Source organism: Salmo salar, chromosome ssa26 (assembly GCF_905237065.1).
Source record: "Salmo salar chromosome ssa26, Ssal_v3.1, whole genome shotgun sequence".
Lineage (NCBI taxonomy): Eukaryota > Metazoa > Chordata > Actinopteri > Salmoniformes > Salmonidae > Salmo > Salmo salar.
Window position 1 is genome coordinate 62,416 of NC_059467.1, and position 72,089 is coordinate 134,504.

Consider the following 72,089-nt stretch of genomic DNA (forward strand, 5'->3'; position numbering starts at 1 on the left):
GTAAGTACCATTTTGCTGTACTGTTTATACTCGATGAAAGGAACATTGTTGACACTTTTCAGCAAGTTGCAATCATGAAATACAGAAATACTCCGTTTTTCATAAACAAGGTCTAAATCATGTGTGATGCACTCTGTTAGTACCATTTTGCTGTACTGCTTAATCAGGATGATAGGAACACTGTTGACACTTTTCAGCAAGTTGCAATCATGAAATACAGAAATAAACAGTTTTTCAAAACAAGGTCTAAATCATGTTTGAGTCACTCTGTTAGTACCATTTTGCTGTTCTGCTCATAATCAGGATCATAGGAACACTGTTGACACAGTCTAAATCATGTTTGATGCACTCTGTAAGTACCATTTGGCTATACTGCTTAATCAGGATGATAGGAACACTGTTGACACTTTTCAGCAAGTTGCAATCATGTAATACAGAAATACTCAGTTTTTCAAAAACAAGGTCTAAGTCATTTTTGAGTCACTCTGTAAGTACCATTTTGCTCTACTGTTTAAACTCGATGAAAGGAACATTGTTGACAGTTTTCAGCAAGTTGCAATCATGAAATACAGAAATAAACAGTTTTTCACAAACAAGGTCTAAATCATGTTTGATTAACTCTGTAAGTACCATTTTGGCTGTACTGTTTAAACTCGATGAACGGAACATTGTTGACACTTTTCAGCAAGTTGCAATCATGATATACAGAAATTAACAGTTTTTCACAAACAAGGTCTAAGTCATGTGTGAGTCACTCTGTTAGTACCGTTTTGCTGTACTGCTTAATAAGGATGATAGGAACACTATTGACACTTTTCAGCAAGTTGCAATCATGAAATACAGAAATAAACAGTTTTTCACAAACAAGGTCTAAGTCATGTTTGAGTTACTCTGTAAGTACCATTTTGCTGTACTGTTTATACTCGATGAAAGGAACATTGTTGACACTTTTCAGCAAGTTGCAATCATGAAATACAGAAATACTCCGTTTTTCATAAACAAGGTCTAAATCATGTGTGATGCACTCTGTTAGTACCATTTTGCTGTACTGCTTAATCAGGATGATAGGAACACTGTTGACACTTTTCAGCAAGTTGCAATCATGAAATACAGAAATAAACAGTTTTTCAAAACAAGGTCTAAATCATGTTTGAGTCACTCTGTTAGTACCATTTTGCTGTTCTGCTCATAATCAGGATCATAGGAACACTGTTGACACAGTCTAAATCATGTTTGATGCACTCTGTAAGTACCATTTGGCTATACTGCTTAATCAGGATGATAGGAACACTGTTGACACTTTTCAGCAAGTTGCAATCATGTAATACAGAAATACTCAGTTTTTCAAAAACAAGGTCTAAGTCATTTTTGAGTCACTCTGTAAGTACCATTTTGCTCTACTGTTTAAACTCGATGAAAGGAACATTGTTGACAGTTTTCAGCAAGTTGCAATCATGAAATACAGAAATAAACAGTTTTTCACAAACAAGGTCTAAATCATGTTTGATTAACTCTGTAAGTACCATTTTGGCTGTACTGTTTAAACTCGATGAACGGAACATTGTTGACACTTTTCAGCAAGTTGCAATCATGATATACAGAAATTAACAGTTTTTCACAAACAAGGTCTAAGTCATGTTTGAGTCACTCTGTTAGTACCGTTTTGCTGTACTGCTTAATAAGGATGATAGGAACACTATTGACACTTTTCAGCAAGTTGCAATCATGAAATACAGAAATAAACAGTTTTTCACAAACAAGGTCTAAGTCATGTTTGAGTTACTCTGTAAGTACCATTTTGCTGTACTGTTTATACTCGATGAAAGGAACATTGTTGACACTTTTCAGCAAGTTGCAATCATGAAATACAGAAATACTCCGTTTTTTATAAACAAGGTCTAAATCATGTGTGATGCACTCTGTAGGTACCATTTTTGCTGTACTGCTTAATCAGGATGATAGGAACACTGTTGACACTTTCAGCAAGTTGCAATCATGAAATACAGAAATAAACAGTTTTTCAAAACAAGGTCTAAGTCATGTTTGAGTCACTCTGTTAGTACCATTTTGCTGTTCTGCTCATAATCAGGATCATAGGAACACTGTTGACACAGTCTAAATCATGTTTGATGCACTCTGTAAGTACCATTTGGCTATACTGCTTAATCAGGATGATAGGAACACTGTTGACACTTTTCAGCAAGTTGCAATCATGAAATACAGAAATAAACAGTTTTTCAAAACAAGGTCTAAGTCATGTTTGAGTCACTCTGTTAGTACCATTTTGCTGTTCTGCTCATAATCAGGATCATAGGAACACTGTTGACACAGTCTAAATCATGTTTGATGCACTCTGTAAGTACCATTTGGCTATACTGCTTAATCAGGATGATAGGAACACTGTTGACACTTTTCAGCAAGTTGCAATCATGTAATACAGAAATACTCAGTTTTTCAAAAACAAGGTCTAAGTCATTTTTGAGTCACTCTGTAAGTACCATTTTGCTCTACTGTTTAAACTCGATGAAAGGAACAATGTTGACACTTTTCAGCAAGTTGCAATCATGATATACAGAAATACTCAGTTTTTTATAAACAAGGTCTAAATCATGTGTGATGCAATCTGTAGGTACCATTTTGCTGTACTGCTTAATCAGGATGATAGGAACACTGTTGACACTTTTCACAAGTCCCAGTCATGAAATACAGAAATAAACAGTTTTTCAAAACAAGGTCTAAATCATGTTTGATGCACACTGTAAGTACCATTTTGGCTGTACTGCTTAATCAGGATGATAGGAACACTGTTGACACGGTCTAAATCATGTTTGATGCACTCTGTAAGGGAAACCCCCCCTAATTTGGACAAAATAATATGGGAACATATTGGCATAGCACGAATCATACACACGATTATAAATACCACCGAAAGCGGTCCATCTCCGGGCCAATCATATGGCAATTTTCCGATGGCAATTGCCAATTGTAACACCCCAAATTTCCAATAGATGGCGAGCGCGCTACACCGTGGATTTTCATACAGCAAATGATACCCAAGTCTACACCCAAGGGTCAGATTTTGATAATATGATATTTTTTTGGAAAACTTATCAACCCTTAAAAAAGTGGTTTCTGGACCGTTTTTCGAATTTTTTTGGATTGTTATTTCAATTACACATGTATAAGAGATGTATGAACATGCATTTGACATATTTTATTGACATACTTTTTTGGGTTGTTTTTGCTTGTGCACAAGGCATATGATTTGTGCATTTTGAATATGATTTCATCCGAAGTCAAAAGTGACATATTTTTTTCGTTTTTTTGCCAAATGCCATTAGAAATGTGCAAATGAAATGTCCAATTCTTTTTTTGTCAATTATACGTGTATGAAAGTATTGAATGTGCCAAATCAGGATGTTTGTCCGTTTGCCATGTACGATCATAGGAAGTCGGTTTCCAAACCCAAAAGTCAGTGAACCACAGTCCAAATGGCATTTATACTGCCCAAATGATGCCCTATGTTAAGCCATGAATCAATGCAGACAGTCTACTTGTCATGTATGATGAGGGAGAAGTGGGACTCTGTTGCTTTAAACATTTTTAACGAATTTGACATGCTCAGAATGCATAATTGACTGGCCCGATGATCTCAGGATGGCCGTGCAGTGACTGTGGTTCCTCTCCATCGCTCGTTGTGTTGATTTCATCTTGTCAACTTTGGTGATATTTATTGCTGTTGAATCATATTGCAAACGCGCGTTACGTTTGCAATATTGCGCGTTACATTTGCAATATGATTCAATGGGCATTTAGCATCACGAATTTAGGCATGCTCAAAAATACTGCAGAAATGCATAATTGACTGTCCCGATGATCTCGGTATGGCCGGACAGTGACTGTGGTTCCTCTCCATGGCTTGATGGTGACATGAGAGAAGTGGGACTGTCGTTTTTTAGCGATTTTTTTGAAAAATGTCCAAAATGACTAGGGGCGCCCCATATTGGATGGGCACTGATGGAAGGTGCTCCCTACCCAACCATGGACCCCTTGCACCCCCCCAAAAGGCATTTAAAACCCTTCTAAAAAAAAAGAATCCTGGTAACCCATTTCGGGTCACCATGTGCACGGATGCGCATTACCGATATGTTTAGATGGGCCTCAACATCACAAATTTGGCATGCTCAAAAACACTGCAGAAATGCATAATTGACTGTCCCAATGAACTGGGGATGGCCGTGCAGTGACTGTGGTTCCTCTCTATCGCTCGTCACCCAGCAGTCAGCGTCCATCAGTCAATTAGATGTCATTCTGACACCAAACTGATACCATCTGACACCAAATCCACTTTTTCCAACTCGTATAGAAGCCAACTATCACATATGTCAGAGAAGGCCCATAATTCACAGTGCTTTCAATTTTAACCATAAAAAAAACATAAAACACATAGTTACGTTATAGCTGCGGGTCCAGCTCTGACAATATGTGTAGGCCTATGTGAGGCGACCCCGAATCCCAAGTTTCGGCTCGATAGGTCATTCGGTGCCTGAGCAATGGCCTTAATTGGTGCAGAAAATCCACTTTTTCAGGGCGTTACTACGGGGTCCCTGAATGAGCTATCGGACAGAGACATTGGGGTCCGTCTCTATGGGCCGAGGCGGTTTCAATAGACCTAGTCTTGCGACTCTGGGACATTTCTACATGTCTCCATGTCCGTGATATTCAAAATGAATTGAACATATTGCAAATGCACGAGGCGGTTTCTCGGTCTGAGAACCTTCTAGAGCCACATAAATCACCGTGCACTATCGACTTGAGCTCTAGAACAGGTTTCCAAAATTTCGGAGCTCTAGGTCTGACGGTTCTTGAATCGTTTGAACAAAAATAACTATTGAAGGCGGTATAAGCCTCTAAGCCCCACACTATGTCCCTATGGACAAATTGTGTGTGTGTGTTTTAGTTTTTTTTGCAAAAATAATAGACACACGTTGTCTTTGGGGTAGGGATAAACAGAATCTTGAATATGAAGTCTCTACCTTAAGAATTGACTGAATGACAGATGGTTGAGTTGCGTGATTTTCACTATGTGCGTTTTATTTGACTATAGTTCTAGGCTGTTTTTAACCTCTATGGGCTAGGTGGGACGCTTGCGTCCCACCTATGTAACAGCCACTTGCAGCCTGTGGCGCGATTTTCAAAACCTTAATCCTATTACTTCAATTTCTCAAACATATGACTATTTTACAGCTATTTAAAGACAAGACTCTCGTTAATCTAACCACACTGTCCGATTTCAAAAAGGCTTTACAACGAAAGCAAAACATTAGATTATGTCAGCAGAGTACCAAGCCAGAAATAATCAGACACCCATTTTTCAAGCCAGCATATAATGTCACCAAAACCCAGAAGACAGCTAAATGCAGCACTCACCTTTGATGATCTTCATCAGATGACAACCCTAGGACATTATGTTATACAATACATGCATGTTTTGTTCAATCAAGTTCATATTTATATCAAAAACCAGCTTTTTACATTAGCATGTGACGTTCAGAACTAGCATACCCCCGCAAACTTCCGGGGAATTCGCTAACATTTTACTAAATTACTCACGATAAACGTTCACAAAAAGCATAACAATTATTTTAAGAATTATAGATACAGACCTCCTCTATGCACTCGATATGTCCGATTTTAAAATAGCTTTTGGTGAAAGCACATTTTGCAATATTCTAAGTACATAGCCCAGGCATCACGGGCTCGCTTATTTAGACACCCGGCAAGTTTAGCACTCACCATAATCATATTTACTATTATAAAAGTTTGATTACCTTTTGTTGTCTTCGTCAGAATGCACTCCCAGGACTGCTACTTCAATAACAAATGTTGGTTTGGTCCAAAATAATCCATCGTTATATCCGAATAGCGGCGTTTTTTTCGTGCGTTCCAGACACTATCCGAAATGGTAAAGAAGTGTCGCGCGCATGGCGCAATTCGTGACAATAAAATTCTAAATATTCCATTACCGTACTTCGAAGCATGTCAACCGCTGTTTAAAATCAATTTTTACGCCATTTCTCTCGTAGAAAAGCGATAATATTCCGACAGGGAATCTCCTTTTCGGCAAACAGAGGAAAAAAAAATCACAAAGGCGGGGGCGGTCGGGTCATGCGCATAAGCCCAGAGTCCCTTGATCGGCCACTTGAGAAAGGCGATAATGTGTTTCAGCCTGGGGCTGGGATGACGACATTCTGTTTTTTCCCGGGCTCTGAGCGCCTATGGACGACGTGGGAAGTGTCACGTTAGAGCAGAGATCCTTTGTTAAAGATAGAGATGGAAAAGAAGTTCAAGAAATGGTCAGACAGGCCACTTCCTGTAAAGGAATCTCTCAGGTTTTGACCTGCCATTTGAGTTCTGTTATACTCACAGACACCATTCAAACAGTTTTAGAAACTTTAGGGTGTTTTCTATCCATATGTAATAAGTATATGCATATTCTAGTTACTGGGTAGGAGTGGTAACCAGATTAAATCGGGTATGTTTTTTATCCAGCCGTGTCAATACTGCCCCCTAGCCCTAACAGGTTAACGTCCTTGCTATGGGTGTTAATTTCTGCGGACCTGGTGTCCGGTAATTCCCCATCTAGTCCTTGTGACTCATCTTTTACCCTTTTCTCAAATTGTTCTCGCTTAAGTTCTTCCCGAAGTGGGACTTCTGGAGAACATTGGTCTACGTTTTGATCGTCCTTCAACCCTTTGTTACCCTTGTGCTCTGACACTTTTTGTGGGTTTGTTGCAGGAACGTAGCGAACAGGTCGATTGTAGCGGTAGTAATGTTGATGGCGACGTAGTTTACAGTTATTTCGACCGCGGAGGTTATTGGAATCATGGTTTCGTGGTAGAAACTGTTGTTGTGCGTCATCTCTCGATGCTCCAATACCTGATAATGGACCCTCTAACTGGAGTGTGTGCTCCTGGTTAAACTTCAAAACCGAGTGGTCAGGGCTCTTAGCGTTGTAAACTTTTGATGCCTCAAAAGCTGTGCTTGCAGGCTCTCTCAGTTGTAAGATAGGCAAGCCAACGTGGGCGGCAGGGCCCAAGTAGGTAATGAAGGTGGGATACATTGTCGACAGAAACATTTGTTTGAATGGTAACAGCTCTTCCATTCCTGTTTCTGTGAGTAGGCCAAAGTAAGCTGAACGAAGCCTATGATAGTAAGCTTGTGGGTGTTCGTTCCGAGCTTGTTTGACGGTGTTAGCCAGTGAGCTATCGTGTTTGCGAGTCGCAGAACCACTGAATTCTAATTTCAAAGCTGTGGCAAGTTTAGCGTAGTCATTTAGCACGTTTTGCTGTTGTAGGCGAATGAACCTCGTCACGTGTCTATTCGACGTTCGCTTCAACAGGTAAACCCTGTCAGAACCCATAGCGTTCGGGTAGCCATCCAACGCGTCCTCTATGTCAGCTAGGAATGTCTCAGTATCGTTTGGCTTACCTGGAACGGGGTCAAAGGTGGGGAAATTCTTGACAAGTTTGTCAAGGTATTCTGCGCCAAGCGGGCGGAGAGGGTTGGCTTCACGCCATATTACTCAGTGCCGAAGGGCCAAGAGGAGAAGACTGAGGGACACGAGGGAGGCAAGGTCTGAAACCTATTGTCTTCACTCCTGTGAGTACAGGGCTCCGGTTGCTTGGCTGGGTAGTCGCGCTGTAGAGCGTGACCATTCTGGATTTCCTCCAGATGGTACCTAAGGGTGGAATTCTGCTGCATTGCAGAGTCCACTTGAGCGCTTAGAGTACCGATTTTGGACACGTGAATGTCACACCTGCTCCTTTCAGTCTCAAACTTATCTGTCATGATTTGCAGATAGAGGTCTTGAGTACGGAGCGAGAGATTCAGTGATGAGATTTCCTCTGCTTGCTTAGAAATCAATATTTCCATCCTCATCAACTGAGTTCTCTCATCATTCATTTGGTCAGTGACTTCAATAAGTTCTGCTGATTTATCATCCAACTTTGTCATTGTGTTCATTAACTGATTGTCTTTGGTCTGCAGCGCTTTGAGGAGAACCGTGTTATTTTGAGTAACATTCAAAAAAACAGCATGCATGTTGTCAAGTAGAGCGCTCCTGTTTGTAGATAACTCTTCAGATTTATCTAGTTTGGCGTGGACATCATCGTATTTAGTTTTGGCTAAATCGAGTTGTTCCTGTAGCATATGATTTTGTTCCTGTAGAAAACGATTTTGTTGAAGAGCTTGTGCTTGTTCATCGTCGTACGTTTTTGCAATTACATTTAATTGTTCAGTTTTCGAACCCAGTTCCATAGCTAGCAGAATTTTTCCCTTTTCTGCATTTGTCATTGGTTTCCCGGTTCTCTCCACCTGTCCCTTTATGTCTACCGTTACCTGCTCGTGCTTCAGCTGTGCACTGCGGTATTGGACAGATGCCAATCTCGGATGGCAAGACATCACAGCTAGACTGGAGAGAACCTTTACGAGGCCTGCGCCAGATGGTTGGTTTTGGAAAGCATTGTTGTCTGCTTTTCCACTAATGGCATAATTAGGGTTGTTATCGCTGCTGAGGTCAGAGATCAATCCTTTTACGGGTGGAGGTTCACTAATTAGCGGGCGAGTGGGACCACCCCCTCTGATAGCTTGCACATTATTAGAACATTTGAAAGGAAAAAATGTTTTTCCTAATTTTCCAAAATGTGGTTTTGGAATGTGGGGAGCTGCAAAGATGATTTTAATCTATTTATAGACGTTAATGAACCATCAGTACTGTACAGTACTGTGGAAGTTGGTCGTGAATGAATTTGCAAAAGCAAATTGAATTAATCAATGCCAATGATTAGTCCTACCTGGGTAGGCTATCTGGGTCTTAAACTTGAATTACCTGAGAGGTTGCTTCATCCAGGTTAATATGCAAAGTTTAAATTGTCTCATTTAATTGGAAGAACCTAGAAAGGTATGTTGGACAATTTAACTTATTAAATTGAATGAGACAATAATCCATACAATCTCCATTGATTGGATATCATAAGTGTAAACCGTAGGTCCAATGTTGGGACCCTTCACCACTAGGGTATGCTCCTCCCTGGGGCTGATGCCACATGGGATTCACTCCCGTCAGTAATGGGTTTTACTGAATGTGCTTTGCTAAAGCAGATTTTACTGATTAAACTATTTATGATAAATCAAACCTGTATAGGCTATCTGGGAATTAACTTTCAATTAACCTGAGAGCATTGCTTCATCTAAGTTAAGTTTGGAAAAAGTTAATCATGTCTCATTGTAGACGCCCAATCAATTTTGGATATTATTTAAAAGATCCACTTGAAAAGGTAAATCTGGCAACTTCACTTGTTAGTTAAATTGAATGAGATGTCATATCCAGTCAATTGCGATTCTCTGGGTATCTTACCGTGATCCACGTTTGGATTTCCCCTAGAGATGTACTGGCAATTCTTCACCACCAGGGTATAGAATGCTGAAATTAAACGGAAGTACAAAGGTCGGGACTTCCGTCGCGCTAGCGGAGGAATTTTAAACGTGGTACGGGGAGGGTAACATGTTCCCTCTCTGTTAGCTTGCAGTAATGCTAAGCTCTTCCTAACTTTGTTCAGGAGTATCACTTCCAAGCACCAAAATAGGGTCCTCTCACAATGGAAAGGGTGGGTTTTCTAGTGACGTCTCACCTTAACCTGTTGGGGATAGGGGGCAGTATTTGCACGGCCGGATAAAAAAAACGTACCCGATTTAATCTGGTTACTACTCCTGCCCAGTAACTAGAATATGCATATAATTATTGGCTTTGGATAGAAAACACCCTAAAGTTTCTAAAACTGTTTGAATGGTGTCTGTGAGTATAACAGAACTCATATGGCAGGCAAAAACCTGAGAAGATTCCTTACAGGAAGTGGCCTGTCTGACCATTTCTTGCCCTCCTTGATCATCTCTATCCAAAACAGGGGATCTCTGCTGTTACGTGACACTTCCTACGGCTCCCATAGGCTCTCAGAAGGCGGGAAAAAGCTGAATGATGTAATTCCAGCCCCAGGCTGAAACACATTAGCGCTTTTGGCAAGTGGCCGATCAGAGGACAATGGGTTTAGGCGCGAGTCGACCCCATGCTTTATTTTCTTTCTATCTAAACGCAGATTCCCGGTCGGAATATTATCGCTTTTTTACGAGACAAATGGCATAAAAATTGATTTTAAACAGCGGTTGACATGCTTCGAAGTACGGTAATGGAATATTTCGATTTTTTTTGTCACGAAATGCGTCGTGCTCGTCAACCTTCTTTACCATTCGGATAGTGTCTTGAACGCACGAACAAAACAGAGGATATTTGGATATAACTATGGATTATTTGGGACCAAACCAACATTTGTTATTGAAGTAGAAGTCCTGGGAGTGCATTCTGACGAAGACACCAAAGGTAATAACATTTTTCTTATAGTAAATCTGACTTTTGTGAGTGCTAAACTTGCTGGGTGTCTAAATAGCTAGCCCTGTGATGCCGCGCTATCTACTCAGAATATTGCAAAATGTGCTTTCACCGAAAAGCTATTTTAAAATCGGACATATCAAGTGCATAGAGGAGTTCTGTATCTATAATTCTTAAAATAATTGTTATGCTTTTTGTGAACGTTTATCGTGAGTAATTTAGTACATTTTTTGTAAATTCACCGGAAGTTTGCGGGGGTATGCTAGTTCTGAACGTCACATGCTAATGTAAAAAGCTGGTTTTTGATATAAATACGAACTTGATTGAACAAAACATGCATGCATTGTATAACATAATGTCCTAGGTGTGTCATCTGATGAAGATCATCAAAGGTTAGTGCTGCATTTAGCTGTCTTCTGGGTTTTTGTGACATTATATGCTAGCTTGAAAAATGGGTGTCTGATTATTTCTGGCTGGGTACTCTGCTGACATAATCTAATGTTTTGCTTTCGTTGTAAAGCCTTTTTGAAATTGGACAGTGTGGTTAGATTAACGAGAGTCTTGTCTTTAAAATGGTGTAAAATAGTCATATGTTTGAGAAATTGAAGTAATAGCATTTCTAAGGTATTTGAATAACGCGCCACAGGATTCCACTGGCTGTTACGTAGGTGGGACGATTTCGTCCCGCCGACCCTAGAGAGGTTAACCTCTCTAGGCTAGGCGGGACGAATTCGTCCCACCTACGTAACAGCCACTGCTATCCTGTGGCGCGATTTTCAAAATCTTCAAAATCCTATTACTTCAATTTCTCAAACATATGACTATTTTACAGCCATTTAAAGATAAGACTCTCGTTAATCTAACCACACTGTCCGATTTCAAAAAGGCTTTACAACGAAAGCAAAACATTAGATTATGTCAGCAGAGTACCAAGCCAGAAATAATCAGACACCCATTTTTCAAGCCAGCATATAATGTCACATGAACCCAGAAGACAGCTAAATGCAGCACTCACCTTTGATGATCTTCATCAGATGACAACCCTAGGACATTATGTTATACAATACATGCATGTTTTGTTCAATCAAGTTCATATTTATATCAAAAAACAGCTTTTTACATTAGCATGTGACGTTCAGAACTAGCATACCCCCCGCAAACTTACGGGGAATTCGCTAACATTTTACTAAATTACTCACGATAAACGTTCACAAAAAGCATAACAATTATTTTAAGAATTATAGATACAGACCTCCTCTATGCACTCGATATGTCCGATTTTAAAATAGCTTTTTGGTGAAAGCACATTTTGCAATATTCTAAGTACATAACCCAGGCATCACGGGCTCGCTATTTAGACACCCGGCAAGTTTAGCACTCACCATAATCATATTTACTATTATAAAAATGTCATTACCTTTTGTTGTCTTCGTCAGAATGCACACCCAGGACGTCTACTTCAATAACAAATGTTGGTTTGGTCCAAAATAATCCATCGTTATATCCGAATAGCGGCGTTTTGTTCGTATGCGTCCAGACACTATCCGAAATAGTAAAGAAGTGTCGCGCGCTTGGCGCAATTCCTGACAATAAAATTCAAAGTATTCAATTGCCGTACGTCGAAGCATGTCAACCGCTGTTTAAAATCAATTTTTACGTCATTTTTCTCGTAGAAAAGCGATAAAATTCCGACAGGGAATCTCCTTTTCGGCAAACAGAGGAAAAAATCCCAAAGGCGGGGGCGGTCGGGGTCACGCGCATAAGCTAGTGTCTCTTGATGGGCCACTTGAGAAAGGCGATAATGTGTTTCAGCCTGGGGCTGGAATGACGACATTCTCTTTTTTCCCGGGCTATGAGAGCCTATGGACGACGTGGGAAGTGTCACGTTAGAGCAGAGATCCTTAGTAAATGATAGAGATGGCAAAGAAGTTCCAGAAATGGTCAGACAGGCCACTTCCTGTAAAGGAATCTCTCAGGTTTTGACCTGCCATTTGAGTTCTGTTATACTCACAGACACCATTCAAACAGTTTTAGAAAATTTAGGGTGTTTTCTATCCATATGTAATAAGTATATGCATATTCTAGTTACTGAGTAGGAGTGGTAACCAGATTAAATCGGGTATGTTTTTTATCCAGCCGTGTCAATGCTGCCCCCTAGCCCTAACAGGTTAACCCCATTCAGCATATTCTGCTAGCGTTTATGTTGACCGGAGCGACACGGTACTTAAATACAGATTCGCATACGGTCTGCCCACACTGTCTTAGTGCGGTAGGCGAATTACTCGGCTCGGTCACCGGACAGTTATCTTCTAATTTCTAACCTTACTCTAGAAGTTAATATTGACCGACAGAAATAGTATCGTTTGGCCTAACGGACTAAATCTGGAATTTATCCCTCACTGCTATCGACGTACGACCGGAGCCACTCTAAATAGCTTCTCCCAATGGAAAAAAACACAATCACTTGTTTAGATAGCCTGTTTGGACAATTCTGTTTGCACAATTGATATATTGAATTTCACAGCAAAGTCCAATTTTATCTAAGATTCCTCACAGGGGGCACCATATATGTAGTGTCTTTGGGGTACCATTAAACTGAAGACATGCTTATCAATTAACTCCCTGTAATTATTATCACGCGATTAAAATGATTAATCGTTTAATTGTAATTACCTAGGAGATCGGGGCACCAAGGAAAATATTCAGATTACAAAGTTATAATTTTCCTAATTTTCCTATATTATAACATAATATATTATAGTATAGGCCGATTATCTTCTGGTTTAAATGGTGCATTTTACCTCGCGTCCAGTGTCATTCCAAACGTCGTAAATTGTTGTATCTGCACGAATCCAGCCTTTACTAAAAGTCATCCATACATCAATTGTCTTAAAATCATTTATTTACTAAACTAAGTAATTCACAGAAAGCATTCTCTCTCTCTCTCTCTCTATGGATCTTTCAAAGCGACATTCATTAATGTCGTCATAGAATGGATGTTTCGTTGGTCTTCGCGTTCAATGATATAATTTACTTAGCTGCAGACTAATAATTAATATAAAAGACTTGTTCTTATTCTGTCGGTATCGATAGTCTAAAAGTTAACCACGTGGTATAGTTCACTTTCAGTAGAGGAATTGGATGGTCAAACCTATTGGCCAACTCGCAATGGAGTGGAGGCCTGGTCTCAAGAAAGTAAATCAGGGTGGGGTTTTATACTAGAACATACAACAGGCTTGTCACATGACGCCTGGTCCTGTCTGTGTCCCTGGGGGCGTGCCGATGACTGATTTAATCTTTGAACATAAATACCTTCTATCACATTAACATCAGTACATAGCATCTCAATGTATTACAAATAGCTTTATCCTTATTAATACATTTTATACAACCATTTGGATGCGAGTCCCATAGCCGAGGCTATTATATAAACAGTTATGGTAATATGGCTATATTGTCTCTTCTGAGTATCACAAAATTGTACCAAGCGGACCAGTTCGTAGCTGGATTCTTCACCAATCTTTTATACCTTCTCCAGAACATAAATGTCATTCGGTTCCCCAATTCTGTGAGTTGGAAGAATTTCCTGTGTCTCTCTATGAAACCCCTCTGTGTCTCAACTGGGTCATGTGGCAAGAGATTCTCCTCTAGAATTTTACAACCCCTTCACGCAGGGCCTGGGTGGGGGCAAGGTAGGTTGGGGGATGGTGAAAGGGGGTCAACTGTCCTCCCTGTACTCAAAGAGGGCAACGTCATGACACTGTATTTCATGGTTGCAACTTGCAGAAAAGTGTCCACAGTGTTCCTATCATCTAGTTTAAACAGCACTGCAAACATTTTTACTTAACCTCTATGGACTAGGTGGGACGCTAGCGTGCCACCCGTGGTGCACTCCATCAACAGCAGGTGCATTTCAAGAGCGGCAAATTTGAATCCAAATAAATGTCAAAATTCAAATTTTTCAAACATACAACTATTTTACACCCTTTGAAAGATAAACATCTCCTTAATCTAACCACGTTTTACGATTTCAAAAAGGTTTTACGGCGAAAGCATAAATTTAGAGTATGTTAGGACAGTACATTTACAAGAGTTGTGTGTAATGTTTTGTCAAGTCAAAGACAGGGTCACCAAAACCATAAAACCAGCTAAAATGATGCACTAACCTTTTACAATCTCCATCAGATGACACTCCTAGGACATTATGTTAGACAATGCATGCATTTTTAGTTCTATCAAGTTCATATTTATATCCAAAAACAGCGTTTTACTATGGCATTGATGTTGAGGAAATCGTTTCCCTCCAATAACCGGCAGTCAAGTCAGCGTCACAAATTAAATAATTAAAATTAGAAAACATTGGTAAAATATTATATTGTCATTTAAAGAATTATAGATGTACATCTCTTGAACGCAATCAACTTGCCAGATTTAAAAATAACCTTACTGGGAAATCACACTTTGCAATAATCTGAGCACTGCGCCCAGAAAAATACGCGTTGCGATACAGACTAGACGTCATGTTGGGGAGATCTAAAATCGAAAATACTATGTAAATAATCCATTACCTTTGATTCTCTTCATCAGATGTCACTTCCAGGTATCACAGGTCCATAACGAATGTAGTTTTGTTCAAAAAAGCTCATCATTTATGTCCAAAAATCTCCGTCTTGTTAGCACATGATCTAAGCCAGCCGGACTTCTCGTCATGAACGAGGGGAAAAAATATATTTACGTTCGTTCAAACATGTCAAACGTTGTATAGCATAAATCATTAGGGCCTTTTTAACCAGAACATGAATAATATTCAAGGTGGACGAATGCATACTCTTTTATAAAGTATTGGAACGAGGGTACCCAACATGAACTCGCGCGCCAGGTGTCTAATGGGACATCATCGTTCCATGGCTCTTGTTCGGTCAGATCTCCCTCCAGAAGACTCAAAACACTTTGTAAAGGCTGGTGACATCTAGTGGAAGCAATAGGAAGTGCCAAAATATTCCTCAGCCCCTGTGTTTTTCAATGGGATAGGTTTAAAGGTAATACAACACATCAGGTATCCACTTCCTGTCAGAAAATGTCTCAGGGTTTTGCCTGCCAAATGAGTTCTGTTATACTCACAGACACCATTCAAACAGTTTTAGAAACTTTAGAGTGTTTTCTATCCATATATAATAAGTATATGCATATTCTAGTTACTGGGTAGGATTAGTAACCAGATTAAATCGGGTACATTTTTTTTATCCAGACGTGCAACAGGTTAAATAGTTAATCAAATAGCTGCCCGGACTATCTGCATTGACCCTTTTTGCACTAACTTTTTTTACTCATCACATATGCTGCTGCTACTGTTTACTATCTGTCACTTTATTCCTCCTTATATGTACAGTACATATCTACCTCAATTACTTCATCCCCCTGCACATCGACCAGCTGAACATGGCCAAGATGTTCAAATGTTCATAAATGACCAGCATGGTCAAATAATAATAATCACAGTAGTTGTCGAGGGTGCAACAAGTCAGCACCTCAAGAGTAAATGTCAGTTGGCTTTTCATAGTCTGCTACCTGTACATTAACCTTCTATATTTGTCGTTTGGAGAAACTAAACGATACTGAGCAGGAATAGTCAACCTAGGGTGTAGAAAAACACTTTGGAATTTGACGTTTGGCGAAACGTGGATAAACGTCTAATTATGCGGTTGAGACTGTGAGAGCTTGTTGTGTTAAGGGTGTGCACACAGTTTGTGTAGGGGTGCGAGTGACACATTATCTCTGTCAGATTAGTTTTTTTAATAAATTCTCTAGTAATTTTCAGTTCCCCAAACTAAAAATAAACATAGAAGTTGAATCAGAGCTCTCTCTACCCCCTCTTTCTTTCTTCCTCCCCTCCTTCTTTCTTCTTCTCTCCTTCCTCATTCTCTCTTCCCTCTGTCTCACTTTAACTATTCTCCCTCCCTTGTCTCTCTCTTCTCCCCTCTATTTCACTTTCCCTCTCCCTCTCTCTCTCTGTCTGGTTTGCACATGGCATAATACAATGCCAGCTCTTGTACGACTAGATTGATATTTGAGGGCACTCATACTCGAGAAACTCACCTTCCGCTTTTTTTGTAGTATTACACAGGCCTTGCTCTACCAACTATGAGGGGCTTGTAGTACCTACCATGCCCAAGTGAGGGCACCACAACTATACATAATTGAAGACAGTGTCAACTGTCTGTGTGCGGGCGGGTGCATGCGTGCGTCATGTGTGTGTGTATAACGTCCCTTGATTGCTGTTGCATAGCAGAGTTTACACAGGGGTAATTGTGGAGTCGTGACCTCTGTAAAGCTGCTGTTTGGGCCGCTTAGTGCCAGGGAGCCCCAACACTTATCACATGCTCTCAGGAATGCTAGAGCACGCACACACAGGCGCAATTTTTTTAATTGATGCACTCCTCTTCATCCCTCTGTTTCCCTTTTCCTGATCTCTCTATTATTCACACGTTCTTCTAATTTTACCTTCTTTTCTCTCTCTTTCTCTCTCTCTCTCTCTCTCTCTTTCTCTCTCTCTCATTTACCTTATCTGTTTTGTTGTCTCATTAACATCGCCTGTTCATTCAACCTTTTTCTCCCTCTCTCTGATTATTCCTTTCTATTCCAATCCATGTTTATTGACTTCAGTTCTTTTTGGGTGACTGCTGACAGAGCCAAACAATCTGCAGGAGGGAAGTGGAGCTGAGCTGAATGGACTTCTACAATGCAGGTTTCACCGTCGAGCTCTGCTGAGGTGTTACAGTAGTTGTCGCACGGAGCAGAACAGACTGAGGAGACTGGGATGAGGTAACCAAGGTATTTATTGAAACACAGGGGGAAAATGGGGTGCAGACCAGGGGAAGCTCGGGCAGGTTGCAGGAAGCCAGGTACAGAGGCTGCGGCTGATCACTGTGTTCACCATTCTATTTCATTTCACATTTTATGATATCTGAAGTTTAATAATAGAAAGGTGAATGCAGCGATCAGGTTGGTTCCACCAGGGTAATCATAATCACCATTGATAATGTTATCAGTGCTCTGTGTGTGTGTGTGTGTGTGTGTGTGTGACCGACCAGTATCTTTGATGAGGGGCCAGGAGCTCATCTATGCTGCTGAGGGGCCAGGAGCTCATCTACTCCGCTATTCTCCGGCAAAGACATCACCTACAGCCCCACCTCTTGCCTGCTCACCAATGGTCATCGATGGAACAGAATTAGGTAGGTTTAGTCGGACTTATTCAAACTTCAACATAGTGTATATATCACCTGTCAGACATCACCTATCCCTAATTGGCATTGGTAGAACAGTGTCTGTGTATATGTTTTTACCGATGCATGATATGCAGAGATCTGGCACTCAACACATCAACTCAACACATCCACAATGAGGTCATTATTAATAAACAGTACAGCACAAATGTTCAGTAATAACAACACCCTTTTCATTCCATGTGTCACTGAGGAACTCTGCTTCAACTCTGCCTATTTCTACAGATGGACTGGAGATGCTTTTTGCCAGATGGCAGACTCAGTCTGATGGGGAGACCGTCATTGGGTAGGTTTTATTTGACCTGTTCAAACTTCAACATAGTACCTGTTTGTGTTTCAGATGGTATCTATCCTAACTGCCATTGGTAATAGAACAGTGACTATGTGTGTATGTGTTCACAGAAACATATATATGCAGCCAGCACATGGAGACTTGCAAGATGATGGGATGACTCCAGTCCAGACTGACAGACGGGCTTGAAACTGATGTCTCTGAATGGAGAGAGACCTGGCACTCGGCATTACAATTTTACAAGACAGAACTTTTACTTGTATTGTCTTTTTTTAATGATTGAATTGTATTGTATCTGGGGAGGGAGAAACCTTGTGTATTCTGCACCGGGAAAAGGGAACTCCTGGACACCACACCGTAATGAACACGAGAGAAACAGAGAGCTGGTTTCAAGCGCAGAGCGCAGCAGGTGTTTAATAAATAAATGTTTTGACTGTTTTGACCAAGTTAATCTGCTCATGTTGTGTGTGTTCAATTACTTGTGATATTGTGGCATTTAAAGCATATTGATGAGTTCTGAGGGCCGATCTGTGATATCCAACTATTTGGTTTAATAGCCCGGCTACTTTAGGTGTGAAACTCCACCCAACTTGCAATGTATTCGATGCTTAAGCTCTCTAAAGTTTAATACATATATATAGATACACACACATATATATACAGTTGAAGTCGGAAGTTTGCATACACCTTAGCCAAATACATTTAAACTCAGTTATTAACAATACCTGACATTTATTCCTAGTAAAAGTTCCCTGTCTTGGGTCAGTTAGGATCACCACTTTATTGTAAGAATGTGAAATGTCAGAATAATAGTAGAGAGAATGATTTATTTCAGCTTTTATTTCTTTCATCACATTCCCAGTTGTTCAGAAGTTAGAGATAGAGTTAATAAATACTTGGCACAGCGTCGTCCGGGTTTGGCTGGTGTAGGCTGTCATTGTAAATAAGAATACTATATTAGTATTTGGTAGCACTGTCTTAAAATTGTTTAACTTGGGTCAAACGTTTCGGGTAGCCTTCCACAAGCTTCCCACAATAAGTTGGGTGAATTTTGGCCGATTCCTCCTGACAGAGCTGGTGTAACTGAGTCAGGTTTGTAGGCCTCCGTGCTCGCACACGCTTTTTCAGTTCTGCCCACAAATTTTCTATGGGATTGAGGTCAGGGCTTTGTGACACCTTGACTTTGTTGTCCTTAACCTGTTAGGGCTAGGGGGCAGCATTTGCACGTCTGGATAAAAAAAATGTACCCGATTTAATCTGGTTACTAATCCTACCCAGTAACTAGAATATGCATATACTTATTATATATGGATAGAAAACACTCTAAAGTTTCTAAAACTGTTTGAATGGTGTCTGTGAGTATAACAGAACTCATTTGGCAGGCAAAACCCTGAGACATTTTCTGACAGGAAGTGGATACCTGATGTGTTGTATTGACTTTAAACCTATCCCATTGAAAAACACAGGGGCTGAGGAATATTTTGGCACTTCCTATTGCTTCCACTAGATGTCACCAGCCTTTACAAAGTGTTTTGAGTCTTCTGGAGGGAGATCTGACCGAACAAGAGCCATGGAACGATGATGTCACATTAGACACCTGGCGCGCGAGTTCATGTTGGGTACCCTCGTTCCAATACGTTATAAAAGAGTATGCATTCGTCCACCTTGAATATTATTCATGTTCTGGTTAAAAAAGGCCCTAATGATTTATGCTATACAACGTTTGACATGTTTGAACGAACGTAAATATATTTTTTCCCCTCGTTCATGACGAGAAGTCCGGCTGGCTTAGATCATGTGCTAACAAGACGGAGATTTTTGGACATAAATGATGAGCTTTTTTGAACAAAACTACATTCGTTATGGACCTGTGATACCTGGAAGTGACATCTGATGAAGAGAATCAAAGGTAATGGATTATTTACATAGTATTTTCGATTTTAGATCTCCCCAACATGACGTCTAGTCTGTATCGCAACGCGTATTTTTCTGGGCGCAGTGCTCAGATTATTGCAAAGTGTGATTTCCCAGTAAGGTTATTTTTAAATCTGGCAAGTTGATTGCGTTCAAGAGATGTAAATCTATAATTCTTTAAATGACAATATAATATTTTACCAATGTTTTCTAATTTTAATTATTTAATTTGTGACGCTGACTTGACTGCCGGTTATTGGAGGGAAACGATTTCCTCAACATCAATGCCATAGTAAAACGCTGTTTTTGGATATAAATATGAACTTGATAGAACTAAAAATGCATGCATTGTCTAACATAATGTCCTAGGAGTGTCATCTGATGGAGATTGTAAAAGGTTAGTGCATCATTTTAGCTGGTTTTATGGTTTTGGTGACCCTGTCTTTGACTTGACAAAACATTACACACAACTCTTGTAAATGTACTGTCCTAACATACTCTAAATTTATGCTTTCGCCGTAAAACCTTTTTGAAATCGTAAAACGTGGTTAGATTAAGGAGATGTTTATCTTTCAAAGGGTGTAAAATAGTTGTATGTTTGAAAAATTTGAATTTTGACATTTATTTGGATTCAAATTTGCCGCTCTTGAAATGCACCTGCTGTTGATGGAGTGCACCACGGGTGGCACGCTAGCGTCCCACCTAGCCCATAGAGGTTAACCTCTATGGGCTAGGCGGGACGAATTCGTCCCACCTACGTAACAGCCACCTGTATCCAGTGGCGCGATTTTTGAAATCTTCAAAATCCTATTACTTCAATTTCTCAAACATATGACTATTTTACAGCCATTTAAAGATAAGACTCTCGTTAATCTAACCACACTGTCCGATTTCAAAAAGGCTTTACAACGAAAGCAAAACATTAGATTATGTCAGGAGAGTGCCCAGCCAGAAATAATCAGACACCCATTTTTCAAGCTAGCATATGTCACCAAAAACCCAAACCACAGCTAAATGCAGCACTAACCTTTTATGATCTTCATCAGATGACACACCTAGGACATTATGTTATACAATACATGCATGTCTGTTCAATCAAGTTCATATTTATATCAAAAAACAGCTTTTTACATTAGCATGTGACGTTCAGAAAAAGCATACCCCCCGCAAACTTCAGGGGAATTTACTAACAGTTTGCTAAATTACTCACGATAAACGTTCACAAAAAGCATAACAATTATTTTAAGAATTATAGATACATTACTCCTCTATGCACTCGATATGTCCGATTTTAAAATAGCTTTTCGGATGAAGCACATTTTGCAATATTCTAAGTACATAGCCCAGGCATCACGGGCTCGCTATTTAGACACCCGGCAAGTTTACCACTCACCATAATCATATTTACTATTATTAAAGTTTCATTACCTTTTGTTGTCTTCGTCAGAATACACAGCCAGGACTGCTACTTCAATAACAAATGTAGGTTTGGTCCAAAATAATCCATCGTTATATCCGAATAGCGGCGTTTTGTTCGTGCGTTCTAGACACTATCAGAATGGTAATCCACGGTCGTGCGCATGGCGTGACAAGAAATGTCTAAATATTCCATTACCGTACTTCGAAGCATGTCAACCGCTGTTTAAAACCAATTTTTATGCCATTTATCTCGTAGAAAAGCGATAATATTCCGACCGGGAATCTGCAATAAACTAAAAAGCCTAATGAAAATACTCCACGGGGGGCTAATCGCGCACGCGCCTCATTCCATTGTCACCTAATGGGACACTTGAATAAGGCGATAATCTGTTTCAGCCTGAGGCTGCCTCGTCAACCTTCATGATTTTCCCGGCTTCTGAGAGCCTATTGGAGCCCTGGGAATTGTCACGTTACAGCTAAGATCCTTACTCTTCAATAAACAGATGCAAGACGCACGACTCCTTGTCAAACAGGCCACTTCCTGCATGAAACCTTGTCAGGTTTTTGCCTGCCATAGGAGTTCTGTTATACTCACAGACACCATTCAAACAGTTTTAGAAACTTTAGGGTGTTTTCTATCCAAACCTGAACAATAATATGCATATTCTAGCTTCTGAGTTGGTGTAGGAGGCAGTTAAAAATGGGCACATATTTTTTCCAAAATTCTCAACACTGCCCCCTAGCCCAAACAGGTTAAACAGTACTGCAAAAATTTTACTTACAGTGCATCAAACATGATTTAGACCTTGTTTATGGAAAACTGTTTTTCATGGTTGCAACTTTCAACTTGCAGACTCCATGAGGGTGGTATGAGGGCCCGACGTCCACAGACCCCTTGTGAGAGGGAGCGAAGTTCACCTTTTTGTTCACCTTATGTCATTTATTTTTGTTTCATAGTGTAGTGTCTTCTTTTTTTAGGTTAGTCACATGATTTCTCAATTTGCAGTACCTATGACAATTGGTTGTATAGTCAGATCTATTTGCCATTTATTTTGCCCATCCCTCTCAACCATACTATTTTTTAATTCCTCATCAATCCACAGGAATTTTACAGTTTGTACTGTTATTTTCTTAATGGGTGCATGCTTATTTGTAACTGAGATAAGCAATTTCATAAATGTGTCAAGTGCAGTGTCTGGTTGCTCCTCATTACACACCACAGACCAACAAACAATTTTAACATCAACAACATAGGAATCTACAGCAGATAATGTTTAACGTTTGATGGCTATGCGCCAGCCATCGATTGCACTTTGGATCACCACAACGTGTACCCAGGCGAACAGTGAGCTTGTTAATATTAAGTTACCTGAGGTGAGCCTACAAGGTTAACGCGGCCTGGTCTCATTGCCAACAATAGCGAAGATGGAATTGTGACGCAGAACAACGGGCTGGGAATAAAATGTTCGGATGTTGATTTGGTGCCACGGTGCTCAACAGAACTAATAGTTGCTGGCAGGCCTGTTTTTTCACAATTACTTCAAAACTACAGCAAGCAGCTGGGACATACAGTTGAAGTCGGAAGTTTACATACACTTAGGTTGGAGTCATTAAAACTCGTTTTTCAACCACTCCACAAATTTCTTGTTAACAAACTATAGTTTTGGCAAGTCGTTTAGGACATCTACTTTGTGCATGACACAAGTAATTTTTTCACCAATTGTTTACATACATCAGTTATAAGTGAAATAATCTGTATCACAATTCCAGTGGGTCAGACGTTTACATACACCAAGTTGACTGTGCCTTTAAACAGCTTGGAAAATTCCAGAAAATGTCATGGCTTTAGAAGCTTCTGATAAATGATGTCAATTAGCCTAAGTCAATTGGAGGTGTACCTGTGGATGTATTTCAAGGCCTACCTTCAAACTCAGTGCATCTTTGCTTGACATCATAGGAAAATCAAAAGAAATCAGCCAAGACCTCAGAAAACAAATTGTAGACCTCCACAAGTCTGGTTCATCCTTAGGAGCAATTTCCAAACGCCTGAAAGTATCATGTTCATCTGTACAAACAATAGTACGCAAGTATAAACACCACAGAACCACACAGCCATCATACCGCTCAGGAAGGAGACGCGTTCTGTCTCCTAGAGATGAACATACTTTGGTGCGAAAAGTGCAAATCAATCCCAGAACAGCAGCAAAGGACCCTCTGAAGATGCTAGTGGAAACAGGTACAAAGTATCTATATCCACATTAAAACGAGTCCTATATCGACATAACCTGAAAGGCCGCTCAGCAAGGAAGAAGCCACTGCTCAAAAACAGCCATAAAAAAGCCAGACTACGGTTTGCAACTGCACATGAGGACAAAGATCGTACTTTTTGGAGAAATGTCCTCCGGTCTGATGAAACAAAAATAGAACTGTTTGGGCATAATGACCATCGTTATGTTTGGAGGAAAAAGGAGGACGCTTGCAAGCCGAAGAACACCATCCCAACCGTGAAGCACGGGGGGCAGTATCATGTTGTGGGGGTGCTTTGCTGCAGGAGGGACTGGTGCACTTCACAAAATAGATGGCATCATGAGCTAGGAAAATTATGGGGATATATTGAAGCAACATCTCAAGACATCAGTCAGGAAGTTAAAGCTTGGTTGCAAATGGGTCTTCCAAATGGACAATGACCCCAAGCATACTTCCAAAGTTGTGGCAAAAATGGCTTAAGGAAAACAAAGTCAAGGTATTGGAATGGCCATCAAAGACCTGACCTTAATCCTATAGAAAATTTGTGGGCAAAATTGAAATAACGTGTGCGAGCAAGGAGGCCTACAAAACTGACTTGTGGGAAGCTTGTGGAAGGCTACCTGAAACATTTGACCCAAGTTAATCTATTTAAAGGCAATGCTACCAAATACTAATTGAGTGTATGTAAACTTCTGACCCACTGGGAATGTGATGGAAGACATAAAAGCTGAAATATATCACTCTGCTATTGTTATGACATTTGACATTCTTAAAATAAAGTGGTGATCCTAACTGACCTAAGACAGGGAATTTTTACTAGGATTAAATGTCAGGAATTGTAAAAAACTGAGTTTAAATGTATTTGGCTAAGGTGTATGTAAACTTCAGACTTCAACTGTACCTTATTTACATAAGTATTCAGACCCGTTGCTACGAGACTCAAATTTGAACCAGATCGAACATCTCTGGGAGAGATCTGAATAGAGCTGCCCACGCTCCCCATCCAACCTGACAGTGCTTGAGAGGATCTGCAAAGAAGAAATGGGAGAAACTCCCAAAATACAGGTGTGCCAAGCTTGTAGCGTCATACCCAAGAAGACTTGAGGCTGTAATCGCTGCCAAAGGTGCTTCAACAAAGTACTGAGTAAAGGGCCTGAATACTTATGTAGATGTCAGTTACATTAAAAAAATATATATATATATATATATATATATATATATATATATATATATATATATATATATATAAGCAACAATTACACAAGTTTTTGCTTTGTCATTATCGGGTATTGTGTGTAGATTGATGAAGGAAAAACACTAATACATTTTAGGATAAGGCTGTAACCTAACAAAATGTGGAAAAAGTCCAGGGTTCTGAATACTTTCTGAAGGCACTGTAGTAAGATATCTAGGCCTACAACTCTAGAGCGCAGTAAAAAACGGATTATCATTAATAACTTTCAATTCTATAATGAATACATAGAATAATAAGCAATAAGAGTGAACAATAGTTACTGTATTGTGATTGTTTAGTTTTAATTACTCAACATGTAGTGCCCCAAGGTGGGACCGAACCGTGTCTCAAAAGCAGCAGAAAAGGTCAAATAAGGTCACAAAAACGTCCATTATGGCTAGACACGTCTGACCCCCGCATAGGAGTTGTATATTTTTATACAGTACCCAAGACAAATTTGAGCATTGGAAAAATAAGTACTGCGTAAATACTGTAAATGCGGGTTGGATTGAATTGAGCCCCTAATCTTCATTTTCAAGGTGGTGATTTTCTTCCCAAAACATTTTTTTTTGGCAAGGGAACACTATTTGGCATGACAAATAGAGAGCGTGCCAGTGGACTACTGTTAAGTATACTTTAGTGTGAAAGTGTTGGGATCTGGGACAATGTTTACCCAAAACCAAAAGGAATATTTATGAGCAATTCCCCCCACCCACAACTACCCACCTGAATGCTTTTATTTATTTAAATTTGAAGGGGTTGGGCAAAGGCTGAAATTGTGTTTGACGGTTACCCTTTAAAGCAGTACGTAACTGTGACCATTTTCTTCAATGGTAAACCGCCTGAGTAAGACATCTTCGTTGATTCACCATCTTTGGTGAATAAGTGCACACTTTGGGAGGATGGAGAGAATGACAATTGGGACAGTATACTGTGTGTGGTGCGCATGTGAGAGTGTGATCAAAGAGGATCCAGGGTGCCTTGTTTTCAACATTGATAGTCTACTTCAGCTTTTTTTTTTATTTACGGCACATTGGAAATGTATGCAAATTCTATAAAAATTCAAACCAAACATGAACAGATAGGGCGAAGACAAACGGAATACACTCACAGTCAATGTTTAGAGAAACATTAGCTCTGAAAGACAATTTTATGCCGTGCCAATAAAATGAATTGTCGCTTTGTGTCCAGTCTGATACAGAGATTTAGTCATACATACAGATGTGTACATTTACAAAACACTGTCTCTGAAGAGTCAACCCCAATTTGTCCACTCTCTGGAGCCAGTTAAAATACCCTTTCTGTTAAAACCAGGGAGCACAGCAGGAACAAGGCTCAGCTTGGTTGCTCAAATCCATTTTTTAGTTGGTGGTGTAAATTCAGATAGCAGGATGTAGTCATGGGTTCTCAAAGTCTGACGATGTTCCATCAAAGACCGAGAAGTGCTTCCGGAACTAGTCGTGACGGGGGCAGCCCAGGCACTCTGGTACCCCAGTGGAACAGTCTTTTGTAGGGGCCTCAGGCGGCCTGGAGCTGTGGTCCTGGAGCCCCCAAACCCCCCTCTGCCAAGCCGTTAGGCCGGCTGCTGCCTGGGCAAGGCACCTCTTTCCTGGGGAGGGATGCGGCGAATAGAGTATCCAACATTCCCAGAACTTCCAGGAGGTCCTGCTGGTAGTCAATCTCTCTCTCCACTAGCTCCTGGAGACGCACAAGCTGTCTGTCCACTACTGAAGACTGACCCACCACTGCCTGGTAGATGTCTGAGGAAACCGAGGGTAGGACAATGACACACACCTAACAAACTTGAAGAATTTTTAAGAGTACAACTTCAGTGCTGCAGCAGTACCCCTGGCCCTGCAGACCCCACAACGGCATGCATGCGACACCCACACTGCTCAAATCATAGGTAAATGCAATTTTTATTGCCTAATAATAATTTTGCCTCATTAGGAATGGTAGGTTACAGACTGTTATGGATACTTGGTAATTGGCTGCTCTTCAGTAGCCAACTCGAAATACATTTAAATGTACAAATCAGGGCTCTCCCTAGGATTTTCTGACAAGGTGGCGCTGATGCAGGCCTAAGGTTGAGTAGGGAAAGTCAGTCAACTTCCCCCCCAGGAAGTTGGAGCTTTTTGTATTTTTGAAAAACCTGTAACTGTCATTTTTTCAAACCTAGTCTTAAATTATATCAAATAATGTAGCTAATACAGACATCTGGTTTGATCCTAAATTAAACTGAGGGTCTCAATGACACATTTTTTTGGTTAAATTTAGGGGTAATGATTATTTTATTCAATAGGCGTCTTTGTGCATGGTCTAGTGAAAATGTAAACTGGCTTAATTTTGTTTGGGGAGAAAAGTCAGAAAAATTCAATTACTTGATGCAATGTAGTAGTCTAGCTTACTGTAGGCTATTTGGAATATGAAACTGTCTTTCTGTGAAGGACAGTATTAGAGGAACATCTGCGATGTCCGTTTCCATTCACGCACTAAACTACTGCAACACCGCACATTTCCTTGCTCATCAATGCGCTCGCACCTACTACCGTTGCAGAGATCAAAGCATGTGCAGGCAAAAAAGTGTCCTTGCTTAGTTGACTAAACGCTGTAGCTAACTACCTTTGTTGCTATGACACCTTAGCTACTTTGACCTCAAACTGTGTACATGGTACCAAATGTTGTGCAGGTTGGCAGGTCTGTATACGTACTCAGAATAAATCAATTAAGATTTGTTTCACAAACTCACCTAGAATCATCTCAGTGGCAGTGACGAGGACAGGTGTAAACCTGGGATCAACTACATTCCTGTGAAGGAGAAGATAAAACAAATGTCAAGACACATGAACAGGTGCGCCGCAGTCTGGTGTATTTATTTATTTTACCTTTATTTAACGAGGCAGGTGAGTTAAGTCTACCCGTCACTTTATCTCAAAGAGAAAATACCAATAAAAAAATACACATTTAAAAAATAAAAAAAACACTAGGGCACTGATTTGGAATTGGGTATTTTAGTGATTGTTACCCAATCAGGAAATTGAGGAGTTGAGAGAGGTTCTGCTCGTCTCGTCCTGCCAGAGCGTTCTTCAAAGTTCCTCGGCGATCTAACTCCTTCATCACCGCCACCATGATCTCAGGATTTCTGTTCTTCCGCCACGACTGTAAGCACACACACACACACACACACACACACACAGACACTTAAAAAACTATCAAGATTGTATAAGATATTTGTCTGAGTTGCTAAGATCATCAGGAAAGTAATTGTACCTCCAGGGCGGTATCCAAGGCCTTGGAGATGTTGAATCTCTTCAGCTGTTTGTCGTATTTGGCCAGATGGCTCTTCACTGGTTTGCTGACAAGAAAGTCATCCTAAGGAGGGAAGAGGTTGATTTCAGGTCACTAGCTAGGTATCCATCCAATTGGTGACAGATTTTCAGGCGAATATTCTAAAATCTGCATAAAGAAAATATGTGCATCTTCCCACCGGTGGTGTTTCCACCAAAGGGAAAGGTTGCAGATAAAAATCAGTGAGTGATGATGTAGTGCAGACAATGTACTTTTTCGCTTAAGTTCTTATGTACCGAATAAAAATCTAAATGTTGAGTTGAGTTTATTTTTACAGGGACATTAATTACATTAATGGTACATTAATTGGCACATTAATCAACGTTTCAGTAAAAGTGCCAGTTTTAGCTAGCCGGCTAATTTTCAATGTGTTTCCAACGCGTTTTCAATTCTACTGATAGATTTGTCACAAAAACTGTTGCGTTATTTAGCAAGTGTGCTTACTCTGATCATGGCATGTGCACACTAGCCAACAGCTCGCAGATACAGTGTGGGTAGGCTGTCTAAAAGCTAGTCTATATGATGAGAATATTATGAAAAAGAGCAAGAACATTTGTCAAACAGCAGTCAAGCGTCGATCATGTCACCAGAATCAGACGATAGTTATATGGAAAGCAGCAACAAGATCACCCTGTGAAGGCTAATAAACTGCATGCTTTCCCGAGTCGTAGTGGGAGGACCAAACACCATATGTGGTCCTCCCACTTATGACTCCAAGTTTACGTCAATAGGATGGATACCATATCAATTCTTGCACATACAGGCTATCTGCAGGTTTCATGAAGTTGAATTTAAGACCTAAGACCTTTTAATGCCACTTGGAATGCAAATGAACACCAATTTTGAGATCTGCGCGCACCACACACCTGCAAATATACCTCTCCAGAAATGAGCCCGTGTTGGCAAAAAGTAGTTTAGTTACGGTTTAGTTACATCAACTTGCTCAATTTCCACATTATTCATTACGAGATGTAGTTGAGGTTTAGTGAATGATTTGCACCAAATACAATGCTTTTAGTTTTGGAAATATTTAGGATGAACTTATTCCTTGCTACCCATTCTGAAACTAACTGCAGCTCTTTGTTAAGTGTCGCAGTCATTTCAGTCGCTGTAGTAGCTGACGTGTATAGTGTTGAGTCATCCGCATACACAGACACACTGGCCTTACTCAAAGCCAACGACATGTCGTTAGTAAAGATTGAAAAAAGCAAGGGGCCTAAACAGCTACCCTGGGGAATTCCTGCTTCTACCTGGATTATGTTTGAGATGCTTCCATTAAAAGGACACCTTCCGTGTTCTGTTAGACAAGTAACTCTTTTCCACATTAGAGCAGGGTGTAAAGCCACAACACATCCATTTTTCCAGCAGACTACGATTGATAATGTCAAAAGCCGCACTGAAGTCTAACAAAAGAGCCCCCCCAATCATTTTATCATCAATTTCTCTCAGCCAATCATCAGTCATTTGTGTGTAAAGTGCTTATTGAGTGAATTAATTTTAAAGACACAAAAAGATCCCACTATGTTGAACAAACATTATCTGTCGGCATTTATAAAACTGTACCAAAACTTCCTGTTTCCATCACAGCTGTCGTGATTTTTTGTTTACTAGCATATAAACCGTGGATGGAAATGTGGTTTTACATTTAAAAAAATGAAATATAAAAACCACTACTGAATTCAGCAGGCCGTTCTATGGAGAGTTATCTGAATTCAAACAGTAAACTGAAAATAAGTTCTTGGACAATGCAACTATATCCTTAATTGAAAATACATGCCATTAAACATGATCTTGTTGACTAACATATTTGTCAGAGGTTGTGATCATCATTTGTAGTTCAGTCGATGGATCACTCAAGGGATCCCTCAACAGGCCTGTTGTTCATAGCATTTAGGATCCCAGCACTGAACGACTTCAAGGCTACCATCTCTGGTATCGTTAGTAGGGTCACAGTATGTATACTGACCACTAGGCTTGGGCTGAACACTATATACTGGAGAATTTGGAAAAATCCACGGGATGGTTTTTCAATAAGTATGAATATTTGTAGCTATGTTTTAAGTTAATACATGTGGTAAACTTGTGCAATACGTCAGGAGATAAAGCAGACAGCGTTCTTCATTTCACCTGTCACATTATTTTAATTATGAAGCTTACAGAAGTTTCCCAGAACAGTTGAGCCAGTCACGTGTTTGTTTATAAATAGTCCAACGGGAGAAAGTGAGAGCTGAGAGTTCATTGCGTTCTATATCTATCTCTCTTGTTGGGCAGCACCCATGAGGTGATGAAGTTACACTTGCATGCAATTCACAACTAAATGTTTGCCATCAGATATCTTATAATAGATTCCTGCCAGAAGTCAAAGCGCTCTGGATGAGTTACTCTACATGACCAAAAGTATGTGGACACCTGCTCATCGAATATCTCATTACAAAATCATGGGCATTAATATGGAGTTGGTCCCCCCCTTGCTGCTATAACAGCCTCCACTTTTCTGGGAAGGCTTTCCACTAGATGTTGGAATATTGCTGAGGGGACATTGCTGCGGGGACATTGCTTCCATTCAGCCACAAGAGCATTAGTGAGGTCGCGGCGATTAGGCGTGGCTCGCAGTCAGTGTACCAAATCATCCCAAAAGGTGCTCGATGGGGTTGAGGTCAGGGCTCTGTGCAGGCCAGTCAAAAAATAAATTGGTGTGGAAGAATTTATTTTTTTATGGACCTCGCTTTGAGCACGGGGGCATTATCATGCTGAAACAGGAAAAGACCTTCCCCAAATTGTTGCCACAAAGTTGGAAGCAAAGAATTGTCTACAATATCATCGTATGCTGTAGCATTAAGATTTCCCTTCCCTGGAAAAAAGTCCAAACCATAAAAAACATCCCCAGACCATTATTCCTCCTCCACCAAAATGTACAGTTGGCACTATGCATTCGGGCAGGTAGCATTCTCCTGGCATCCGCCAAACCCAAAGTCCAATGGCGGCGAGCTTTACACCACACCAACCGACGCTTGGCATTTCGCATGGTGAGCTTAGGCCTGTGTGCGGCTGCTCAGCCATGGAAACCCATTTCATGAAGCTCCCGACGAACAGGTCTTGTGTTGACGTTGCTTCCAGAGGCAATTTGGAACTCGTAGTGAGTGTTACAACCGAGGACAGATGATTTTTACGAGCTATGTGCTTCAGCAATCGGCGGTCCCATTCTCTGACCTACCACTTCGCAGCTTAGCCGTTGTTGCTCCTAGACGTTTCCACTTCACAATAACAGTACTTACAGTTGACCGGGGCAGCTCTAGCAGGTCAGAAATTTGACAAACTGACATGTTGGAAAGGTGGCATCCTATGACGGTGCCACGTTGAATGTCACTGGGCTCTTCAGTAAAGGCCATTCTACGGCCAATCTAGCTACTTGTATAATTTTATGAGCTGGAATTGCATGTCTTTGCAATTAGGTTCGTTCGTTTTCGCTCATTAGCATTTAGCTAACAGCATCTATGTGATATCGCTATTAGTTTGTGCAAATTTTATTAGCATTCTGGCAATAGAGGCCGAATGGGCTTTCCTTGGGTTTTAGCACCCCCATGTGCGCAATGCCGGTAATACCATAAATCCTGGCACAAGAGAAAGATGGTATGAAAATTTGGATACCGCTCAAGCCTACTGACAATACTGCCAAAATTGTATGGAAACACTTGAGTAAATAAAGGATACAAAGTATACTGAAAGCAGGTTATTCCACACAGATGTGGTTCTCATGAGTTAATTAACATCCCTTCATGCTTAGGTTGATGTATAAAAATGCTGGGCAGGCCATTATTTTGGCTACCATGGCTATGCCTCCCGTAGGATGACAATACCCCCAGGCGGCCGAAGGAGAAATTGGCTTTGGGGGTGGTGACCAGTGAAATATACCTACTGGAGCGCGTGCTACGGGTGGGTGCTGCTATGGTGACCAGTGAGCTGAGATAAGGCGGGGCTTTTACCTAGAAAAGACATAGATGACCTGGAGACAGTGGGTTTGGCGACGAATATGAAGCAAGGGCCAGCCAACGACAGCATACAGGTCGCAGTGGTGGGTAGTATATGGGGCTTTGGTGACAAAACGGATGGCACTGTGATAGACTGCATCCAATTTCCTGAGTAGAGTGTTCAAAGGCTATTTTGTAAATGACATCGCCGAATTCAAGGATCGGTAGGATAGTCAGATTTACGAGGGTATGTATGGCAGCATGAGTGAAGGATGCTTTGTTGCGAAATAGGAAGCCAATTCTAGATTTAATTTTGGATTGGAGATGCTTAATGTGAGTCTGGAAGGAGAGTTTACAGTCTAACCAGACACCAAGGTATTTGTAGTTGTCCACATATTCTAAGTCAGAACCATCCAGAGTAGTGATGCTGGACGGGCGGGCAGGTGTGGGCAGCGATCGGTTGAGGGGCATGCATTTAGTTTTACTTGCATTTAAGAGCAGTTGGAGGCCACAGAAGAAGAGTTGTATGGCATTGAAGCTCATCTGGACGTTAGTAAACACAGTGTCCAAAGAAGGGCCAGAAGTATACAGAATGGTGTCGTCTACATAGATGTGGATCAGAGAATCACCAGCAGCAAGAGCGACATCATTGATGTAAACAGAGAAAAGAGTCGGCCCGAGGATTGAACCCTGTGGCACCCCCATAGAGACGGCCAGAGGTCCGGACAACAGGCCCTCCGATTTGACACACTGAACTCTCTCAGAGAAGTAGTTGGTGAACCAGGCAAGGCAGTCATTTGAGAAACCAAGGCTGTTGAGTCTGCCGATAAGAATGTGGTGATTGACAGAGTCGAAAGCCTTGGCCAGGTCGATGAATACAGCTGCACAGTATTGTTGACCGGGGTAGGTGTAGCCAGGTGGAAAGCATGGCCAACTACAAAAATGCTTATTGAAATTCTCAATTATCGCGGATTTATCGGTGGTGACAGTGTTTTCTAGCCTCAGTGCAGTGGGCAGCTGGGAGGAGGTGCTCTTATTCTCCATGGACTTTTCAGTGTCCCATAACTTTTTTGAGTTTGAGCTACAGGATGCAAATTCTTTGTTTGAAAAAGCTAGCCTTTGCTTTCCTAACTGCCTGTGGATATTGGTTCCCAACTTCCCTGAAAAGTTTCATATCGCGGGGGCTAGTCGATGCTAATGCAGTACGCCACAGGATGTTTTTGTGCTGATCAAGGGCAGTCAGGTCTGGAGTGAACCAAGGGCTATATCTGTTCCTGGTAAAAAAAAATTGAATGGGGCATGCTTATTTAAGATGGTGAGGAAAGCACTTTTAAAGAATAACCAGGCATCCTCTGCTGACGGAATGAGGTCAATATCCTTCCAGGATACCTGGGCCAGGTCGATTAGAAAGGCCTGCTCGCTGAAGTGTTTTAGGGAGCGTTTGACAATGATGAGGGGTGGTCGTTTGACCGCAGACCCATTACGGACGCAGGCAACAAGGCAGTGATCGCTGAGATCCAGGTTGAAGACAGCAGAGGTGTATTTGGAGGGCAGGTTGGATATCTATGAGGGTGCCCGTGTTTACGGATTTGGGGTTGTACCTGGTAGGTTCATTGATAATTTGTGTGAGATTGAGGGCATCAAGCTTAGATTGTAGGATGGCCGGGGTGTTAAGCATGTCCCAGTTTAGGTCACCTAACAGCACAAGCTCTGAAGATAGATGGGGGCAATCAATTCACATATGGTGTCCAGGTCCACAGACCTGGATTTTAAGACAGAACTCTGCAGGCTCTCTCTGCAGTTGATTGCAACTCCGCCTCCTTTGGCAGTTCTATCTTGTTGGAAAATGTTATAGTTAGGATGGAAATTTCTGTGTTTTTGGTGGTATTCCTAAACCAGGATTCAGACACGGCTAGGACATCCGGGTTGGCAGAGTGTGCTAAGGCAGTGAATAAAACAAACTTAGGGAGGAGGCTTCTAATGTTAACATGCTTGAAACCAAGGCTTCTGAGCACGGTAGAATAGATTCAAGGCATAATGTACAGACAAAGTTATGGTAGGATGTGAATACAGTGGAGGTAAGCCTACGCATTGAGTGACGATGAGAGAGATAGTCTCTAGAAACATAATTTAAACCAGGTGAGGTCACCGCATGTGTGGGAGGTGGAACTAAAGGGTTAACTAAGGCGTATTGAGCAGGGCTAGAGGCTCTACAGTGAAATAAGGCAATAATTACTAACCAAAACAGCAATGGACAAGGCATATTGACATTAGGGAGAGGCATGCGTAGCCGAGTGATCATAGGGGTCCAGTGAGTGGCTCGGCGGGCCAGCGTCACGGCGATTCAGGCAGCTAGCGGGCCCGGGGCTAGCAGAAGAGCCTTAGAGGGACGTCGCAGAAGAAGTCTGTTGTTGTAGCCCCTCGTGCTGTTACTTCGGCAGACCAGTCATCATGGATCAGCAGGGCTTTGTGTGGAAAAGGGTCCAGGCGTGGTGGGTCGGCGGGGGTCCAGGCCAACTGGCAAAGTAGGTATTGTAGCCCAAGGAGTGGCTGATGGACCTCTTCGGCAAGCCGGGAGATGGGCCTAGCAAAGGCCAGCTCCAGGCAAATTGGTTCTTGCTTCTGGACAGACATGTTAGCCAGGAGTGGCCACTCGGATAGCAGCTAGCAAGCTGCGATGATCCAGGTGAAAAGGTTCAGAGCTTGCGGTAGGAATCTGGAGATATGGATAAAAATAAGTCAGATTTGCTCTGGTTTGAGACACGCTGTGCAGACTGGCGAGAGTTGTCCAGGCTAAAGGTAGCTGATGACCGCTAGCAGTGGCTAGCTGACTACTAGCTAGTAGCTAGTTAGCTGGCCAGCTCTTGTTGGGGTTACGGCTCAAAAGTAAAGAAAATAGCAGATCCATACCACATTGGGTGAGATGGATTGCAGGAGAGTATGTTGAAGTTGAGGTTAAGAAAAATATTTTTCAAATATATGCGAAGAAAAAAAAGATATATACACGGGACACGACAAAAGATGTCTGACTGCTACGCCATCTTGGAAAACCAGTTTAGTTTTGAGTGGTTTGATGGGCATGAAAATGTTGTAAACCATATGCCATAGTTGACAGGTAGCTTAGTTGTTAAGAGTGTTAAGCCAGTAACCGAAAGGTCGCTGGTTCGAATCCCCGAGCCAACTAGGTGAAAAACCTGTCGATGTGCCCTTGAGCAAGGCACTAAACCCTAATTGCTTCTGTTGGTCACTCTGGATAAGACAGTCTGTTAAATGACTAAAATGTAATTGTAATAGCCATCTCACTCACTAGATCTCAACCCAATTGAACAATTATGGGAGATTCTGGAGCGGCCCCCGAAACAGCATTTTCCACCATCAACAAAAAAACTAAATGATGGAATTTCTCATGGAAGAATGGTATCGCATCCCTCCAATAGAGTTCCAGAGACTTGTAGTATCTATGCCAAACTGCACTGAAGCTGTTCTAGCTCGTGGTGGTGGCCCAACACCCCATTTCTTTTTTTTTGAAAGTTATCTGTAGTTCCTCACAGAAGAACAGAGTTCCTCAATCCTGGTCCAGGAGAGCTACAGGGTGTGCACTGTGCAGGCTTTTTTTTCAAGCCCAGCACAAACAATTAATCTACCATCAAGACCCCACGAGTAGCTGATTAATTGAATCAGGTATTATAGTATTTGGCTAGAAGAAAAGCCTAAGCTGTGTTCAAATTTTCTGAAAGCACCCGAATGTCCATTTAGAACGCACTATCGACTTGAATAATCAAGTCAATAAACGTTGGGTAGTTATTTAGATGGCCTATAGTTAAAACTTCTTATGGTCAACATCCAGTGAAATTGCTGAGCGCCAAATTCAAAAACAGAAATACTCATAATAAAAATTCATAAAAACGTAGAAGTGTTATACATCGGCTTAAAGATGAACTTCTTGTTAATCCAACCGCGGTGTCAGATTTCAAAAAGGCTTTACGGCGAAAGCATACCATGCGATTATCTGAGGACAGCGCCCTGCACACAAAACATTACAAACAGTTACCAGCCAAGTAGAGGAGTCACAAAAGTCAGATATAGCGATAAAATGAATCACTTACCCGTGTGGCTCAGTTGGTAGAGCATAGTGTTTGCAACGCCAGGGTTGTGGGTTCGATTCCCACGGGGGACCAGAATGAAAAATGTTTTATGAAATGTATGCATTCACTAGTGTAAATCGCTCTGGACAAGAGCGTCTGCTAAATGACTAAAATGTAAAGATCTTCATATGGTTGCACTCACAAGACTCCCAGTTACACAATAAATGTTTCTTTTGTTCGATAAAGTCCCTCTTTATATCCAAAAACCTTTGTTTGTTGGGGCGTTTTGTTCAGTAATCCATTGGCTCAAAGGCAGTCACAACAGGTAGACGAAAAATCAAAATAGTATCAGTAAAGTTCATAGAAACATGTCAAACGATGTTTATAATCAATCCTCAGGTTGTTTTTAGTCATAATAATTAATAATATTTCAACCGGACAATTGTTTCGTCAATTTAAAAGAAAAACAAGAAAGGCGCACTCTAGGTCGCGCACACCAAACAGGTCTGGGGACTTCCCAGGGTCCACTCACTCAGAGTGATCTTACTCCCTCATTTTTCAGAATACAAGCCTGAAACAATTTCTAAAGACTGTCGACATCTAGTGGAAGCCATAGGCATTCAATAGAAAACTACAAACATAAAAAATTCCACTTCCTGGATGGATTTTTCTCAGGTTTTTGCCTGCCATATCAGTTCTGTTATACTCACAGACATTATTTTAACAGTTTTAGAAACACTTGAGTGTTTTCTATCCAAATCTACCAATTATATGCATATCCTAGCTTCTGGGCCTGAGTAACAGGCAGTTTACTTTGGGCACGCCTTTCATCCGGATATCAAAATACTGCCCCCTACCCAAGAGAGGTTAAAGCAATTCATTTGTATGCGCTCTCATGGACTTCGGCAGCATATTCTCTGGCATACTAACTATATCATACTATGACCAATAAGCAAACTATATACTCAATTCATGGCACAAATAGTAGTTAGTGTGGTTAGTATGAGTATTCGAAAACAGCTCTACACACTGCAGCTTTCCAGAAACCGGGTTAACCTCTCTGGGCTAGGCGGGACGAATTCGTCCCACCTACGCAACAGCCAGTTGAATCCAGTGGCGCGTTTCAAATACCTTAGAAATACTATTACTTCAATTTCTCAAACATATGACTATTTTACAGCTATTTAAAGACAAGACTCTCGTTAATCTAACCACACTGTCCGATTTCAAAAAGGCTTTACAACGAAAGCAAAACATTAGATTATGTCAGCAGAGTACCCAGCCAGAAATAATCAGACACCCATTTTTCAAGCTAGCATATAATGTCACAAAAACCCAAACCACTGCTAAATGCAGCACTAACCTTTGATGATCTTCATCAGATGACAACCCTAGGACATTATGTTATACAATACATGCATGTTTTGTTCAATCAAGTTCATATTTATATCAAAAACCAGCTTTTTACATTAGCATGTGACGTTCAGAACTAGCATACCCCCCGCAAACTTCTGGGGAATTTACTAACAATTTACTAAATTACTCACGATAAACGTTCACAAAAAGCATAAATTATTTTAAGAATTATAGATACAGAACTCCTCTATGCACTCGATATGTCCGATTTTAAAATAGCTTTTTGGTGAAAGCACATTTTGCAATATTCTAAGTACATAGCCCAGCCATCAGCTATTTAGACACCCGGCAAGTTTAGCCTTCACCAAAATCAGATTTACTATTACAAAAGTTTGATTACCTTTTGTTGTCTTCATCAGAATGCACTCCCAGGACTGCTACTTCAATAACAAATGTTGGTTTGGTCCAAAATAATCCATCGTTATATCCGAATAGCGGCGTTTTGTTTGTGCGTTCCAGACACTATCCGAAATGGTAAATCAGGGTCACGAGCATGGTGCAATTCGTGACAAAAAAAAACAACAAAATATTCCATTACCGTACTTCGAAGCATGTCAACCGCTGTTTAAAATCCATTTTTATGCAATTTTTCTCGTAAAAAAGCGATAATATTCCGACCGGGAATCTCCTTTTAGGTAAACAGAGGAAAGAAAACAAGGCTTTCGGTCGACGCGGGCACGAGCCTGAGTCTCTCAGTACTGTAACCAGCCACTACCCAAACGCGCTACTTTGTTTCAGCCAGAGCCTGCAAAGCCACGATTCAGCTTTTTGCCGCCTTCTGAGAGCCCATGTGAGCCGTAGGAAGTGTCACGTTATAGCAGAGATCCTTTGTAATGGATAGAGATAATCAAGAAGGGGAAGAAATGGTCAGACAGGGTACTTCCTGTACAGAATCTTCTCAGGTTTTGACCTGCCATTTGAGTTCTGTTATACTCACAGACACCATTCAGTTTTAGAAACTTTGGAGTGTTTTCTATCCAAAGCCAATAATTATATGCATATTCTAGTTACTGGGCAGGAGTAGTAACCAGATTAAATCGGGTACGTTTTTTATCCAGCCGTGTCAATACTGCCCCCTAGCCCTAACAGGTTAAAACACCTGCAAACATTTATACAGTAGTGAGAATTGTTATTTGTAGTAGAATAAAACAGTTGGGGGAATAGGCACTTGCCTTTTTTGGGACGTAGTTTCTTCCTTTGACAAAGACGCGGTACACTGGCCGCATTCTCTGTTTGCCAGCCACTTCCTTTTTCTCCTCAGGGCTCTTCCTATGTTTTATGCTCAGGACGCCATTGGTCATCCCCACGACAATGGACACGTCATCAGGCTGAACATACACAGACAGAAACCATTAGCCTTGTGACTTGATTAACATCTGAAAATCCTTCATACACAATCCATATATCAAACATCATCATAATAGTGGATTGCTCATTCTCAGTATGGCATTACTTGTGAACTTACAGCCAGGGCCAGACTGAGAATGGAGGCAGCGTAGTCAAAGTTATGAACCACCTTGTAGTTGGTTGTGTTGTAGATTTTCACGTGCCTGCAGGGTAAAAACAACAACAAAAAACATGCATATTCATCTAATCAAGAGATCCATCATAACATCCCAATGGTGCGGTTCAAATAATCTCGTTAATAAAATATGATATGTTTGTCAGAGGCTGTTTCAGAGTTGAAGAGCTCATTTGTAGTTCAGTCGATGGATCACTCAAGGAACCTTCACTCAACATGCCTGCTGCAATACACACACAAGCCTGTCCAGGCATGCAGATAGCCGTCTGTCTAGAGCTGCTCACACACACCTGTCGAGGGAGGCAGAGAGCAGTCTCTGTCCGTTGCTGCTGAGACTGAGGCAGGTGACGGTCTTGTGGTGGTTCTTCAGTGACACCAGAGGCTGACCTCCCTTCAGCAGGTCCCACACCTTCACATAGCGCCCTCCTGTGAGGGGGAGGTGAGACAACAACTTGGTCTAAATTGCTCTTTCCTCCATCAGCACAGATGTGACGAGCACAGCAAATAATGGAGGGTGTCATGACTGTCCTGTGAGGATCTGAATTGGTCAGATCAGTTTGGCAATAAATAACTTCAGCCAGACCCCCTCTCACCCCCAAAGGGGGGAGAAGGGAGCTGGTGGAGGGGTTGACAGATCACACCCTGTTGTAAATCAAGGAGAGAACATCCCTCTGCAATGTTCACACAGGAATGTGCCTTTGTCTCAACAGACATTTCCCCGCCGAAACGCTAACATGTTTTAAAGTGAATACTGGAACAATATTTCTAACAAAGAAAGTGGGGAATGGGCAGAGGTGACCTAAAAGAACACTAATGTCATATGGGTTGTTATTTTCTGATGTCATTAAACATGTTAGAAAGGAAATACTGTAACTTGAAAAGTATACACACTGTATGACGTGTCCATCTTCTACGTTGTGTATGAAATATGAAAATTGTGTTTTTTTGTTAAAGAGAGGGATGTGATCTTAGAAACAATAAGAGGAAATTGTTTCTATAACTTTGTACGAGTAGTCACCGCCCCCTTGAGTGAGGTCAGAGAGCATGTAGCTGCAGCTCACGTCCAAAGTGGTTCGAACTCTGAAATCTCAACATGAGGTAGAGACGATAGTCACCTCCCGGACAATCACTGGTATAGCTGATTAGCTGTCCAATGTAAACTATCTAGAAAAATAAACTTAAGTGGGACCATTCTACTGCCCTTCTCAAATCACCCTAGAATGCTACTCTCATCCCCCAATGGGAACCATCGACATGGCTGGCTAGCATATCTCCAAAGAGGCAGCTTCAGGAGCAAATGGAAAGTAGAATAAACTCCGTAGTTCTGTTCAGAACTACACGACAAGTCAACAGATACCGGACGACGGCAGAGGAGGACAACAGTAGAAGATAGGTGGGGACCCCTTTTGGACAATAAGAGCATTACAAGCGTGCCGCAGAAAGGCCCAACCAAACCCCTTTCCAAGAAGGCTTGGTTCCGACAGAGATACGCGGCGAACCAAGGTATTCACACGTATACATTCATTATTTCTTACTCCAAACGGGCGGCGGTTCGTGTGCAAAGTATACGATTACTGTGAGAGTAGTTTCTAAATGTACCAAAGTATTATGTCTCTGTCCCTCTCTCTCTCGCCCTCTCCATGTCTTTTTGTAACAAGCCACCATATTGTGTCAGTCCGCTAGGGACCTGCTTTTAATGTATTAAGTGTGCATGTTTATCCTGTGTTATCCTGTACTTACCTAGAAAATAAATTGAACCAATTTGTGTAGTACTGAATCATAAGTAAGGCTGGGGTTTAAAAAAGTAAAGTCATGATAAGGGGCACAGGTATGAGGTTAATGATATTTATCCTGTAAGGGGGATGGTTTAATATTGACAAGCGCATCCTTATTGAACAATTTATCCTTTATTTAACCAAGGAAGGCAAGTTGAGATTGACTCATTGATCTCTTTTTCAAGTGAGTCCTGTATGATTGTTCAAGATGGCTGGTAGAGGCTGTTGTCAGAAATGTTGAGCTCACCATTTGTAGTGTTCAGTTGATGGATCGCTAAAGAAATCATCATTCAACATGCCTTTGTGAGAGTAACTGTGCTTCATTAATAAACAGTAATACAGTAACTTCAGAAAGTATTCACACCCCTAGACTTTTTCCCCATTTTGTTGCGTTACAGCCTGAATTTAAAATGGTTTAAATTGAGATGTTCTCTCACTGGCCTACACACAAAACCCTATAATGTCAGTGGAATTATGTTTAAAAAATATATTTTACAAATTAATTTAAAATGAAAAGCTGAAATGTCTTGAGTCAATAAGCATTCAACCCCTTTGTTATGGCAGGGTTAAATAAGGAGTACAATTCTTCTTAAGTCACATGGACTCACTGTGTGCAATAGTGTTTAAAAAATAATAATAATTATGACTACATCTCTGTACCCCACATATACAATGATCTGTAAGGTCCCTTAGTCGACCAGTGAATTTCAAACATATTCAACCAGTGGCACAGCGGTCTAAAGCACTGTTTCTCATTGCTAGAGGTGTCACTACAGACCCTGGTTTGATTCCAGGCTGTGATTGGGAGTCCCTAGGGCGGTGCACAATTGGCCCAGCGTTGTCCAGGTTAGTGGAGGGTTTGGCCAGGGTAAGCTGTCATTGTAAATAAGAATTTGTTCTTAACTGACTTACACCACACTGACCAAAAAGTTATTTTGTTGGCGTTTACGTACAGTTGAAGTCAGAAGTTTACATACACTTAAGTTGTAGTCATTAAAACTTGTTTTTCAACCACTCCACAAATGTATTGTTAACAAACTATAGTTTTGGCAAGTCGGTTAGGACATCTACTTCGTGCATGACAAAAGTAATTTTTCCAACAATTGTTTACAGACAGATTATTTCACTTAATGTACCAAGGTCATTCCCTGGCTACCCATCCACATCGACATTTGTTCTTCACAATGAATGTATGTAGCAATTAAAATTCTGGGCGTCATCAGGCAACCAAGGCCAAGGAATGGAGAAATTACCTGGAGGGAGTTCCAGACCTCAGCTTTTGTGAAGCAGAAATGACTGGCTGACAAGGAAAATATAAAACATGCAGTCTGTACATATGTAAATACATACAGTGCCTTCGGAAAGTATTCAGGCCCTTTGACTTTTTCCCCATTTTGTTACGTTACAGCCTTATTCTAAAATCAATTAAAACAATTTCCTCAGCAATCTATTCACAATACCCCATAATGACAAAGCAAAAACAGATTTTTTTGAAACTCTATTCAAACAGAAATACAGTTGAAGTCGGAAGTTTACATACACTTAGGTTGGAGTCATTAAAACTCGTTTTTCAGCCACTCCACAAATGTCAAGTTAACCTCTTGACGGTCGCCTAGGATAGGGGGCGCCACAGCGCATTTTGAAAAAAAATTGTGCCCATTTTAAACGGCCTACTACTCAAACTCAGAAGCAAGGATATGCATATAATTAATACTTGTGGATAGAAAACACCCTAAAGTTTCTAAAACTGTTTGAATGGTGTCTGTGAGTATAACAGAACTCATATGGCAGTCAAAACCACGAGACTGATGGAAACAGGAAGTGGAATTCTGAATTGCGAACTCAACTTCATCACGTTGCCTATTAATCACACCGTGAGCTATGGTTCATTGAGCACTTCCTATTGCTTCCACTAGATGTCCCCAGTCTTTAAAAAGTGATTTGAGACTCCTACTGTGAAAACTGACAGAATGACACGCTGTGGAACGTGGTCACACGGAGAGGGCCATCACCATTATGACGCCGGCACCCCTGGTTACCCTCCCCTTTCGAAACGTTTTGAAACACAATACAATCATCCTCCTTGAATCTTATTGGCTCTCTTGTTGAAAAACGCCCTGAAGATTTATGTTATACAACATTTGACATGTTTGAACGAACCTAAATGAGAAAAAGCCGGATAAAAAACGTACCCGATTTAATCTGGTTATTACTCCTGCCCAGAAACTAGAATATGCATATAATTATTTGATTTGGATAGAAAACACCCTAAAGTTTCTAAAAATGCATTTTCTCGAAATGGCTGTCCCGCGGCCGACGGAGCATTTGGAACAAGCTCTTGGAACATAAAGGAGTAATTTTTTCGAACGAAAATACATTTGTTGTGGACCTGGGATTCCTGGAAGTGCTTTCTGATGAAGACAACCAAAGGTAAGGGATTATTGACAATAGTATACAAGACTAGATGTGATATGCGATTGTTCCAAGATGGCGCTGATCTGTAACGTTAGCCTATTTTTCAGAGTATCGCATCCCCTTTCATCGCAAAGTATGATTACCCAGTAAAGTTAATTTTAAATCTGGCATTACAGGTGCTTTCAAGAGATATTCATCTATAAATCTTAGAATGACAATATTACATTTTAAAAATATGTTTTCGAATAGTAATTTTGTAAATTGTAGCTCTGTTTCATCGGATGCATTTGAGGGAAAATAGTTAGTCAACGTTACGCACCGATGCAAAATGCTGTTTTTATATATAAATATGAACTTTATCGAACAAAAGAATGCATGTATTGTGTAACATGATGTCCTAGGTGTGTCATCTGCTGAAGATTGTCAAAGGTTAGTGCTGCATTTAGCTATTTTTTGGTTATTTGTGATGCATGTGGTTGGTCGGAAAATGGCTATGTGGCTACTTTTACGATATACTCCTCTAACATAATCTAATGTTTTGCTTTTGCTGTAAAGCCTTTTTGAAATTGGACAACGTGGTTCGATTCAGGAGAGGTGTATCTATAAAACGATATAATTTGTAAAAAAATTTACATTTTTTTACAAATAATTTTGTTATGCTAATGAAAATGTCACGTTACAGCACAGATGCTGTATTTTCGATAGAGATGCTACAGAAGGACAATGAATTGTCAGACAGGGCACTTCCTGTATGGAATCTTCTCAGGTTTTGGCCTGCCATATGAGTTCTGTTATACTCACAGACACCATTCAAACAGTTTTAGAAACTTTAGAGTGTGGATAGAAAACACTGAAGTTTCTAAAACCGTTTGAATGGTGTCTGTGAGTATAACAGAACTCATATGGCAAGCAAAAACCTGAGAGAAATCCTACCAGGAAGTGGAAATCTGGATGCATGTGCTCTCTTCAAGTCGTTTCCTATTGAATACACAGTGACGTAGTAATAATTGTGCACTTCCTACGGCTTCCACTAGATGTCGACAGTCTTTACAAAGTTGTTTGAAGCTTCTACGATGAACAGAGCCCGAATGACAAGGAGGGGAAGTTGTTGAGGCAGGGGGTGACATCACTTCTTGGAGCGCGTTCATGAGGATGGATCCCTCCCGTTCCAAAACCTTTTTCAAGACACAGGAACCGTCCGGTTGAAATATTATTGAATCTTCACGTTCTGAAGGCCCTAAAGATTGATGTTTTACAACGTTTGACATGTTTGAACGAACGTAAATACAACTTTTTTTTTACTTTTCGTCACGACATCGTCCGCGCGCTTTCTACACTTGGAGTAGCTTAATGGAGACGCACAAACAACAAGGAGTTATTTGGACATAAATTATGGACTTTATTGAACAAAACCACATTTGTTGTGGACCTAGGATTCCTGGAAGTGCCTTCTGATGAAGATGATCAAAGGTAAGGGAATATTTCTAATGCAATGTATGATTTTAGATGACTCCAAGATGGCGGCTATCTGTATAGCCTAGTGTATTTTTCTGAGCTCAGTACTCAGATTATTGCAAAGAGTGCTTTCCTCGTGAAGCTTTTTTGAAATCTTTCATAGCGTTTGCATAAAGGAGATGTTAATTTATAATTCTTTGAATGACAGTTTAATTTTGTATCAAAGTTTATGACAAGTATTTTTGTAAATTGTGGCGCTGATTCACCGGCATTATTTGAGGGAAAATATTTTCTGAACGTCACGCGTCAATGCTGTTTTTATATATAAATATGAACTTTATTGAAGAAAAAAATGCATGTATTGTGTAACATGATGTCCTAGGAGTGTCATCTGATGAAGATCGTCAAATGTTAGTGCTGCATTTAGCTGTGTTTTGGGGATTTGTGATGCCTGCTAGTTGCTAGGAAAATGGCTGTGTGGTTGTTTTTGTCGATGTACTCTCCTAACATAATCTAAATGTTTTGCTTTCGCTGTAAAGCCTTATTGGAATCGGAAAGCGTCCCACCTTGCCCAGAGAGGTTAAAAAGACCCTAAGGATTGATTGTAAACATCGTTTGACATGTTTCTACGAACGGTAATGGAACTATTTGACTTTTCGTCTCTGGTTTTACACTCACGCGTTATGCCTTTGGATTAGTGATCTGAACGCACAAACAAAAGGAGGTATTTGGATATAAATATGGAGTTTTCTAACAAAAATAACATTTCTTGTGGAAGTGGGAGTCCTGGGAGTGCATTCCGACGAAGATGAGCAAAGGTAAGGGAAGATTAAAATACTAATTCTGAGTTTAGTTGACTCCAGAACTTGTCGGGTAACTGTATAGCTTGCTTTGATGGCTGAGCTCTGTACTCAGAATATTGAAAAATGTGCTTTCGCCGTAAAGCTATTTTAAAATCTGACACAGCGGTTGCTTTAAGGAGAGGTGTATCTATAATTCTTTCAATAACTGTTGTAAATTTTATCAACGTTTATGATGAGTATTTTTGTAAATTGATGTGTTCATTCACCGGACGTTTTGGTGGGAATACATTTTCTGAACATCACGCACCAATGTAAAATGGGGTTTATGGCTATAAATATGAACTTTATCGAACAAAACATACATGTATTTATTAACATTGAGTCCTGGGAGTGTCATCTGATGAAGATCATCAAAGGTTAGTGATTAATTTTAGCTGTATTTCTGGTTTTTGTGACACCTCTCCTTGCTTGGAAAAAGGCTGTGTGGTTTTTCTTGTTTAGGCGCTGTCCTAACATAATCTAATGTTATGCTTTCGCCGCAAAGCATTTTTGAAATCGGACACGGTGGTTGGTTAAAAGGAGGATCTTATCTTTAAAATGGTGTATAATACTTGTGTGTTTGAGAAATTTGAATTTGAGATTTTTGTTGTTTTGAGTTTGCCGCCCTGCTATTTCACTGGCTGTTGATAGTGTGTACCGCGGGTACCCAAGAGAGGTTAACCTCTCTAGGCTAGGCGGGACGAATTCGTCCCACCTACGTAACAGCCACTGCCAGCCTGTGGCGCGATTTTCAAAACCTTAAAAATCCTATTACTTCAATTTCTCAAACATATGACTATTTTACAGCCATTTAAAGACAAGACTCTCGTTAATCTAACCACACTGTCCGATTTCAAAAAGGCTTTACAACGAAAGCAAAACATTAGATTATGTCAGCAGAGTACCAAGCCAGAAATAATCAGACACCCATTTTTCAAGCCAGCATATAATGTCACCAAAACCCAGAAGACAGCTAAATGCAGCACTCACCTTTGATGATCTTCATCAGATGACAACCCTAGGACATTATGTTATACAATACATGCATGTTTTGTTCAATCAAGTTCATATTTATATCAAAAACCAGCTTTTTACATTAGCATGTGACGTTCAGAACTAGAACTAGAACTAACTTCCGGGGAATTCGCTAACATTTTACTAAATTACTCACGATAAACGTTCACAAAAAGCATAACAATTATTTTAAGAATTATAGATACAGACCTCCTCTATGCACTGGATATGTCCGATTTTAAAATAGCTTTTTGGTGAAAGCACATTTTGCAATATTCTAAGTACATAGCCCAGGCATCACGGGCTCGCTATTTAGACACCCGGCAAGTTTAGCACTCACCATAATCATATTTACTATTATAAAAGTTTGATTACCTTTTGTTGTCTTCGTCAGAATGCACACCCAGGACTGCTACTTCAATAACAAATGTTGGTTTGGTCCAAAATAATCCATCGTTATATCCGAATAGCGGCGTTTTGTTCGTGCGTTCCAGACACTATCCGAAATAGTAAAGAAGTGGCGCAATTCGTGACAATAAAATTCTAAGTACTCCATTACCGTACTTCGAAGCATGTCAACCGCTGTTTAAAATCAATTTTTACGACATTTTTCTCGTAGAAAAGCGATAATATTCCGACAGGGAATCTCCTTTTCGGCAAACAGAGGAAAAAATCCCAAAGGCGGGGAAGGTCGGGGTCACGCGCATAAGCCCGTGTCCCTTGATCGGCCACTTGAGAAAGGCGATAATGTGTTTCAGCCTGGGGCTGGAATGACGACATTCTGTTTTTTCCCGGGCTCTGAGCGCCTATGGACGACGTGGGAAGTGTCACGTTAGAGCAGAGATCCTTAGTAAATGATAGAGATGGAAAAGAAGTTCAAGAAATGGTCAGACAGGCCACTTCCTGTAAAGGAATCTCTCAGGTTTTGACCTGCCATTTGAGTTCTGTTATACTCACAGACACCATTCAAACAGTTTTAGAAAATGTAGGGTGTTTTCTATCCATATGTAATAAGTATATGCATATTCTAGTTACTGGGTAGGAGTGGTAACCAGATTAAATCGGGTATGTTTTTCATCCAGCCGTGTCAAATACTGCCCCCTATCCTAAACAGGTTAAGAAAATGACTAAAAACTGTTAAATCCCTGTGGATTGATGAGGAATTTAAAAAAAATGGTATGGTGGAGAGGGATGAGGCAAAAGGAATGGCAAATAAGTCTGGCTGCACAACCGATTGGCAAACGTACCGCAAATTGAGAAAAAATTAGACTAAACTGAATAAAAAGAAAAAACCACACAATGAAACAGAAATTATTGACAAATAATTTTTGTAGAAAGCTTTGGAGCACCTTCAATGAAATGTTGTGAAAAAAGGCAAACTCAGCTTCATCATTCATTGAATCAGATGGCTCATTCGTCACAAAACCCACTGATATTGCCAATTACTTTAATGATTTTTTCATTGGCAAGATTATCAAATTTAGGCATGAAATGCCAGCAACAAAAGCTGACACTATACATCCAAGTATAACTGACTAAACTATGAAAGACAAGCACTGTACTTTTGAATTACGTAAAATAAGTGTGGAAGAAGGAGGTGAAAAAAATGGTTGTATATCAACAACGACAAGCCACTGGAGTCTGACACCTTCGATGGAAAATTACTGAGGATAATAGCAGAAGATTTGCAACTCCTATTTGCCATATCTTCAATCTAAGCCTACTAGAAAGTGTGTGCCCTCCGGCCTGGTGGGAAGCAAGTCATACATCGGCACCAAGAATAGTATTGCCCCCTTTACTGGCTCAAATAGCCGACCAATCAGTTTGTTACCAACCCTTAGTAAACTTTTGGAAAATAAATTTGACCAGATGCAATTTTACTGTAAACAAATTGAGACTTTCAGCACGCTTATGGGGAAGGACATTCAAGCACAGCACTTACACAAATTACTGATGATTGGCTGAGAGAAATGTATGATAAAAAGATTGTGGGAGCTGTTTGGTTAGACTTCAGTGCGGCTTTTGACATTATCGATCATAGTCTGCTGCTGGAAAAACATATGTGTTATGGCTTTACACCTCCTGCTATAATGTGGATAAAATGTTACCTGTCTAACAAAACACAGAGGGCGTTCATTAATGAAAGCCTCTCCAACATAATCCAGGTAGAATCAGGAATTTCCCAGGGCAGCTGTCTAGCCCTCTTACTTTTTTCTTTACTAATGACATGCCACTGGCTTGAGTAAGGCCAGTGTGTGTGTATGCGAATGACTCAACACTATACACGTCAGCTACCACAGCGACTGAAATGACTGAAATGACTGCAACACTTAGCAAAGAGCTGCAGTTAGTTTCAGAATGGGTGACAAGGAAGAAGTTCGTCCTAAATGTTTCCAAAACTAAAAGCATTGTATTTGGGACAAATCATTCACTAAACCTCAACTACATTTTGTAAAAAAGAATGTGGAAATTGAGGTGACTGGAGTAACTGTCATGGTCAAAACATATTGATACAACAGGAGCTAGGATGGGGAGAAGTCAGTCCATAATAAAAAGTGCTGTTCTGAATTCTAAACAGCATTATCAACAACTAGGGTCCTACAGGCCCTAGTTTTATCAAACCTGGACTACTGTTCAGTCGTGTGTTTAGATGCCACAGAGGGACCTCCGAAAATTACAATGGGCTCAGAACAGGGCAGCAGGGCTGGTCCTTACATGTACAAGGAGAGCTAACATTAATACATCGCTCATGGCTCAAAGTGGAGGAGAGATTGACTTCATCACTACTTGTTTTTGTAAGAAGTGTTAACATGCTGAATGTACCGAGGTGTTTGTTTAACTACTAGCACACAGTTCGGACACCCATGCACACCCCACAAGACATGCCACCAGAGGTCTCTTCACAATCTCAAGAACAGACTATGGGAGGCGCACAATACTATATAGAGCCATGGTTACATGGAACCCACATCAGGTAACTGATGCAAGGGAACACACTAAACGTATTGGGTAAAGTGTTATGAAATGTAATGTGTATTTTTTTTCACTGTATATAACTGTCTTAATGGTGCTAGACCCCAGGAAGAGAATGGGGATCGTTAATGAATTCAAATACTACAAAGTATTGTCTCAGGGGTGTGAATACTTATGTAAATGAGATCATTCTGAATTAATTTTTTTATATAATTCACTCTGTCATTATGGGTAGTGTGTAGATGGGTGAATTTGATTTTTATTGTACATTTTGAATTCAGGCTGTAACAACAAAATATGGAATAAGTCAAGGGGTATGAATACTTTCTGAAGGCACTGCACTATAGGTAGCCTGGTCTCAGACTAGACATAACATAGTACATTTAAATCTGAGACAAAAATTTGTATGATATGTTAAATTTGGTATGACAGATGGTTACTTAAGGCAAAAACAAAAGTAGGGTGGTTGGTCGGGCGTATAACGCGAACGTCTAGCACCCAAAAGGTTGCAAGTTAGAATCTCAAACAACTTTAGCATTTTAGCTAATTATTTACTACTTTTTTGCAACTATTTTGCATGTTAGCTAACCCTTCCCCTTTAACCCTAACCCTTAGCCTAGCTAACATATCGAACATTTTCTAAATTCGCAACAAATTGTACGCTTTGAAAATTTGTAATATATAATATGAATTGTAATTCATAACATTTCATACGAAATAGGTGATGGACATGCACAAATTAATACATATCCTACGAAACCTAACATACCATATTAAATGGAGACCAGGTTGGTAAAGGAGATCAAGTAAGGCGGCTACTATTGGGACAACAATACCAGTGTGGTGTCTGGTCTTCATCTTGAGGACCACAAATGGTTATGGAACTCAAAATCACGGTACAATATTATGGTTATGCAGCTACCAGCTTACCTGCTGAAACCAGTAGTCCTTCAGAGGGGTAGAGTAGAACGCTCTCCACGGGCTGGCTGTGGTCCATGGTCATCACACTCTTTTCCACTCTGGCATCAAACACCCTTAGTGTGTGGTCATAGGAGCCTGAAGGTGGGGGACAGAGAGAGTACAGTGACACACAACACACTTTCAGCGTGTGTGTAGATAGCAAACCAACACTATCAAGAATGTATGGGTGTTTAAAGGGATAATTCTGGATTTTGGCAATGAAGCCCTTTACCTACTACCTCAGAGTCAAAAGAACTCATGGATACCATTTTAATGTCTCTGCATCCAGTATAAAGGAACTAAGAGGTAGCTTCACAAGCTAATGCTAACCAGCATTAGCACAATGACTGGAAGTCTACAGAAACAGCTAGCATGCTAGCTCTTCCAATAGACTTCCAGTCATTACACCAACGCTAGTTAGCAATTGCGCTAATGCTAGTTGGCAACTTCCTTAAAACTGAACGCAGAGACATAAAAATGGTATCCACGAGTTCATCCGACTGTGGGGAAGTAGATAAAGGACTTCATTGCCAAAATCCCAAACTATCCCTTTACAATGGCTTGTAGAGGCAGTTGTGTGAAATTATGATTTCTGACAACATGTCTTTGTATCAGTAACTGTGTTTCATTTCACCGGTTATGAAGATATCTCTGTTGAGTTTGCTGGTGGTGCCACAGCGGATATAGTCTGTGTGTTCCTTGTATGAGGTCAGTTCAGTCGAATTGGGGATGTCCCACAGGCGACAAGTGTAGTCGTCTGAGCCCGTCAGGATGTGATAACAGTCTGAGGTGAAATCTGTTACATGCACCCCCCTTGAGCAGAGAAACAGTTCAGTTAATTGGAGTAAAGAACACCAGAATAAGGAATGAAAAATGGGATCCAAAACATCCACACAAGACACTCATCAGAGGCTGTTGTCAGAGTTGTTGAGACCATCATTTTAGTTCAGTTGATTGATCACTCAAGGAATCGTCACTCAACGGGCCTGCTGCTGAGCTTAGCAATTTTATTTTTGCCCACTGATAGGGAAGGATTAGGGGACATTTTCCAACCAGACATTGGGAACCCGGTGACGTTGAATTGAGGACCTACTTTGTGTGCCCTTTGAACACCCTGAGCGCCACCTTGCCGCTGACATCAAAGAGCCGCACCACGGAGTCCTCGCATCCTGCCACCAAGAGCTGACCATCTGACCGGAACTTTCCGCTGTACGCCGTGTCCTTGAAGCGAGTAAACGTCTTGACTGGCTCCTGAGAAAACGGTCCATAGATGTGGATCTGAAACAGGCAGCGGGTTTAGAGTGAGTGAGGGACACACACACACTTTCAGCTTGTGTAGATGGCAAACCAACACTATCAAGACTATGAGGCTATGGTCAGAAATGTTTAGATCATAATTTGTAGTTCAGTCGATGGATCACAGAAGGAATCACTTTATATGCCATTGTCATCATGGATTTAAGGCGCGGATATAGGTCAGAACCTAAATTAACCACCAATGTTTTCCTAGAGTCGACTAAGTCTACTAACATGTATGTGAATGGCAGTGAGACCAGCCTACCCGTGTAGAAGCCGTCACTGCATAGTTGTGTGGTGCCAGGGGGGAGAAGTCAATGCTTGTGACTGCTCCAAATTCCTTTATCTGGGCTGGGGCCTGAAAAACACTCAGCAACAGAGAGAACACAATCAAAGACAAGTCAACTTAATCAGTTCAATAGTAGGCTATTATTGTCTTGTTACTGCAATATGGAAACGTAATAGCTAGTATGCTCATGCTGCCAACAACAACACTTACATCGACAGTGTGACAGGCTTACCTTGTAGTTTTTCCAATACAATGTGTCCGGAGTAACTTTCTCTCCAAGTTTGGGATATAATGGGATTTTTGTGGATTTGAATGAAGCCATTTCTGTATGTTGATAAGGCTCCTCTTAATCTTCGAATAGTTTGCGCCCACCTAATTTATGTGAGGAACACATAAAATATGAACACTCAAATAAACCAAATCTAAAACTGAGCAGGCAGAACCACTACCTTCAGCGTTGTTGTATGCAGAGCAGCATGTGTTAGCTAGCTAGCTAGCTAGCAAGTATTAACAATTTAAGTCTGCAACATCAGACAGCTTGGAGTTGATTATGCTTAAGTTAGCTACCCAATAGCGTCTACACATACTTAACGTATAGAAGTAACCTTTTTCTTCGATCACTTTATTGAAATGGAAAAACAGGAGTATAGCATTGAAAATGGCTAGCTAACTAGCATACACAACGTGGTCCAATAGCGGTCCGCACGCCAACAAGATTTAACATAAATAATTTTTCAAACAAGGTTTCTCACCTTTGGGTGGTATTCCTTGACTAAACTCAGTAGATCGTAATCCACTTGATTCAATTCAGAAATAGGTCTGCGTTAGATAAACAAAAATGCATTCATGTTAAAAAAGTTATCACGTTGTTCTGTGCCCACAGGCTCCAGTCAAAGACAGTACAGTAAAGAGAGGCAGAAACTGCTTCTCTAATAAAATCCCTGATTCACAAGTGTAGGCGATGTCATGGCGACGTTGGCTAGCTAGGCTGGTGCACAGAAACACGTCGTTGGGTCTATCGGTCAAACTGCGCATGTGCACGCCGTCAACTCAAAGGGACTATTTCGATATCAAGTTGTTTTTGACGAAAATGATAACTTGTCAGTTTGTCACTTTCACGCGGTTGGAGTAGTAAAATGTTAAACTACTACTTTCCATTTCTCTCTGACTTCTCAAACCCGGCCTGGTCTGCTTGGTCTGTTTCACAAGCGTTCCCGGAAGTCTTGGGATGTTGCGCCTCTGGGTTTAGAAACTCTGTGATGCAGCCTCCACTTCCGTTAAAAAAAACGTTATTATTTACTGTTTCATTGGCCAAACAACCATCTCCTGCCTGGGTAGCTGTCCACCGTGCTTGTCCAATTGAAACATTCTGGTCAATTCCGATCAGTTCATACGCTTATTTAACTCGATGACTCATTGAATAACTTATTCAAATGTCATTCAGTTGATTCATTCATTGGCTTTAATTTGATTCTGTCATCTCCCTGTCAAATTTCATGTCAAAGTGCGTCAGTTCCTCACAAAAAGCAGTCAAACCATCCACGCCTTATTTAAATAAAAATTATTTAAATTGAACTATATTTTAAGAGAATGAAATACTCTACCAACAAAAAAAGTTAAAATGTTAACCTTTATTTGGCTAGGCAACTCAGTTAAGGACAAATTCTTATTTACAATGAAGGTCTACCCCGGCCAAACCCAGACGACGCCTGGATTCAAACCAGGGACTGTAGTGACACCTCTGGCACTGAGATAGACCGCTGCGCCACTCGGGAGCCCCATTACACATGTGTGTATGTCCCTTAAGGTCCTTGAGATGAGCAAGATGGTGTTGACAGATAAGGAAGCTCTGCTTCTATCTCCTAAGCAACTTTGCAGTATTTTGTTGTCTTGTGTTATTTCTTACATTATTAGGCCAGGAATATTTTGTGTTATTACATACAGGAAAGAACTTTTGGATATCAGAGCGGCGATAACTCCCCAGCATTACGACCGAGAATATGACTTTCCCGCATTGGATCCTTTTTCATACGCCCCAGGGCAATTGAACTAATTCCAGAGGCTGATCCAAAACACAGCCGGTGCGCACACCATCCACTGCTTCTGAGTATATTACTCTATAATGTTCAGTCTCTGGATAATAAAGTAGACCAGCTCAGGGTGAGAATCTCCTTCCAGAGAGACATCAGGGATTGTAACATACTCTGTTTAACGGAAACATGGCTCTCTCGGGATATACTATCTTTGTCCATACAGCCAGCTGGGTTCTCAATATATCGCGCATGGTGTGATTGTGATAACATACAGAAACTCAAGTCCCTTTGTTCACCCGACCTAGAATACCTCACAGTAAAATGCAGACCGTATTACATCCCAAGAGAATTCTCTTCGGTTATAGTCGCAGCCGTGTAGATTCTCCCTCAAGGCAATACCATGACGGCCCTCAAAGAACTTCACTGGACTTTATGCGAAGAGAATTCTTTATGCGAAACCACATATCCTGAGGCCGCATTTATTGTAGCTTGGGATTTTAACAAAGCAAATTTGAGGAAAACGCTACGGAAGATCTACCAACACATTGACTGTAGGACTTGTTCTCAGAAAACATTAGACCACTGCTACTCAGCTTTTCAACATTGGTCTGACCAATTAGAATCCACGTTTAAAGATTATATTGATCACGAAGACTGGGATATGTTCTGGGTAGCCTCTGAGAATGACATTGACGAATACACTAACTGAGTTTATCAGGAAGTGTGTAGGAGATGTTGTACCCACTGACTATTAAAACCTACCCTAACCAGAAACCGTGGATAGATGGCAGCATTCGTGCAAAACTGAAAGCGCGAACCACCGCATTTAACCATGGCAAGGTGACTGGGAATATGGCCAAATAAGACAGACAAAACGTCAGTATAGAGACAAAGTGGAGTCGCAATTCAACGGCTCAGACACGAGACGTATGTGGCAGGGTCTACAGACTATCACGGACTACAAAGGAAAAACCATCCACGTTGCGGACACCGACGTCTTGCTTCCGGACAAGCTAAACACCTTCTTTGCCCGCTTTGAAGATAACACAGTGCCACCAACGCGGCCCGCTACCAAGGACTGTGGGCTCTCCTTCTCCATGGCCGACGTGAGAAAGACATTTTAGCGTGTTAACCCTCGCAAGGCTACCGGCCCAGACGGCATCCCTAGCCGCATCCTCAGAGCATGTGCAGACCAGCTGGCTGGAGTATTTACGGACATATTCAATCTCTCCCTATCCCAGTCTGCTGTCCCCACTTGCTTCAAGATGTCCACCACTGTTCCTGTACCCAAGAAAGCAAAGGTAACTGAACTAAATGACTATCGCCCTGTAGCACTCACTTCTGTCATCATGAAGTGCTTTGAGAGGCTAGTTAATAAGGATCATATCACCTTTACCTTACCTGACACCCTAGACCCACTTCAGTTTGCTTACCGCCGCAATAGATCCACAGACGATGAAATCGCCATCAGACTGCACATTGCCCTATCCCATCTGGACAAGAGGAATACCTATGTAAGAATGCTGTTCATTGACTATAGCTCAGCATTCACCATAGTACCCTCCAAGCACATCATTAAGCTTGGGGCCCTGTGCTACTGTGTCCTGGACTTCCTGACGGGCTGTCACCAGGGGGGAAGGTAGGAAACAACACCTCCACTTCGCTGATCCTCAACAAAGGGGCCCCACAAGGGTAAGTGCTCAGCCCCCTCCTGTACTCCCTGTTCACCCATGACTGTGTGGCCATGCACGACCTCCAACTCAATCATCAAGTTTGCAGACGACAAACCAGTAGTAGGCCTGATTACCAACATTGACGAGACAGCCTACAGAGAGGAGGTAAGGGCCCTGGGAGTGTGGTGACAGGAAAATAACCTCTCACTCAATGTCGACAAAACAACGGAGCTGATCGTGGACTTCAGGAAACAGTAGAGGGAGCACGCCCCTATCCACATTGACGGGACCTCAGTGGAGAAGGTGAAAAGCTTAAAGTTCCTCGGCGTACACATCACTGACAATCTAAAATGGCCCACCCACACAGACAGTGTGGTGAAGATGGCGCAACAGCACCTCTTTAACCTCTGGAGGCAGAAGAAATTTGTCTTGGCACCTAAAACCCTCACAAACTGTTACAGATGCACAATTGAGAGCATTCTGTCGGCTGTATCCCCGCCTGGTAGGCAACTGCACCGCCCTCAACCGCAGGGCTCTCCAGAGGGTGGTGTGGTCTGCCCAACGTATCACCGGGGGGCAAACTACCTGCCCTCCAGGACACCTACACCACCCGATGTCACATGAAGGCCAAAAAGATCATCAAGGACAACAACCACCCAAGCCACTGCCTGTTCACCCCACTATCATCCAGAAGGCGAGGTCAGTACAGGTGCATCAAAGCTGGGACCGAGAGACTGAAAAACAGCTTCTATCTCAAGGCCATCAGACTGTTAAATAGCCATCACTAGGCGGCTTCCACCCGGTAACCCTGCACCTTATAGGCTGCTGCCTCATATACATAGACTTAAAATCACTGGCCACTTTAATAATGGAACACTAGTCATTTTAATAATGTTAACATATTTTTGCTTTACTCATCTCATGTAGTATATACTGTATTCTATTCTACTGTATTTTAGTCAATGCCTCTCCGACATTGCTCATCCTAATATTATATATTCCTTTATTCCATTCTTTTACTTTTAAGTTGTGTGTATTGTTGTGAATTGTTAGATATTACTGCACTATTGGAGCTAGAAACACAAGCATTTCACTACACCTGCAATAACATCAGCTAAACATGTGATACTGTACCCCCTCGCCCAATTGTCCTTTGTATGTTCTTTATATATACTTGTGTTCCCCCATGTACTTTTTGTATTGATTTGTTATTAATAAAACAAAAAAATAAATAATAATAAATAAAAACAAGAACATTTAAATAAAAAATAACAAAAAACATTATTTCCCTCCTGAATTAGGATGCGTAAATACACAACACGTTGCGGTAACACATGTTTTCTGGTAGGGAAAGCAAAGATTGTCTATTACATTGATAAGATAGTCAAGTGACCGCTCTAATGGCAAAACATATCCTCAAAGATGGAAGGCAGGTGGGAGGATGCGAGATCAGGTGGGACCATTCTAGCCAATGAGAGCACAGATACGGGTGTGATCAACAGGCCATAGAGATAGATCGAGGACTCATCTTTGTATGTGCAACTATAGCATCTGTGACATCATGGGCATTGAGGCTATCTCCATTTTAAAGTAGTACATTTTCTTCTTCTTCATTGAGTTCCACAGTATGAGTCATAATACCCATAAAACCTAGCAGTAAAACCCTGAAATGTTTCCAATAGTTTTTTCACAATTCATTTTTGCGTCAGGGAGTGTTTCGTGTAGGCTTACCCTGGCGTGATGTTTTGATAACCGGGTAAATCTCTCTCAGACAAGGTAACTTTTATCAATATATTCTCCTGTAAATACCCCCCAAATGAAATACTAATTCGCCGGAAATGTGACTATCACATAGAACTACACATCTTGTCGCAAGCTTTGACATAATCCCTCAAGGCACATTTCTCAATGCAAGCTCATCGACAAGTAGCAAGTAACCTAGCAAGTAGATATTATAGCCTAATTGATATTGTGTATTTCTGTGTGTATTGTTGTTTCTCATTTTTCAAATTACCTACCTAGCAACCTTAGAATTTCTTTATTACTTACGTTTTTTAAATTGGCCTTTTGTAGCGAACTAGTTAACTTTAGGCTAACTGGTCTCCCCGTCGATCAAAAGCAAGGATTGTTCTGTGCTATGTACTGGATTGTAACCACTACTCCAATAAGCACACGTGCATTTTATAGTTTTCACGTGCTGGCAGGCTAGCTATCGTTAGCCCACCAGGGAAGGGATATTTATCTAGCTAGATAATGTTAACTCACCTTTTGTGTAGTCAGACTTGCTAGCTAACGTTAAATCGGCACCATGGCAAGGATAGTTGGTTAGCTAGCATACCACCACTTAGAAAAGTCTCACTACATGAACGGTGAGCTAATGTTAACTAGCTAGATAAAAATTGCCTGGTGGGGGAGCTAGTTAGGCACTTTGGTTGGCTAGTTACCTACATTAATTGACATTTTGGGAAAAATGGCTAACTCGGCTCCATCATTCATTGAATCAGATGGCTCATTCATCACAAAACCCACTGATATTGTCAACTACTTTAACCTGTTGGGGATAGGGGGCAGTATTGACACGGCCGGATGAAAAACGTACCCAATTTAATCTGGTTACTACTCCTGCCCAGTAACTAGAATATGCATATAATTATTGGCTTTGGATAGAAAACACCCTAAAGTTTCTAAAACTGTTTGAATGGTGTCTGTGAGTATAACAGAACTCATATGGCAGGCAAAAACCTGAGAAGATTCCTTACAGGAAGTGCCCTCTCTGACAAGATCTTGTTCTTCTTGTCTCTGTTTATTGAAGACTGAGGATCTTTGCTGTAACGTGACACTTCCTACGGCTCCCATAGGCTCTCAGAGCCCGGGAAAAAGCTGAATGATTTCGAGGCAGCTCCAGGCTGAAACACATTTGCGCTTTTGGCAAGTGGCTGATCAGAGGACAATGGGCTTAGGCGCGTGCACGAGTCGACTCCATGCTTTATTTTCTTTCGTCTTTTTACCTAAACGCAGATTCCCGGTCGGAATATTATCGCTTTTTTACGAAAAAAATGGCATAAAAATTGATTTTAACCTGTTGGGTCTAGGGGGCAGTATTTGCACGGCCGGATAAAAAAACGTACCCGATTTAATCTGGTTACTACTCCTGCCCAGTAACTAGAATATGCATATAATTATTGGCTTTGGATAGAAAACACCCTAAAGTTTCTAAAACTGTTTGAAAGGTGTCTGTGAGTATAACAGAACTCATTTGGCAGGCCAAAACCTGAGAAGATTCCTTACAGGAAGTGGCCTGTCTGACCATTTCTTGCCCTCCTTGATCATCTCTAACAAATACAGGGGATCTCTGGCATGACGTGACACTTCCTACGGCTCCCATGGGCTCTCAGAAGGCGAGAAAAAGCTGAACGATGTAATTCCATCCCCAGGCTGAAACACATTAGCGCGTTTGGCAAGTGTATCAGAGGGCCATTAGACTGACGCTCGTGCAGGAGGGGATAGCATGCTTTTACTTTCACTCTCTTTGTAATAAAAAACGATTTCCCAGTCGGAATATTATCGCTTTTTTACGAGAAAAATTGCATAAAAATTGATTTTAAACAGCGGTTGACATGCTTCGAAGTACGGTAATGGAATATTTAGAATTTGTTTGTCACGAAATGCGTCGTGCTCGTCACCCTTCTTTACCCTTTCGGATAGTGTCTTGAACGCACGAACAAAACGCCGCTGTTTGGATATAACTATGGATTATTTGGGACCAAACCAACATTTGTTATTGAAGTAGAAGTCCTGGGAGTGCATTCTGACGAAGAACACCAAAGGTAATAAAACATTTCTTATAGTAAATCTGACTTTGGTGAGTGCTAAACTTGCTGGGTGTCTAAATAGCTAGCCCTGTGATGCCGGGCTATCTACTTAGAATATTGCAAAATGTGCTTTCACCGAAAAGCTATTTTAAAATCGGACATATCGAGTGCATAGAGGAGTTCTGTATCTATAATTCTTAAAATAATTGTTATGCTTTTTGTGAACGTTTATCGTGACTAATTTAGTAAATTTTTAGTAAATTCACCGGAAGTTAGTCACATGCTAATGTAAAAAGCTGGTTTTTGATATAAATATGAACTTGATTGAACAAAACATGCATGTATTGTATAACATAATGTCCTAGGTGTGTCATCTGATGAAGATCATCAAAGGTTAGTGCTGCATTTAGCTGTCTTCTGGGTTTTTGTGACATTATATGGTAGCTTGAAAAATGGGTGTCTGATTATTTCTGTCTGGGTACTCTGCTGACATAATCTAATGTTTTGCTTTCGTTGTAAAGCCTTTTTGAAATCGGACAGTGTGGTTAGATTAAAATCACTGGCCACTTTAATAATGGAACACTAGTCATTTTAATAATGTTAACATATTTTTGCTTTACTCATCTCATGTAGTATATACTGTATTCTATTCTACTGTATTTTAGTCAATGCCTCTCCGACATTGCTCATCCTAATATTATATATTCCTTTATTCCATTCTTTTACTTTTAAGTTGTGTGTATTGTTGTGAATTGTTAGATATTACTGCACTATTGGAGCTAGAAACACAAGCATTTCACTACACCTGCAATAACATCAGCTAAACATGTGATACTGTACCCCCTCGCCCAATTGTCCTTTGTATGTTCTTTATATATACTTGTGTTCCCCCATGTACTTTTTGTATTGATTTGTTATTAATAAAACAAAAAAATAAATAATAATAAATAAAAACAAGAAAATTAAAAAAAAAAATAACAAAAAACATTATTTCCCTCCTGAATTAGGATGCGTAAATACACAACACGTTGCGGTAACACATGTTTTCTGGTAGGGAAAGCAAAGATTGTCTATTACATTGATAAGATAGTCAAGTGACCGCTCTAATGGCAAAACATATCCTCAAAGATGGAAGGCAGGTGGGAGGATGCGAGATCAGGTGGGACCATTCTAGCCAATGAGAGCACAGATACGGGTGTGATCAACAGGCCATAGAGATAGATCGAGGACTCATCTTTGTATGTGCAACTATAGCATCTGTGACATCATGGGCATTGAGGCTATCTCCATTTTAAAGTAGTACATTTTCTTCTTCTTCATTGAGTTCCACAGTATGAGTCATAATACCCATAAAACCTAGCAGTAAAACCCTGAAATGTTTCCAATAGTTTTTTCACAATTCATTTTTGCGTCAGGGAGTGTTTCGTGTAGGCTTACCCTGGCGTGATGTTTTGATAACCGGGTAAATCTCTCTCAGACAAGGTAACTTTTATCAATATATTCTCCTGTAAATACCCCCCAAATGAAATACTAATTAGCCGGAAATGTGACTATCACACAGAACTACACATCTTGTCGCAAGCTTTGACATAATCCCTCAAGGCACATTTCTCAATGCAAGCTCATCGACAAGTAGCAAGTAACCTAGCAAGTAGATATTATAGCCTAATTGATATCGTGTATTTCTGTGTGTATTGTTGTTTCTCATTTTTCAAATTATCTACCTAGTAACCTTTGAATTTCTTTATTACTTACGTTTTTTAAATTGGCCTTTTGTAGCGAACTAGTTAACTTTAGGCTAACTGGTCTCTCCGTCGATCAAAAGCAAGGATTGTTCTGTGCTATGTACTGGATTGTAACCACTACTCCAATAAGCACACGTGCATTTTATAGTTTTCACGTGCTGGCAGGCTAGCTATCGTTAGCCCACCAGGGAAGGGATATTTATCTAGCTAGATAATGTTAACTCACCTTTTGTGTAGTCAGACTTGCTAGCTAACGTTAAATCGGCACCATGGCAAGGATAGTTGGTTAGCTAGCATACCACCACTTAGAAAAGTCTCACTACATGAACGGTGAGCTAATGTTAACTAGCTAGATAAAAATTGCCTGGTGGGGGAGCTAGTTAGGCACTTTGGTTGGCTAGTTACCTACATTAATTGACATTTTGGGAAAAATGGCTAACTCGGCTCCATCATTCATTGAATCAGATGGCTCATTCATCACAAAACCCACTGATATTGTCAACTACTTTAACCTGTTGGGGATAGGGGGCAGTATTGACACGGCCGGATAAAAAACGTACCCAATTTAATCTGGTTACTACTCCTGCCCAGTAACTAGAATATGCATATAATTATTGGCTATGGATAGAAAACACCCTAAAGTTTCTAAAACTGTTTGAATGGTGTCTGTGAGTATAACAGAACTCATATGGCAGGCAAAAACCTGAGAAGATTCCTTACAGGAAGTGCCCTCTCTGACAAGATCTTGTTCTTCTTGTCTCTGTTTATTGAAGACTGAGGATCTTTGCTGTAACGTGACACTTCCTACGGCTCCCATAGGCTCTCAGAGCCCGGGAAAAAGCTGAATGATTTCGAGGCAGCTCCAGGCTGAAACACATTTGCGCTTTTGGCAAGTGGCCGATCAGAGGACAATGGGCTTAGGCGCGTGCACGAGTCGACTCCATGCTTTATTTTCTTTCGTCTTTTTACCGAAATGCAGATTCCCGGTCGGAATATTATCGCTTTTTTTACGAGAAAAATGGCATAAAAATTGATTTTAACCTGTTGGGGCTAGGGGGCAGTATTTGCACGGCCGGATAAAAAACGAAGGCGAGAAAAAGCTGAACGATGTAATTCCATCCCCAGGCTGAAACACATTAGCGCGTTTGGCAAGTGTATCAGAGGGCCATTAGACTGAGGCTCGTGCATGAGGGGATAGCATGCTTTTACTTTCACTCTCTTTGTAATAAAAAAACGATTTCCCGGTCGGAATATTATCGCTTTTTTACGAGAAAAATTGCATAAAAATTGATTTTAAACAGCGGTTGACATGCTTCGAAGTACGGTAATGGAATATTTATAATTTTTTTGTCACGAAATGCGCCATGCTCGTCACCCTTATTTACCCTTTCGGATAGTGTCTTGAACGCGCGAACAAAACGCCGCTATTTGGATATAACAATGGATTATTTGGGACCAAACCAACATTTGTTATTGAAGTAGAAGTCCTGGGAGTGCATTCTGACGAAGAACAGCAAAGGTAATAACATTTTTCCTATAGTAAATCTGACTTTGGTGAGTGCTAAACTTGCTGGGTTTCTAAATAGCTAGCCCTGTGATGCTGGGCTATCTACTTAGAATATTGCAAAATGTGCTTTCACCGAAAAGCTATTTTAAAATCGGACATATCGAGTGCATAGAGGAGTTCTGTATCTATAATTCTTAAAATAATTGTTATGTTTTTTGTGAACATTTATCGTGAGTAATTTAGTAAATTCACCGGCAGTGTTCGGTCGGAATGCTAGTCACATGCTAGTCACATGCTAATGTAAAAAGCTGGTTTTTGATATAAATATGAACTTGATTGAACAAAATATGCATGTATGGTATAACATAATGTCCTAGGGTTGTCATCTGATGAAGATCATCAAAGGTTAGTGCTGCATTTAGCTGTGGTTTGGGTTTATGTGACATTATATGCTAGCTTGAAAAATGGGTGTCTGATTATTTCTGGCTGGGTACTCTGCTGACATAATCTAATTTTTTGCTTTCGTTGTAAAGCCTTTTTGAAATCGGACAGTGTGGTTAGATTAACGAGAGTCTTGTCTTTAAAATGGTGTAAAATAGTCATATGTTTGAAAAATTGAATTTTTTTGCATTTTTGAGGTATTTGAATATCGCGCCATGGGATTACACTGGCTGTTGAGTAGGTGGGACACAAGCGTCCCACCTAGCCCATAGAGGTTAAACAGCGGTTGACATGCTTCGAAGTACGGTAATGGAATATTTAGAATTTGTTTGTCACGAAATGCGTCGTGCTCGTCACCCTTCTTTACCCTTTCGGATAGTGTCTTGAACGCACGAACAAAACGCCGCTGTTTGGATATAACTATGGATTATTTGGGACCAAACCAACATTTGTTATTGAAGTAGAAGTCCTGGGAGTGCATTCTGACGAAGAATAGCTAGCGGAACACCTGCTCCATTATCCAATGATGGGCGTGGCGCGAAATACAAACTCCTCTAAAATACAAAAACTTCCATTTTTCAAACATATGACTATTTCACAGCATTTTAAAGATAAGACTCTCCTTTATCTAACCACACTTTCCGATTTCAAAAAGGCTTTACAACGAAAGCAAAACATTAGATTATGTCAGCAGAGTACCAAGCCAGAAATAATCAGACACCCATTTTTCAAGCTAGCATATAATGTCACAAAAACCCAGAAGACAGCTAAATGCAGCACTAACCTTTGATGATCTTCATCAGATGACAACCCTAGGACATTATGTTATACAATACATGCATGTTTTGTTCAATCAAGTTCATATTTATATCAAAAACCAGCTTTTTACATTAGCATGTGACGTTCAGAACTAGCATACCCCCCGCAAACTTCCGGGGAATTCGCTAACATTTTACTAAATTACTCACGATAAACGTTCACAAAAAGCATAACAATTATTTTAAGAATTATAGATACAGACCTCCTCTATGCACTCGATATGTCCGATTTTAAAATAGCTTTTTGGTGAAAGCACATTTTGCAATATTCTAAGTACATAGCCCAGTCATCACGGGCTAGCTATTTAGACACCCGGCAAGTTTAGCACTCACCAATATCAGCTTTACTATTATAAAAGTTTCATTACCTTTTGTTGTCTTCGTCAGAATGCACTCCCAGGACTGCTACTTCAATAACAAATGTTGGTTTGGTCCAAAATAATCCATCGTTATATCCGAATAGCGGCGTTTTGTTCGTGCGTCCCAGACACTATCTGAAATTGTAAATTAGGGTCGTGCGCATGGCGCAATTCGTGACAAAAAAAATGTAAATATTCCATTACCGTACTTCGAAGCATGTCAACCGCTGTTTAAAATCCATTTTTATGCCATTTTTCTCGTAAAAAAGCGATAATATTCCGACCAGGAATCTCCTTTTAGCTAAACTGAGGAAAGTAAACAAAGCTTTCGGTCGACGCGGGCACGAGCCTGAGTCTCACAGTACTGTAACCAGCCACTACCCAAACGCGCTACTTTTTTTCAGCCAGAGCCTGCAAAGCCACGATTCAGCTTTTTACCGCCTTCTGAGACCCTATGGCAGCCGTAGGAAGTGTCACGGGACAGCTAAGATCCTCACTCTTCAATAAACAGAGACAAGAAGAACGACACCTTGTCAGACAGGCCACTTCCTGCCTGAAACCTTGTCAGGTTTTTGCCTGCCAAATGAGTTCTGTTATACTCACAGACACCATTCAAACAGTTTTAGAACCTTTGGAGTGTTTTCTATCCATATGTAATAAGTATATGCATATTCTAGTTACTGGGTAGGAGTGGTAACCAGATTAAATCGGGTATGTTTTTTATCCAGCCGTGAAAATACTGCCCCCTAGCCATAACAGGTTAATTTGGTAATCTCAGTAATTTAGGTAATTTGATTAATATTATGGTGTTTCTATTCCAAGAAAAACAAAAAACGAAACCCTCAGTGTTTCTATTTGGAAAATATGGCACTGTACAACGTGTCCGTTTCCAGACCTTGATTGTAGGCTAACCACTACACAAACGGAGATTCAGTGAAAATAAAATCTCAGTTTTAAATCTCATTGATTTGTCAAGACCAGTCCCCATGCTTGTCTCAGAGCAGCACAAAATGGTACTGAAATAGTTGACCACACCCGGGTAGGCTTGCTTCAAATCCTACTATAACAATTGGATGATGGTGGGCCAGAACATAATAAGTATATAATATTAGCACAATTAATTGGCCTATAGTACAAATTTAACATGTTTAACACATATGATAATACATAATAAATTCAGTGACAATAAGGTAATAATCTGATTACGCTCATAAAATCACTATGCCTCTATTCAATTACTGTCTATTTCTCTGTGTGTTGATTGGTGGGGAAAACAGATCTACGTAACCTACTATAGGCTACACTACTTTCTTTAACGTCAACATTTGTTCATAACATTTTACTTGATAGCAAGATAAAATGTCGCTCTCAAAAAGAATCAAGAAGAAAGGTGGATAATGAAAATCAAACTTTCAGAGAATGTACAGAGAGATATGCGTTCATCTCTCCATCTTTTCCCTATGCCAAACCAGTGTGTCTTATTTGCAATGAAAATATCACTGTATGAAAATAATTACATCTCAGATGTAATTTTGAATCTAAGCATAGAACTTTCAGTGGCCTTTCCGCCCCATGTAGAGGCCCGACGCTGAAACATTGAATAGTTAACTGTAAGCTGCGCACAGCTTTTTCTGTGGACATATTTTTTTACTTAAATGGGTTAAATCTGCTGTTGCATGGAAGAGGGAAACAGTGGTGGACAAGGTGGAAAAATTTGAGGCCTTTACTAGGAGGCTTGAGTTGTTCGATTTGGACTTGTCATCTGGAAGACTACTGCCCTTCAGCACACTGAAGAAACGACAGGCAGAGGGACCAGGCCGCAGCATTGTCACAGAGGTGACAGCTGAGGGACAATTTGTCCACCAGATTTGAAGACTACAGCATGCCCAAGGATATCATTGCATTTGTACGCAATCCTCTCACAGTCCGCCCAGGTGGAGAATTCTTCTCCCTTGCTAAGAAAACGATATCCTCGCTGGATGAGACTGCAATTCAAACTGAGCTGATTGAATTCCAGACATCGAGCCAAATCAGGGATGCGCTCAGGAGTGCCGAGTCCCTGTGTGCGTTGTGGATGGCATGCTCAGAGGAATACAGCACAATAACAGTCCCCATGCAACCAAGGTGCCTGTCCCCAGTCCCCAATGCTGTCTTTTCCCCTTCCACTTGCGTCTTCCATTAATTTTGAAAGAATAAATATCACTGAATGACAGAAATATTGGAACAAAGTAGGCTAATGAAGGTAAACAGGTTGCTTACTGGAAAATACTCTATATGGAAAATGACATGAGCAAGTGGTATTATTTTGGTGGTAATATTTTTCATTTTAGAGACTATAATATATATATATAATAGATTGTATCCAGGTCAGGATAACCAAAACATTTCTTAAAGACTATCAGAAAGAATGTTGGTACTTATTTATTTTGATCCAAAGCCATGAATGAGTGAGTCACTCAGCTTTATGTAGGTGCTGAGGCTATATGACTGCACCATCAACTTGATTATTTAGCAGACATCACTTTCTTATATTCAGTTTACTGGAGCAATGGAGCAGTGAGGCAGGGTACCGTACTAAACCACAAATTAACTCTAAGTCCCGCAGCATAATCTCAAAACTTTTAGTTTTGAGATTAGCTAAAATGTCTGTTCATAATAAAGCGTTACTCTGCCCTAACAACACTATCAACAAGGCAAGTCCTACAGGCCCTAGTTTTGTCGCACCTACACTACTGTACACAAAGAGGGACTTAGGAAAATTGCAGTTGGCTCTGAACAGGGCTGCATGGCTGGCCCTTAAAAGTACACGGAGAGCTAACATTAATGACATGCATGTCAATCTCTCATGGCTCAAAGTGGAAGAGAGATTGACTTCATCACTACTTGTTTTGTAAGAGGTGTTGACAAGCTGAATGTACCGAGCTGTCTGTTTAAAATACTTGCACACAGCTCAGACACCCATGCATACCCCACAAGACATGCCATCAGAGGTCTCTTCACAGTCCCCAAGTCCAGAACAGACTATGGGAGGCGCACAGTACTACATAGAGCCATGACTACATGGAACTCTATTCCACATCAGGTAACTGATGCAAGCAGTAGAATCAGATTTAAAAAACAGGTCAAAATACACCTTATGGAACAACGGGGACTGTGAAGAGACATACAAAGGTACAGACACATGCATACGCATGCATTGTGATATTGTTGTATGGTGGTATCAAACATTTTGTATTGTAGATATGCAGAAGTGTAATAAGGTTATATGATATACTGTTTTATCTTTTGTTTTATATGTAATGCTTTAATATGTTTGGACCCCACGAAGAGTAGCTGCTGCTTTAGCAGCTAATGGGGATCCATAATAAATACAAATACAAAAAGTTTGCTAAAGTTGGCTAGCAAGCTCACAAAGGACTTGTGTTTTCCCCTTACAAAACACATAAACAGTTTTATTCCACAAATGCATCTGTTGTACATGACTAATCAAGTGACCTTTGAAGTCAGTTATACATGTCAGCAGAGATGTACATTTTTACATTTACCTTTTAGTCATTTAGCAGACGCTCTTATCCAGAGCGACTTACAGTAGTGAATGCATACATTTCATACATTTTTTCCCCCGTACTGGTCCCCCGTGGGAATCGAACCCACAACCCTGGCGTTGCAAACACCATGCTCTACCAACTGAGCCACACGGGAACACTTCTTCGGGATTGTGTCCCTTCCACAGGACGGTTGAGCTAACGTAGGCTAATGCGATTAGCATGAGGTTGTAAGTAACAATAACATTTCCAAGGACGTAGACATATCTGATATTGGCAGAAAGCTTAAATTCGTGTTAATCTAACTGCACTGTCCAATTTACAGTAGCTATTAGAGTGAAAGAATGCCATGCTATTGTTTGAGTAGAGTGCACAGTTTTGAACATGAAAAGTTATTAATAAACAAATTAGCCTAATTTGGGTAGTCTTGATACAACATTTTGAACACACATGCAATGGTTCATTGGATCAGTCTAACATTTTGCACATATACTGCTGCCATCTAGTGGCCAAAATCTAAATTGCAGCTGGGCTGGAATAATACATTACAGCCTTTCTCTTGCATTTCAATGATGATGGTGCAAAAAATACAAAAGAACGGTTGTTTTTTTTCTTTGTATTATCTTTTACCAGATCTATTGTGTTATATTATCCTACATTCCTTTCACATTTCCACAAACTTCAAAGTGTTTCCTTTCAAATGGAACCAAGAATATGCATATCCTTGCTTCAGGGCCTGTGTTACAGGCAGTTAGATTTGGGTATGTCATTTTAGACGAAAATGTGGAAAAAAAGGGGCGGATCCTTATTAAGATAGCCCAAGGCTAGAACTTTTTAAACTGGGCTAGTAGACAATGTGCCAAACTAGCCTGACACAGCAGTGAAATTTTGCCTTTACAAACAGTGCATGCCACAGATTTAGGACCTGAATGTAGAAATCGTGGTCTGCTGGCCAGTGCCCAAAATTCTTATGTTACATCCCTGTGTGTCAGTCCCTTTCAGACAATCCCCCTATCACTGTTGGTCCACCTCAGTGACCTCATAGCTAAGGGTTTTAACTTTCCTCTTGAGAATTAGAATCAGAAGTACAGTCCTATATACGTCACCTCTTCGGGAAAACAGTACCCTAGACTGTCTTGATCATCTAGTTGAGCATTCCAGAAAATTCCTCCACCCCAGCAGAAATTTCCCATCTACATAGTAGAATTTTAGATGTGCAGATTAGGGCTGTCCCCGACAAAAAAAAATCTTAGTCGGCTGAAAGTCCTCTCTTCTTTCGACCATTCAATTGCTCAAAACTTTTAAATGTGTATTTTTCCATATATAGACACACCCTATGTGTTTTAATAAAATCAACTATATGCATTGAGCTTGTCTGATCCTTTAATCTTACAGTTTGATGCCTCAAGAGGGCGCCAGAGATATAGATAACCAGAAAAAGAAAAAACTTTACCTGACCCAACTATTCTTCTCCCGCTCCTGCTGGCTTTAGCAGATTCTGCCATTACTCTCCTGAAGTTGCCATTAATAGGCTACACAAGGAGTCGGCAACCTTTCTCACGTGGAATGCCAATTTATCTTTCCATTTCTACCAATATGCATGCCAGTTATGGTTTTTATATGCACATTTTCGTGAACCAGTTCTACTTAATTTCTAATAACGGTTTCATTTCTCAAAATCATTGTCATGTGGTTAATCAAAATTTTATCCAAATCTAAATGAAAATTATACAAACCTAAAAAGCAACTTCTATTGCCATTGCCAACAATATAAAACTAGCCTACATAAAGCAAACAAATAAAAACCTTGCAGCCTGCAGGTAGAAAATATCCTGATAAAAATAAATATCCTATAAATCACATTGGCCTGTCTGCAACTAACTTGAAACATTGTTTAAACTATTAACTTGGGTCTGGCCCGAAACTAGCAACATTGCATAAAATATTCTGGGCCCTCAGAGTTTACTAAGCCAGTGAGCTGCACCTAGATATAAACACTACCAGACCCCAAAATGAGTACCAGAACTTATTTCACTCCAAGTCAAGCACTGATAAGAAGCCTATTTTATGACGTTTCCACTGGATCAGAGCATAACATTTTCCCCTTTCACGCTGAGTGGTTATCGAAAGGGAGAGAGCTGGAAATATTTCTCAAATACAGTACATTGAACTATTGGAATTCTCAATGGATGTACATGTTTGAGGTAAAGAAAACATTACTTTGAGATGCTCCACAGGTCATTAGTGGTGGGTGGTGCTTTAAGCCAATCAGAAATACTATCAAATCCCCAAATGGGCACATTTATATGCCTACATTTGCATGCAGGCCAGGTAGCCTATAGTCCTACTTCTATGCGTGCGCGTCCTTACTCAACATTGACAGGGGCGCTCCAAACAAAAGACAATAACTAAATTGACAGAACTCTTAAATGGAATTAAATAAACCAAAACTTGTTTCTCACAAATGTAGCATAGGTTGTGCGCTCTGCAAACAATGTGTCCACTCTGACAATGAGAACAGAAAGACTGGAATAATAATTTTGAATGCATTCAAATAAATTACCATAACCAAAGTATCAAACATTGTAGATTAGAAATTATAGGAATGAATGGTAAATGTACTAATGGTGATATGTAATGGGGAATTGATATACACTAACAATCAAACAAAAACAGTAGTACAGTAGTGCAGTTCTGGAGAGAGAACTGCATTGTGAATCTGGACAGATGGTCAATCTGACATCTGCATTGGCCGTGCAGCATTTACGGTGATATAGCCTCAGCAGAAGTCAGGGCTAGAATGCCTCAGCAGAAGTCAGGGCATTCATACTTCTTGCGCTTCCCATAGCATTGCAGAGCTGTTGTCAAGGAAGTGAGTTTGTGTTTATACAGGATGTACCACCCCCACCTACCGTCAACTAATCATGGCAATGCAGAGCTATACAGAGCCCTCCGCATTGTTACAACATTTGGGAGGTGCATGGCGATGTGGTACAGAGCTCGATTTGGCCTCTGTAGGCCTCTGGATGCTCCGCATTTGCATCAGGCCCTCCATATGGAGCCTCTGACCACATTTTAGAATCAAGCATAAATTGGCTTTTAGTCTAGGCCTCTGTAATGGATTTGTTCACTGAGATGGGTGCATATATACATACAGTACCAGTCAAAAGTTTGGAGACACCTACTCATTCAAGGGGTTTTCTTTATTTTTAAAAAAATTTTCTACATTGTAGATTAACAGTGAAGACATCAAAACTATGAAATAACACATGGAATCATGTAGTAACCACAAAAAATGTTAAACAAATTAAAATAGATTCTTCAAAGTAGCCACCCTTTGCCTTGATGAGAGCTTTGCACACTCTTGGCACTTTTTTTCTGTTTTTAAATCAAATTTTACTGTTTGCATCAGTTACTTGATGTGGAATAGAGTTCCATGTAGTCGTGGCTCTATGTAGTACTGTGTGCCTCCCATAGTCTGTTCTGGACTTGGGGACTGTGAAGAGACCTCTTGTGGCATGTCTTGTGGGGTATGCATGGGTGTCCGAGCTGTGTACCAGTAGTTCAAACAGACAGCTCGGTGCAGTCAGCATGTCAATACCTCTCACAAATACAAGTAGTGATGAAGTCAATCTCTCCTCCACTTTGAGCCAGCAGAGATTGACATGCATATTATTAATGTTAGCTCTCTGTATACATCCAAGGGCCAGCCGTGCTGCCCTGTTCTGAGCCAATTGCAAATTTCCTAAGTCCCTCTTTGTGGCTCCTGATCACACCTGAACAATAGTCCAAGTGTGACAAAACCAGCACCTGTAGGACCTGCCTTTTTGATAGTGCTGTTAAGAATTCAGAACAGTGCTTTATTATGGACAGACTTCTCCCCATCCTAGCTACTGTTGAATCAATATGTTCTGACCATGACAGTTTAAAATCCAGGGTTACTCCAAGTAGTTTAGTCTCCTCAA

General features: G+C 40.6%; 1 protein-coding gene across 1 annotated transcript; it reads right to left on the reverse strand.

Annotated features, from left to right (window-relative positions):
• Positions 1 to 25,838: 25,838 nt before the first annotated feature.
• utp15 (UTP15 small subunit processome component) lies at positions 25,839 to 53,049 on the reverse strand. The gene is given in 13 exon segments (NM_001140178.1): positions 25,839 to 26,593; positions 27,583 to 27,641; positions 27,859 to 27,992; positions 28,104 to 28,205; positions 38,823 to 38,978; positions 39,116 to 39,200; positions 39,463 to 39,598; positions 50,577 to 50,702; positions 51,241 to 51,419; positions 51,700 to 51,884; positions 52,168 to 52,260; positions 52,424 to 52,563; positions 52,944 to 53,049. Coding segments are annotated over 12 exon segments (1,587 nt in total). The 5' UTR covers positions 52,514 to 52,563; positions 52,944 to 53,049; the 3' UTR covers positions 25,839 to 26,351.
• Between the last annotated feature and the right edge of the window lie 19,040 nt (positions 53,050 to 72,089).